This window comes from Zingiber officinale, chromosome 4B (assembly GCF_018446385.1).
Source record: "Zingiber officinale cultivar Zhangliang chromosome 4B, Zo_v1.1, whole genome shotgun sequence".
Taxonomy (NCBI): domain Eukaryota; kingdom Viridiplantae; phylum Streptophyta; class Magnoliopsida; order Zingiberales; family Zingiberaceae; genus Zingiber; species Zingiber officinale.
Genome location: NC_055993.1, coordinates 89,616,161 through 89,688,249, shown reverse-complemented (window position 1 = coordinate 89,688,249; position 72,089 = coordinate 89,616,161). Strand labels below are relative to the sequence as shown.

The 72,089-nt window shown below is 39.5% G+C and overlaps 1 protein-coding gene across 2 annotated transcripts; it reads left to right on the top strand.

Annotated features, from left to right (window-relative positions):
* The first annotated feature begins 34,106 nt into the window (after window positions 1–34,106).
* On the top strand, window positions 34,107–62,261 carry LOC121975450 (ent-kaur-16-ene synthase, chloroplastic-like). Of its 2 annotated transcripts, none has more exons than XM_042527111.1 (14): window positions 34,107–34,228; window positions 58,119–58,171; window positions 58,260–58,545; window positions 58,619–58,799; window positions 59,579–59,793; window positions 59,886–60,006; window positions 60,081–60,178; window positions 60,254–60,468; window positions 60,560–60,672; window positions 60,754–60,852; window positions 60,935–61,150; window positions 61,226–61,367; window positions 61,441–61,686; window positions 61,791–62,261. In XM_042527111.1, the coding sequence occupies exons 1-14, from the start codon at window positions 34,195–34,197 to the stop codon at window positions 62,136–62,138; spliced, it is 2,367 nt and encodes a 788-aa protein (XP_042383045.1). In that variant the 5' UTR covers window positions 34,107–34,194; the 3' UTR covers window positions 62,139–62,261. The 2 variants fall into 2 exon arrangements, with proteins under 2 accessions (XP_042383045.1, XP_042383044.1); XM_042527110.1 differs by lacking the exon at window positions 34,107–34,228 and adding an exon at window positions 57,846–57,953.
* The last annotated feature ends 9,828 nt before the right edge of the window (window positions 62,262–72,089 follow it).

The following is a 72,089-nucleotide window of genomic DNA, read 5'->3' as shown; positions in this document are numbered from 1 at the left end:
GAGTGCCAAGCAAAAGTCCAGTCGATCTAGAGGATCGTACTGGAAACAGGTAAATCTCCTGAGTGGAGTAGGTGAGGACGCGTTCCCCGTAGAGGGAACAGTAGGCGTCGGGTCGACCTAGGGTTTTCGGTAGGAAACCTGAAGTCAGACCCGAACAGTTCGAATGCTGTCAAATCTTTTATTATTATCATTCATTATGTTTCTGTGCTAACTTTGTTTTGCAGGGTATGTGTTTGGGACTAACACATTTTGCAGGAACAAAGGAGCAAGTTACAACTCGGATGAACAGTGTCCGAGGCGCCTCCATGGAGCTTGGAGGCGCCTCGGGTGCGAGCCAGGAAAAGGCCAGCGCAGCAGATTGGAGGCGCCTTGAATGGAGTTCAAGGTGCCTTGGACCGGAGGTTGAAGGCGCCTTGGATAGGCTGAAGGCGCCTTGAACCAGATAGAGTTCGACCAGGTCAGTGCTGATCCACGCGGGTGACTCGGCTCGTTCAAGGCGCCTTTATGAACAGTATAAGGCGCCTTGAACCCTCTTTATAAGGGGTCTCGACCAGCAGCTCTCCACAACTTCTTCCAAGCGATCTTTCTGCTACAAGCTGCTCACGAGACGATCCCGAAGTGCTGCTACGAGACACCGACGACCCGGAGCTCCGAAATCTTCAGATTACGATATTGTCGTCGATATAACTGTACTTTTCATTATACTTAACTGTAATACTTGTACTCTTGTCGAGCTTATAGTTGTTGCCCACGGAAAGCGATCAAGGATCGCGGGCCTTCGAGTAGGAGTCGTCACAGACTCCGAACGAAGTAAATTCCCTTGTCTTTCTGTGTGTTTGTTTCTTTCCGCTGCGTTAATTACTCTACGAACATTTTACGATTCCAATAATCAAACAAATAGCCGCGAGCGCTATTCACCCCCCCCCTCTAGCGCGTCTCGATCCAACAGTATTTATTTCTTTAACTTATCAATGGGTGAGATTTATTTGTTAAATCAATAGGCCCGATGAGTTGGGAAATAGTACTATTTATATGGTGTGTTGTTGATTATAGAAGTAATCTGTGTCCTAATTATTAGATGATGTCCCCTTGAGAAGCTCATAAGGATTATCATATAAACCCTGCAGGTGGACTTAGTCCAGCATGATAATAAAGTTGAGTGGTACTACTCTTGGAATCAGATGTTAATTAATTGAGTTGTCAGTAAATCATTTAATTAACGGGCATACGATATCTTAAACACAAGGAGATTAACACACTCATGATAAGAAGGAGCCCATATTATAATATGGGATTGGTACGGTAGTTCAATAATAACCTTTTAGTGGTATGAGTTATTATTAATGGACTTAAATTGGGTGTTCGAGCCGAACACGAGAAGCCCAAGCCCATTAGGAGGCCTAAACCAATTCCTCCTCTAGGTCCCTGTTGTAGCCTCTACATAAAACCTCGCATCCATCCATCCATAACTTGGTTTAGTTTAACTTGGTTTGGTTTAACTTTGCTTGGTTTAACTTGGCTTAGTTTAACTTGGCTTGGTTTAACTTGGTTTGGTCTAACTTGGTTATAGAAAGGGAGATTTTTTCTAAATAGAATTCTATTATTTTTCTTTCTTTGTAACCGACGGCAAGCCTATAAAAAGGAGTAGGTGGTGGCTCCTAAAACCTAATTTTCCACAATCCTCTTCCCTCCTTATGGTCAGTGCCCCTCTTCCCTCCTTAGGGCCGACGCCCCTTCTTCCCAAGCTAGGGTCGGCGCCCCTTCTTCCCAAGCTAGGGACGACGCCCCTCCCCTCCTCCTTGGTGGCTGACGCCCCCTCCTCCTTGGTGGGCGGCGGCTTGGAAAAGAGGAAGAAGAGGAAAGAAGAGGAAGAAGAAGAGAAGGTGCCCCATTCTAGAGCTCCTTTTGTGGCCGGTGGTTTGGAAACAAAGAAGAAAAGAAGGGTGGTGTTGTCTTGGTAGATCGTTGCCCACACGACATCCAAGAAGAGGAGAGGAATACAGCAGAAGATCAAGAGGTTTTAGCTACAAAGGAAAGGTACAACTAGTTCTTTAATTTTGCTTCGTAATTAGTTTAGTTTTCTTTGTATCGATTTTTAATACCAACACAAGAGGCCAACGATCTTGTACTTCGATCAAGGTGTGCTTTGATTTGTCAAGAACTTGCTTGATTGATCAAACACATGTCTGATCGAACATGTGGGTTGCTAGGAAAAGTTCTATACTTGTATAATTTATGTACAGGGAAATTGAAATAGAACGAAATTCCAGCACCTTCAAGTGGTATCAGAGCATGTTTTCTGGTTATGTGTGATTGGTCTTTGGTTAAATTATGCACTACTCATATAAAAGTTTAGGCCGGATAATAGTAGGATGTGTAAGAAAAATTAACTCCGTGGTTGCAGGCATCCTAGATCCAACTATTATGGCTTTGTGTTGTGTATGATTTGAACCCTCAGTCATGTCGAGGTTGTTTTGTGTGCATGATTGTAATAATTAAATATGGCTGATTGCTATATTATTTTTTACATTTTGATCGATCTAGATTACATGTAAATTCCTTTGTGGAATATAGGATTGATAAATATAATTTTTTATTTCTTTTGTTGCTGCTTGTATCCTTGCTATGCGTGGTGTTATTTTGAGGGCCAGAGGCGCGGCGAAGAAGGAAGCAAGATAGACGCAACGGCTTGATCCATTGGCGGCATATTGGAGGATAGCGATAGATGAGGCCATAATAGTTGGAAATTTTATTTTTCATATTTATTGCCTTTATATGCTGTTTTTATGTGCTATGATGTGTGTACTGTGATGTATGTGTTGTGATGTGTGTATATGTTAAAATTCCTCAATTTAAATAACTAAGTAGGAGAGGGATTATTTAAATTAATTCCACGTTCTCCATTACTGGTTTGTAAGTGATGCATTCAAACTTGCGTGTTGGCTTTAAGTGCCTTCCTCCATATCGGATGAGCTTGTTTGCAGATCACTAGATCAAACTTCCTCTATGGATGATTATAGAAAATTACTTAGGTATGTGTGATCTTCTCCATCTGAAGGGACACAATCCTAATTAATGGACTAAGTATCAAGTAATGGTATCATCCCCATCGGAGTCACTGCTATTATTTGTGTGACCGAAGATGAATCAACTATTAATTTTATTTGTCATAAAGTTAGGTTGACAAGATAATAAAACTAATGGGTAAAACCTCCTCTTACAAATGTTTGAATTAGTATACGTTCACACTATCGTGGCATACGAAATTCACGGTGTTTTGAGGTGTTGGTGAATTTAAATTATATTATTTGAGGAATCAATATTATTTTAAATTCTAAAGTTTTGACCAAATATTTTATTTTGTGTTTCTCAGGATTTCAAAATGGCTTTCAATCCTCTTGCTATTATTTTAAAAGAAAACAAACTTACTAATCCAAATTATATTGATTGGAAACGAAACTTGGACATTGTCTTAACTGCTGAAGAATACGAGTTCGTACTTCTTAAGGTCAGTTCTAGCATGCCTGATAAGGATTCTAGTGAAGAGGAGATAGAGAGACATAGGAAATGGGTCAAGGCAGATGAGATGGCGCGGTGTTACATTTTGGCTTCTATATCAAATGTGCTGCAACATCAGCATCAAACCATACCCACTACCTATGACATGATGCTCAATTTCAAGGAATTCTTCGGACACCAGAATCAGGTTGCCAGGCAGGTGTTAGGATGTATACTAAAAGCCTAGCTTTTTGTATAAATATTTATTTAGAAATAAGAATTACATTGGTTAAATGTCTACATTTATGTTAAATGTAGTTGTCCATTTAATTTATATAGTAGATAACATGGTGTGTGGTGTCACACAAAAGATTATGTTATCAGTTCCTTATAAATTATAAATAGTAGCTCACAACCAAGATGGAATGGGACAAACTATTGGAATGGTTGTAGTATAATTTGGTATTAGTTTATCTTGACTATAAAATTATACTAGTACACTATGAGTGTATTGAGCAGGACCATTTGAGGTAGTTTCTTTTTATACTGACTACATAAAAGAACAAAACCTCTATTATAATGGAAGTACATACTCTTAATCATGATATAATAACAAGCACATATACTTAATATTTATTTCTTTAATTTATCAAATGGTGAGATTTAGTTCGTTAAATCAATAGGCCCGATAAGTTGGGAAATGATATTATTTATATGGTGTGTTGTTGATTATAGAATGAAACTGTGCCCTAGTAATCTAGGTTGATGATACCCCCTTGAGGAGCTCATAAGGATTGTCATGTAAACCCTGCAAGTGGACCTAGTCCGGCATGACAATAACGTTGAGTGGTACTACTCTTGGAGCTAGATATTAATTAAGTAAGTTGTCAGTAACTCATTTAAATAGTGGGCATTCGATATCTTAAACACAGGGAGACTAACACACTCATAATAAGAAAGAGCTCATAATGTAATTTGGAATTGGTGCGGTAGTTCAATAATAACTCTTTAGTGGTATGAGTTATTATTGATGAACTTGAGTTGGGTGTTCGGGGCGAACATAGGAAACTCAAGCTCATCAGGAGACCAAAACTAATTTCTCCTCTCGGTCCCTGTTGTAGCCTCTATAAATTCTTGTATCCACAAAGTCCACTTCTTACCCAAGTAATGGGTCGGACGCATCCTTGCTTGGAGCAAGGGGGTCGGCCAAGCTTTAATTTGGAGCCATTAGGTGGCCGGCCAAAGCTTGGTGGCCAAGCTAAGGGCCGACCACATGAAGAATAAAAAGGATTTTAATTTTTCTTAAAGTCTTTCCTTATATAGTCATTCATAAAGGGATTTGAAAGAGAAATTTTAATTTTTAAAAATTTCCTTTTATAGTCATCCTCATGGTTTTAAAAGAGAATTTTAGAATTTTAGAATCTTTCCTTTTATAGCTATCTACAAAGGATTAAAGAAAGATTTTAATTTTGTTAAAATCTTTCCTTATTTGTAGTTATCTATAATGTTTAAAAGAGAGATTTAAATTTTGATAAAATTTTCCTTTTTTGTATCCATGATTTAAGAGGAAAAGTTTTAATTAATCTTTCATTTTTTTTTAGTTGTCTACATGTTTTAAAAGAGAGAGATTAATTTTAAAACTTTCCTTTATTGCCATGTACAATAGGAAATTTAAAAGAGAGTGATTTTAATTGTTATTAAAATTTCCTTTTTAAAGGGAGGCCACAAATAAGGAAGTTTTAATTATGTTTAAAACTTTCCTTTTTTGCCATGACCAATGATTATAAAAGAGAGGTAGAGGGTGCCTTCATACAAGGGAACTTAGGCTTTCTCCTCTTCTTTTCCTTGGATGGCCGGCCACTCTTCTTTTTCTTCTCCCTTTGGTTTCTCTCCTAGAGGCCGGCGACAATTGTCTTCCTTCTTCAAGCTAGGGCTGGTGATACAAGAGAAGAAGCATTCCACCCTAGGATCAACAACAAGAGAGGAGGCTTTCTTCCTTAGGGTCGATGGCAAGAGAGGAAGCTTATCTTGTTGTGGCCGGTTGCTTGGAGGTAAGGAAGAATAAGAGAAGGAGTTTCCTATTTTAGCATCCCTTGATGGCTTGAGTTTCTTGGAGGAGAAGAAGTGGTTCGAGTGGATTCCATCTTGGTAGATCGTTGCCTACACAACGTCCAAGAGGAGGAGAAGAATACAACAGAAGATCAAGAGGTCTTTAGCTAAAAAGAAAGATATAACTAGTTATTTGTTTCCACATCATAACTAGTTCATATTCTTTGTATAGATCTTGAAAAACCAAACACAAGAGGCTATCGATTTTATGCTATCATTTTTGTTATCGATTTTGTGTTTCGATTTCATATTTCGATATTGTGCTTCTATTGAGGTTTTGTAGTTAAACCTAGTTTACTATAAGAAGTTAAATATCTGATTTCTTTGAAAGGCTTTGTCTAGGAAGTGGTGGATGATCTCATACCCAAGAAGGCCTAGTGCCTCGCCATGTTTAACCTAGAAGTCGATCTTTGAAATAGATATTTAATTAACTTTTATAATATGGTTTAACTTAGGAAGATCACATCGGTTAAATTTGGAGTAAAAATGTTAAGTATCGTTTCCAATCCAAGTTTAACTTCTGAAGAGAAACTTAGATTAATAATATTAAGCATCATTTTCAATCCAAGTTTAACTTCAGTAGAGCATATGGGTAGCTAGGTTAAGTTCTGTGCTTGTACAAAATTTTTGTACAGGGGAATAAAATAGAATCTAGGTGTAGCAACCAACAGCAGGAGGCCATGAGAAACTTAATGACGACCACCATGACTGAGGGGACACCCGTAAGGGATCATATCCTCAAGATGATGACTCATTTGAATGAGATGGAAGTCCTTGGAGCTGAAATCGATGGGGAAACCCAGGTCAATATCATTCTCCAAATGTTGTCCAAAAGTTTTGAGCAGTTCCGCCTGAACTATAACATAAACAAAAAGGTTTATTCGTTGACGGAACTTTTGACAGAACTCCATGTGGTAGAAGGGCTATTTTGTCAAAGTTCTCAAGTTCATATTGATGAAAACATTTCTGTCTCTAAGCCGAAAGGCAGAAAGAAGAAGAAGAAACAAGTTGATTTGGCAAAGAAAGTGATTCAACCTCAAGGGACTGGGCCGCAGGCAAGTGTGAAGAAACTGAAGGGTAAGTGTTTCACATGCAAGCAGTCTGGACATTGGAAGGTGGACTGTCCTCGCAGAAAGGAGAACAATAAAGGTATATCTTATTCATTAGTTGTCGAAACATGTTTAGCGGTATTATCTACTGGTACTTGGTGTGTAGATATGGGAGCCACTGATCATGTCTGCAATTCATTGTAGGGGTTCCAGGAAACCAGACGACTACATGAAGGGGAGATCACTGTCTACATGGGCAATGCTACGAGAGTGTCGGCTGTTACAGTGGGAGATGTTTATTTATCTTTTAATAGGAATAAAACTTTGATTTTGAAAAATTGTCTTTACATACCATGTTTTAGAAAGAACTTGATTTCAGTTTTTAAATTATTTATGGATGGATATTCTATTTTTTTTTTATGGCAAAGTAGTTGTCAAGAAAAATAGGGTGGTTATCTGTTCTGGTGTGTTGGTTGGCAATTTGTATACTCTTAATCCAATAACTTCCACGATGCAACAAATGGAAATTAATAAAACATTTTCTAATTCTAATAAGAGGAAGCAACATTCATAAATGAACCAAACATATCTTTGGCATCTAAGGCTGGGTCATATTAACTTGAGTAGAATTCAAATGTTAATAGCCGATGGACCTTTGGGTTCATTAGTAGTAGAAAATTTTATAACCTGCGAGTCTTGCTTGGAAGGAAAAATGACCAAAAGGTCTTTTAAGGCAAAGGGGTATAGAGCTAAAGAAGTGTTGAAATTGGTTCATTCTAATTTATGTGGGCCTATGACTATCCAGGAAAGAGGTGGTTTTGAATATTTTGTCTCTGTTATAGACGACTATTCAAGATATGGGTACATTTACTTGATGTGCCGCAAGTCTGAGTGCTTTGATAAGTTTAAAGAGTACAAGGCTGATGTGGAGAAACGTCATGGTAAAAGTATCAAGACATTACGGTCTGATCGTGGTGGAGAGTACCTCTTAGGAGAGTTTAGGAGTTACTTATTAGAAGTCAGAATTCAATCCCAATTGTCTGCGCCTGGTACACCCCAACAGAATGGTGTTATGAATGAAGGAATAGGACTCTTATGGAAATGGTTAGATCAATGATGAGTTATTCAGAATTACCAAATTCATTTTGGGGATATGCTCTGGAAATGGCGACGTACATTTTGAACTTGGTACCTTCTAAGTCAGTACTCTCTACTCCCATAGAATTATGGAATGGGCATAAGCCTAGTTTGAAACATATTCGGATTTGGGGTAGTCCATCACATGTGCTGAAGGGAGACACTCATAAGTTGGAATCACATACAGAAATTCACTTGTTAATGGGATATCCTAGAGGAACGAAAGGTGGTTTATTTTATAGTGCTAAGGATCAGAAGGTCATTGTTAGCACTAATGCCCAATTTTTAGAAGAGGACTATGTAATGAACCATAAGCCTATGAGTAAAATTATTTTTGAGGAAATAAGAGAGGACACTTCTACTTTAGTACCAACAGTACAAGATGAGATACCACAAGTAACTGCAACACGTGTCACAAATGATGCACAATTACAGGTAGTGTCTCGTCGTAGTGGGAGAGTTGTTAAACAACCTGATAGATTCATGTTTTTGGGAGAGTCTTCAGACTTGATCCTTGGTGAACATGAAGTTGATCCCTGAACATATGATGAAGCACTCCAAGATAAAGATGCAGCATCTTGGCAAAGTGCAATGAACTCTGAAATAGAATCTATGCATTCTAATTAGGTCTGGAAGCTTGTAGAACCACCAAATGGTATAAAAGTCATTGGATGTAAATGAGTCTACAAAAGGAAAAGACGAACAAATGGGAAGGTGGAAACCTTTAAAGTGAGGCTTATTGCGAAGGAGTATACTCAGAAAGAGGGAATCGATTTTGAGGAAACTTTTTCTCCTGTAGCCATGCTTAAATCTATCCAGATTCTTTTATCTATTACTACTCATTTGGATTATGAGGTTTGGCAAATGGATGTCAAGACAGCTTTCCTTAACGGAATTTTTGAAGAAAACATCTATATGAAGCAACCAGAGGGATTCATTGCGAAGGGCAAAGAGCATCTTGTATGTAAGCTCAATCGGTTCATTTATGGACTGAAGCAAGCTTCGAGATCTTGGAACATCTGGTTTGATGAAGTGATCCAGTCTTATGGATTCATTCAGTGTCCGAATGAGTCTTGTATATACAAGAAAAGTGATAGAAACGTGGTGGTATTTCTTATACTATACGTAGATGACATTTTGCTCATTGGCAACAATGTCAAAGTCTTGTCAGACGTAAGGGTATGGATGCCAAAGCAGTTTGATATGAAGGACTTGGGAGAATGTGGACATATTATTGGGATTAAAGGAATAAGGAATCGCAAGAAAAGGATGTTGTGCTTATCCCAAGCTTCATATATCGACACTATCCTAGCTCGTTTTATCATGTAAAACTCCAAGAAAGTTTTTCTACCTTTTCGGCATAGAGTACCTTTATCTAAAGATATGTGTCCTAAGACACCAAAGGAGATAGAGGAGATGAAGACAGTTCCTTATGCTTCAGCTGTAATAAGCCTAATGTATGCGATGCTATGTACGAAACTGGATATCTGTTTTGTCATAGGCATGGTTAGCAGATATCAAAGTAACCCAGGATCGAGACATTGGACTGTCATAAAACATATATTAAAGTACCTGAAAAGGGCTAGAGATTATATGCTGGTTTACTAGGCAGATGATTTGCTCCCTGTGAGTTACACAGATTCGGACTTCCAATCAGATAGGGACAATAGTAAATCAACCTCTAGGTATGTGTTTACTTTGGGAGATGGAGTCATAGCATGGAGTGTCAAGCAGAAATGTGTTTCAGACTCTAACATGGAAGCTGAGTATGTGGCATCCTCTGAGGCTGCCAAAGAAGTTGTATGACTCAGAAACTTCTTGATGGACTTAGATGTGATTCCTGGTTTGCCCAAAGTTATCACAATTTATTGTGACAACAGTGGTGCAGTAGCAATCTCGAAAGAACCACGATCCCATAAGGCAAGTAAACACATTGAGCGCAAGTACCACCTGATACGAGACATCGTAAAACGAGGGGAGGTTGTTGTCGCCAAGATTACATCAGTAGATAACCTGGCATATCCTTTCACTAAGGCTCTTCCGGTGAGAGCTTTTGATAGGCATGTTGAGGGGATGAGAATTAGATGTATGGTAGCATAGTCTTTTAGTATAAGTGAGAGATTGTTGGAATGTATACTATAAGCTTAGTTTTTATATGAACAAATATTTTGAAATATTTTAAAATAAGAATCACTTTGATCAAATGTTTGCATTTTATATTTATATATATGTCAATGCAGTTGTCCATTTAATTTATATTATAGATAACATGGTGTGTGGTGCCACATAGAAGATCATGTTACCGATTACTTATAAATTATAAATAGAAGCTCACAACCAAGATGGATTGGACAAACCATTGGAATGATTGTAGTGTAATTTAGTATTAGTTTGTCTTGACTATAAAATTACACTAGTACACTATGTGTGTATTGAGCAGGATCGTTTGAGGTTGTTTGATTTGTACTGACTACATAAACGAACAGAACCTCTATTATTATGGATGTGCGTCCTCTTAATCCCTATATAATAACAAGCACACATACTTAGTATTTATTTCTTTAACTTATCAATGGGTGAGATTTATTCGTTAAATCAATAGGCCTGATGATTTGGGAAATAATACTATTTATATGGTGTGTTGTTGATTATAGAAGGAATCCGTGTCCTAATTATTTAGGTTGATGATGCCCCCTTGAGGAGCTTATAAGGATTATCTTATAAACCCTGCAGGTGGATTTAGTCCGGCATGATAATAAAGTTGAGTGGTACTACTCTTGGAATCAGATGTTAATTAATTGAGTTGTCAGTAACTCATTTAATTAACGGACATACGATATCTTAAACACAAGGAGATTAACATACTCATGATAAGAAGGACCCTATATTGTAATATGGGATTGGTGCGGTAGTTCAATAATAACCCTTTAGTGGTATGAGTTGTTATTGATGGACTTGAGTGGGGTGTTCGGGCCGAATACCAGAAGCTCAAGCCCATCAGGAGGCCTAAACCAATTCCTCCTCTAGGTCCCTGTTGTAGCCTCTATATAAAGCCTCGCATCCACCCATCCATAACTTGGTTTGGTTTAACTTGGCTTGGTTTAACTTGGCTTGGTTTAACTTGGATTGGTTTAACTTGGCTTGGTTTAACTTAGCTTGGTTTAACTTGGTTATAGAAAGGAAGATTTTTTCTAAATAGAATTATGTTATTTTCCTTTCTTTGTAACCGACGGCAAGCTTATAAAAAGGAGTAGGTGGTGGCTCCTAAAACCTAATTTTCCATAATCCTCTTCCCTCCTTGTGGTCTGCGCCCCTCTTCCCTCCTTAGGGTCAGTGCCCCTTCTTCCCAAGCTAGGGTCGGCGCCCCTTCTTCCCAAGCTAGGGTCGGCACCCCTTCTTCCCAAGCTAGGGTCGGTGCCCCCCTCCTCTTTGGTGGTCGGCGCCCCCTCCTCCTTAGTGGGTGGCGGCTTGGAGAAGAGGAAGAAGAGGAAAGAAGAGGAAGAAGAAGAGAAGATGCCCCATTCTAGAGCTCCTTTTGTGGTCGGCGGTTTGGAAACAAAGAAGAGAAGAAGGGTGGTGTTGTCTTGGTAGATCGTCGTCCACACGACGTCCAAGAAGAGGAGAGGAATATGGCAGAAGATCAAGAGGTCTTTAGCTACAAAGGAAAGGTACAACTAGTTCTTTAATTCCACTACGTAATTAGTTTAGTTTTCTTTGTATCGATTTTGAATACCAACACAAGAGGCCAGTGATCTTGTACTTCGATTAAGGTGTGCTTGAATCCATCTAGAACTTGCTTGATTGATCAAACACATGTCTGACCGAACATGCGGGTTGCTAGGAAAAGTTCTGTACTTCTAAAATTTTTGTACAAGGAAATTGAAACAGAACGAAATTCCAACGCCTTCACAAAGAACTCTGGGACTCCAGAATGAACCTCGATAATCGACGCCTACTACATCTCAAAGGACCTGGAGGTAAGTACCCTAGAGGAACTTTTTCCTACTTTAGAATTACATGAAACCAGATGTGCAGGTACAACAAAAGAGTCAAGCCAGACTCTAGTGTTAAATGCAATCAAGAAGGATGAACCCATGTTGGACTCAGAAGAAGATCAAGAAGCTTACATGGTAAGAAAATTCAGAAAATTCTTTAGAACTAACAAATTTAAAGAAATATAGAATAGAAAATCCAAGAAATAGAAGAAGGGTTCGATGCTACCAGTGTCAAAAGGAAGGACATATAAAAGAGGACTGCCCAAAACTCAAAAAGGAAAAAGACAAGATGCCCAAGCAAAACAAGCGCAAGAATCTAAAGGCTACTTGGGACGAAAGCTCATCATCTGAGTCAGAAATAGAAGAATATGTCGGACTAGCACTGATGGTGAGCCATGAAGAGCAAAGCACCTTAGAAGCCAACATCGATGAAGGGGGAGCGACTTCAGATAAATGCAGTGAAGCAGGGGGAGACTCAGGCTTCAAGTCTGATATGGTAAGTGAGGTATGCCTCTTACCTCCCGATCAACTCTATTTTGGTATTAAATCTATAGCAAAATCAATGTGCAAGTTAAAAAGTAAAAATGATAAATTAAAAAATGAAAACTTAGAAATAAATTTTTTTTTAGCAAAATCATGTCTAATAGAAGATTTTGAAAAAGTGAGACTTGAAAATGCTAAATTAAAGGAACAAATAGAAAACTTAAAAAATTCTGCATGTTCAAATGTTTCTGCTTTAAATGTTGGAAATTAAAAAAGATTAAACTGTAACGACCCAAATTTCCTCATTTTGAGCCTCAAAAATAATTCAAAAATATTTAGAAATGCTTTAGAAAAATTCTAGAGATTTTTAGGAATTTATAGAGTATTTTTATGTAATTTTTGGAGTTCGTTTGGTATTTTTACCAAAAGGAAGAAGTTAGAAAAAATAAGGAGATTCGAACTCGAGACCTCGAACCAAACCTTTACCAGACGCAGCCAACCAACTCTGCTAGCGGTCATTGTTAATCAAATAAGGAAATAAATTTGTATTAAGCAGTATTTAGAAACAGAAATAAAATGAGATTAAAGGTTGCAGAAAAAGGGCCAAGCAGAGGTTTGAACCCACAAGCTGCGTGTTAAGCAGAACATGGCCAACCAACTGGTCTGCCGTTGTTTTGTTATTAAGAAGGGAAGCGAATTTATTTAAGTTTTAATTGGAACATTTAAAATAAATTGGAGAAAAACGGGTGCGGCTGAGAATCGAATCCCAGACCCGCGGTTTCGAGCAAAACCCAACGGACCAACTGTTCCGCGATTTTTTCGTGAACAGATAAGAACCCGTAATATAGTTAAGTTATAAAAGGGAGATAAGTTATGAGAGGAAGGGGAGGTATTATTTTCCCGTGCCCTAAACTTCTCCTCCCCTCTTTCTCACGCGGCGTCGACCTCTTCTCGGCGAAAACGCAGCAGCAGCTAGGGTATGCTTCCGGCGGCCGGCGAGGGGATTCTCCGGAGGTTCTTCATCAGTACCAGGTTTCCTCGTCGAGGCGGAGCCATGAGCACAAGAAGAGACCGAGAGCTCGACTTCTCCGGAAACCCTAGGGCCTTTGCTTCGGTTGTAAGTCCAAGAACGCCATGGTAAGTTGCTACTCACCTGCAGTAGGATAGCTCCGAGGTTTAATTCTTGATTTTCTCCTTGTTCCCGAAGCTTTGCATGAGTTTCCTTGCTTCCTCTATTTTCGGATCTTGTTCTCTTGAATTCGATGGTTTGCTTGTTTGTTTGTTTAGCTTGTGGTTGCTTGCTTCAGATTTTGCTGTTCTAGGCAATGAGCATGAGAAACAATTCAGATTTTGGGTTTCCGGTAGCAATTCCTTTTGTTTGCTGCCGTGAACCTTAAAGAAAGAAGAGAAGAATTGATTTAGTTTAAGCATGAAGAACAGGAGAATTAGTTTCGAGTTTTAGTTTCCATCTTTGTTTCGGATTGTGTTGCACAGAAATTATGGTTAGGGATTTAGCCTCCCTTTCATGCTTTCGGAACATGTAGAATTTAGGTTTGTGCTCTTTTGTTTGCTGCTGTAATGAACCTGAATTTGCCTTCATAAGATTCAGATTGGAGTTCCTTTGTATGCAGTAGCCTTTTAGTAGGATGGTTATTAGACTTCTTTGATTTCGGAACATGCTATAGTTCTCCTTCTTTGATTCGGATTAAGCTGTACATTCCTTCTTTGTTTTCGGTTCATGCTGTACAAGAATTTTGGTTGCTAGGCATTTGGTTAGTTTTGAAGTCGCTGCCATAGAGTTTCTAATCAGAATTTGCCAGATCTAGAAATGAAAATAAGTTTCATATGGGTCTTGTTCAAACCTTTAGCAAGTTTAGCGAGTTCTAGTTCAATAGAAGCATCCTTTCCTTATGCTTGTTTTGCTGGAAATGTTTTAGAATGTGTAGATTCTTGTCTATGTAGTTTTTATTCTAGTGTATCATGTTTCAATTTGTGATAGCAGCAGTAACATGTTCTTATGCTTTGCCTTGATTGGAAACAGCTTAGAAATGTAGACCATTAAGTGCAGATTTTGTTAAGCTAGTATGCATATTTCTGTTAAGCTGTTATGCAGATTTTTATTGAGCTAGTATGCAGATTTCTGTTGAGTATTAGTGCAGATTTTTGATAACTATTGTATGTGCAGATTTCTTTTGTATTCTATGCATGATTATGTGTTACATAGTTAGTTTCATTCATAAATGCATACGAAAGATACCCTAACAGTATTTTGGGTTTAAGAAAAGTATAAGAAAAATAAAGATGAGTATAAGAAAGATAAAGAAAAGAAAGAAAAGGCCGAGGCCTTAAGTAGATCCCAAAGTCGAGACTTTAGGGATTTTTGGCACACAAGGTGTCTATTAAAATGCCAAGGCATTTAAAGAAGAAGTAAATAAGCTAATAAGTATTTTACTTTTAAGAAGAGGCTAGTACCCGACTTCCGAGGTTGTCGTTAAACAAATCCAGGTGTCCAATTCCGAGGTCTTGGCCCTGGTAGACCGAGGTCTGCTCTTTTAGGATTGGTGGCTCGCTACCCCAACCTATCAGGGAAAGCAAGTACATGCAGGCCCAAGAAGAAGTTGATTACTATTTTGAAGTATTATAAGTATAAGTTTTTGAACAAGTAAAGCAAGTTTTTACATAAGTATAAAGTATTAAAGAATAAGTCTTTAAACAAGTGAAATAAGATTCAGAAAGTGTTTAGAATTCAGTAAGTTTAGTTCTTTATTCTACCATGTTTATCTAGTAGATGAGTAGATTTCATGTTTACCTATTAGATGAGTAGCATGATTAGCCATTAGAATTACATGAGTAGATTCCTTAGCCTTTCTTTGCTATTAGTTTGACATGAGCAGTTATGTTTATGCTTTATTTCTTTTTAGAGCATATAGTTTCCAGTTCTTTTCGTATACATGCACATTCGTGATTTTGTGAGTTAGATAGCGCTTACTAAGCAAATTTTGCTTATAGACTACACTTCCTCTTACTGCAGATACAGGAAAGGAAAAGATATAGAAAGGAAGGCGACAAGGTGGCGCGGATGGTGTGTGATGCCAGGACTATGGAAGCCTTGGGACTTAGTTTAAGAATTTATTAAGATTGTCATTTATTAAGAATGTATTAGATGAGTCATTTAGTCTTCCGCTGTTAGTTAATTATATGTTCTTATTTTGTTTCCGCTATTCATTACTTGCATGATTTGATTTTATTAAACTGCGTGGTGATGTTATTCCTTTTGTGTGTTTGATATGTGTTCCAGCCGCCTGTGGCTGTGTATATTATGTTATGTATGTCAGTTTAAGGTCACCGGTACAGGGGAGATTCTGTCGAAATTTTTCGGTAGAGTTTCCATATGATTTTTAATCATACCGGTTAAGTAGAGTTAGTAGTTAAGTAACGGTCATCCTTAGAAAGTAGTAGTAGTAAGAAGGGTGATCGTTACATAAACTGGTACTATAGATTTCACAAAAGTCAAATCAGAAAAGTAGCAAAATATTATATCCCTAGAAAATACCTGATTAGCCATGTAGGAAGGAACCTATATTGGGTTCCAAAAACTTGTATAAATTAAAAGTGAAATTAGAAGGCTATCAGATAAAAGATTAAATATTTGAATTCATTAAAAGGCTTTGTTTAGAAGTGGTTGATGATCCAATAACCAAGAAGGCCTAGTGTCTTGCCACAGCCTCGAAACTAATTTCTGAATTGAATATTTAATTGACAAACTGATAAACATGAAATATTTAAATGCTTTCAATTTTTGTCAATGGTTTAACATTTATCAAAATATATTTACTTGACCTGTAAATTTCACTTAGAATTTTTTTTTTTCAAGTTTCATTTAAAACTTATTTAGTTTCCCTTAGATTTTATTGAGTGCCTTAGTTTTTTTTTTATGTAATCAAAGGAGGAGAAGGGAAGGGAAGATTAAGTCTAGGGGGAGGTATTTCAAATTTAAATTTTGAAAAAAAATTGTTTTATTACATAATTGCAACTTTACTTACTTGGTATCGCAATTTTGTTATCTTTTCTTTATGATTGTGTTTACCTTAACTTAACTTGGGTTGCTCACATCAAAAAAGGGGGAGATTATTGGAACCCCAAGGTTATTTTTGGTGTGATCAATCAAGTTAGGTTAGGTCTTATTTTAGTTTAATCCCTGTGTCTACGTGTACAGGAGCTTAGGAGCATAGGAAGTCAAGCGGAAGACGCGACTAGCAAGAAGGACGACACGGGAGAGAGCTGATGGGCTCAGTGCGTCCGAGGGACGAGGTGCCGCGGAAGAGTACACCGGTGGATGAGAAGAACGTACGCGACGTTCGAGGGACTAGAAGCCGGGGAGGAAGGCTGCTCGAGGAGAAGGCTGAAAATTGGGTTCAGGTGAGCCCTATTCCGATGGTCGAAATCACCCAAGCAAACAGAGCCAGAGTGGAAGACCCGGACCGAGGCGAGCAGAACCAGAGAAGAGGGCCTAGATCGAAAAAAGTCAATAATGTTGACTTTGGTGGTCTCCCTTCCGGGCACCCGGAACTCAACTTTTATCAACATCGACATGTACATTGACCAACGCGTCGGGGATAGAATTCTATCCCACTCCAAGCGCCCAGAACCCTTCCAGGCGTCCGAAACAGAGATATAAATATAGCCCTGATTTCAGTAGTTCATACAACTGTTGGAGTGTATACTGAAAGCCTAAGCTTTGTAAACATTCATTATGAATAAAGAATCACATTTGGTCAAATTGTCTACATTTGTTTGTAGTTGTTCATTTAATTTATATTGTAGATAACATAGTATGTGGTGTCACATGCAGAAGATGATGTTATCAGTACCTTATAAATTATAAACAGTAGCTCACGACCAAAATGGAAAGGAACAAACCATTAGAAGGTCGTAGTGTAATTAGATATTAGTTTATCTTGACTATATAATTACACTAGTACACTCAAAGTGTATTGAGTAGGACCATTTGAGGTCGTTTCTTTTATACTGACTTGATAAAGGAACAAAGACCTCGGTTATTATGGAAGTGTGTGCTCTTAATCCTAATATAATAACAAGCACATATATTTGATATTTATTTCTTTAATTTATCAATGGGTGAGATTTAGTTCGATGAATCAATAAGCCCGATAAGTTGGGAAATGGTATCACTTATAGTGTGTGTTGTTGATTATAGAAGGAAACTGTGTCCTAGAGATACTAGGTTGATAATGTCCTCAAGAGGAGCTCATAAGGATTGTCATGTTAAACCCTGCAGGTGGACCTAGTCCGACATGACAATAAGGTTGAGTGGTACTACTCTTGGACTTAGATATTAATTAAATGAGTTGTCAGTAACTCACTTAATTAGTGGACATTCGATATCTTAAACACAGGGAGACTAACACACTCATAATAAGAAGGAGCCCAAAAATGTAATTTGGGATTGGTGCGGTAGTTCAATAATAGTTCTCTAGTGGAATGAATTATTATTGATAAAATTAAGTTGTGTGTTCGGGGCGAACACGGGATGCTTAATTTTATCGGGAGACCAAAACCAATTCCTCCTCTCGGTCCCTATCGTAGCCTCTAATTTATAGAGTACTAGACCCACCTTCTATACCCACCAATAGGGGGCCGGCCAAGCTAGCTTGGGAACCAAGCTAGGTCCGGCTTAGGTATAAATTGGGGTGGTCGGCCCTAGCTTGAACCCAAGCTAGTGGGGGCCGGCCAAATTAAAATAAAAAGGAATTTTAATTTTTATTATGTGGAAGAAATAATTTATTAAAGAGAATTAAAATTAAAATATCTCTCTTGTAAAAGATCTACAAAAGATTAAAGAAAGAGATTAGATCTCTTTCCTTATTTGTAGATTGGTGAGATATTTTATTTTCTCTTTAAAATTATCCACATGTTGATAAAATTAAAATTATAGAAATTTCTTTTTATCAACCATGAAGAGATTTTTAAAGATAAATTTTAATTTTAAAATTTCCGGAAACAAATTAGGAAGCTTTAATTGTTGATTAAAACTTGTCTAATTTATCTCTTTTGATGTGGCCGGCCATTAGAGATTAATTTGGGATATTTTATTTTATTTTTCTCAATTAAATCATGTCAAGGGAATTAAGGAAATTTTATTGTAATTAAATTTCCTAATTTGCCTAGGCCAAGGAATATAAAAGAAGGGGTGAGGGTGCCTTCATGATATACAACCTCTATTATTTCTCTCCCTCTTTTATTCCTTGGAGTGGCCGGCCATCCTCTTCCTCTCTCCCTCTTTGTGGTGGCCGAATCTCTCAAAGGCTTGGAGCTCTTGTGGCGGCCGGATACTACTTGGAGAAGAAGAAGAAGAAGAAGAAGAAGAGAAAGCTAGCATCTCTTGGAGCTTGGTTGGTGTTTTATTCTTCATCCTTGGTTAAGCTTTTTGTGGCCGAACATAGCTAGGAGGAGAAGAAGGTGGTTGGTGGTTTCTCATCTCGGAAGATCGTTGCCCACACAACATCCGAGGTTAGTGTTGGTGCAACCTTAGGTCAAGGTTGACTTGGTTGACCTGACTCGAGTTGGTAAAGGGTGACCTGACTCGAGTTGTATTTTGATGTTTGACAATGTTTGACGAGAGTAGAAAAGTTGTATTCTGATGTGTTGACAAGAATACAAACTTGGGAGATTGTTGGTGCAACCATAGGTCAAGGTTGATCTGGTTGACCTGAAAAGTCCAAGCAGGGAGCTTGGCACTGGAAAAGTCCAAGTATGGAGATTTGGCACTGGAAAAGTCCAAGCAGGGAGCTTGGCACGCGAAAAGTCCAAGTATGGAGACTTGGCACGGGAAAAGTCTAAGTATGGAGACTTGGCAGTGGAAAAGTCCTGGTGAGTGAAGCCAGGCAGTGGGAAAGTCCTAACTGGGATGTTAGGCAGTGTGGAAAAGTCCTGGTGAGTGAAGCCAGGCAGTGGGAAAGTCCTAACTGGGATGTTAGGCAGTTGGAAAGTCCTGGTGAGTGAAGCCAGGCAGTGAGAAAGTCCTAACTGGGATGTTAGGCAGTTGTAAAGTCCTGGTGAGTGAAGTTAGGCAGTGAGAAAGTCCTAACTAGGATGTTAGGCAGTGTGGAAATCCTGGTGAGTGAAGTCAGGTGAAAGTCCTGGTGAGTGAAGCCAGGCAAGGGAAAATCCAGATGGATCAGGGATGATCGGACATCTGGTGTAGAGAAAAGTCCAAGTGGGTCAAAGGGATTGACCGGACACTTGGTGGAGAGTCTTAGCAGGTCAAGGGACTGACCGGATGCTAAGCATGATGTACCAACAGGTCAAGGTTGACCGGATGTTGGTTTAGGGGACTTGGGACTTGGTTTGGGCAAAAACCAAGCTCTAGATCGATCTGCAGATCGATCCAGCGATACGTTTGTGTATCTGATCGATCTGGTGACCGATCAGATAACAAACAGAAGGGTTCTATAAGACATCTGATCGGTCTGGAGACCGATCAGAAGGTCGATCAGAGGGAGGTAACAGGCTCGGGAAGGAACAGCTGATCGGTCCCGGGACCGATCAGGGTGGAGCCTGATCGGTCCAGGCCGACCGATGTGACTCAACGGCTAGGCAATTCAGGCTTCTGTGTTCTGTCCGTGGTCGACAGGATCGCAGGCTGATCGGTCCCCACGACCGATCAGACCAGCCCCAGACCGATCAGGGTGATGCCTGATCGGTCCACACACTAGCCGTTGCGACACAACGGCTAGATTCTGTGTCTTCTGTGTCTTCTTCGCAGGTGCAGGTATAAGACCTCCATAGGAGACGAAGAAGAGAACAACTCTCTTCCTCACGACACTGCGATTTGAGCTTCGCTGAGCTCCTCTTTGCTGAAGCTTCGCGTGAGCTTCGTGCTGGTTTTCTAGCTGCTGGCATCCGTGAAGCTGCTGCTTCATCAACGGACTCCAGACGAGAAGGCAAGCTTGTTTGTTTTACATTCATATTGTTCTTGCTCTTCTTTGTATCTCCTGTATTGCTTTTGCAAAAGATTGTGGCGAGGTTTCTCCACCCATAAGGAGTTCTTGTTAGCCGATTTTCCGGGGACTCATCCACCGACAGATTGATAGGCTTCGTCCACCTTACGGACACGCCGAGGAGTAGGAGTTCATCTCCGAACCTCGTTACATCGGTTTGTTTTTCTTCTCCTTATTTTCTTCCTTGTATTTCCGCTGCGACTAACCCTAACTGTAGGAAGAACGCGAGAAATTTGGGGCGGCTATTCACACCCCCCCTCTCTAGCCGAGTACAAACGATCCTAACAAGTGGTATCAGAGCCAGGTTTGCTCTTCATCGGATTAACACCCGGGGAGCACAAGCTAGAGGATGGACCTACTCGGAGAAGATGTCACCATTCCACCCTTCTACGAATGCGGTGACTTCGCGTATTGGAAGGTAAGGATGAAGTACTTTCTTATGACTAACATAATGAATTGGTTTTGTGTACAAGAAGGTTTTATTTCTCCGATGGATGAGGAAGGAAAATCTATCAAGAAGGAGAAGTGGACGAAAGAACAAATCCAACAATCCACAATCAACAACGAGGTAACGAAAATCCTTGAATTTTCATTACCTAGTGATATCTTGTGTAAGATAGGAGGATACAACAACGCCAAGGAGTTGTGGAACAACTTGGCCAAGTTTCATGAGGAGAGCTCCACTTCAAGTCATGAAGAGGAGTCAAGTGAGCCAAGTAGCTCACATCATGGAGGGAGCGAATTAGAAATTGAGAGTCACTCAACGTCTAAGGAAGAAGAGGAGGAGGTCTCTTCTTCAAGATCGGAGCAAGAAGAAGCATCTACCTCCGGAAGGGATGAGGAAGAAAGCTCATCTCCACCCTCAACCCTAGGTAACTCAAGCAATTTAAGTTCAATTAAAATACACATTATGTGCTTTGAGTGTAGGGAACATGGACATTACAAGAGTAAGTGTCCGAAGAGGGTAAGAAAGACTCCACTGGCACCAAAGGTCAAGGAAGCCGGAGTCCCAACACGCAAGGGCAAGGAGCACGTGGTGTGCTTCCAATGCAAGCGAAGGGGACATTATCGGAGCCAATGTCTGAGAGGGAGGCAATCTCACAAGGACAAGAGATCGAGCACATGTATAGGGGGAGCTAGGGCAAACCCTAAGGTAATCTCTAAGGCACATTCTTGCAATTCTAGTAGGATGCATGCTAGTAGCCTTATTGCTATTGTCAAGAATGATAAGCATGTTAATTATAGAATTCGATACACATGCTTAGGTGCCAAACATGTGAGCCTAGATAAGGATAACACTAGGAAAGCCAACCCTAGAATTAACTCATCTAAGGCTAAGGAAAATCTAGGTAGAAATCTCAAATCATCTAGACATATGCCTAGGAATACCTCAAAGAAAAATGACAAATTAACACTTGAGGTATTAGAGAGGGAAAATCAAGTCTTGAGGTCAAGACTTGATAATTTAGAAAAGGCTCTTAAAAACATGGAGAAGTCATCTCTAGGGTTTAAGAGTCAAAAACCCAAGTCCAAGGACAAGAAAGGTTTGGATCACAAACCTAAGTCCCAAGTGGTCAAGCCCACTTATCATAGTGTTTCATTCGATTATGGAACAAAACCTAGGGCTAGGAAGACCATTACCAAGGTCACAAGGGAAGTCACCCCTATAGTTGACCTTGATGAGACCCAAATGACCAAGGCTTTAAAGCCTAAGAGGGTCATTAGGAGGGTTGCTAGGGAAGTTATCCCTAGTGAATATTTAGTGAACCCAATGAGCTCTAATAGGTATTGGGTTCCTAGGAGCATCTTCTCTACCCCATAAATGGGTTAGAGAGTGTCAACTCCAATAAGAAGGGTAGTTAACCCAACTTTGAGGAATTGACACTCAAGGAGCATTTTCAAGGTTTTGTGAACCTTTGAAAATGAAATGGAATTATCATTTACTCCTTGGAAGAGTAAAATGTGCCATTATGGAAAAGAATGATTTTAATTGGCACAATTTGGGAAAATCTAGAGAACTCTCGAGGAAAAATGAAACATGCCAAGTTTTGAGGATAAATTTGATCTTTAAGTGGCATGAATTAATCTAGAGTTCAAGAAGTGTCAAAATTAGGATTTTGGCATTTTAGGGCAATCAAGGGTTAAATTCTAGGTTAGCAAAGTGGTTAAGGATACTTAGATAGGTAATCTAGGTATATTTATTTGTGCTAACTTGCCATGATTGGTTGCCATATGCCATGCCATGACATCATACTTATTTTATTATCATTTGAAATGTCATGATAATGCTTAGGCTAGTTTATATGTCATGCTTTATTTAAGTTTTCAAACTTTATGCCATGACATCATGACATTGGCACATGTTATTATGTATGACATCATTATATGCCATGTCATCATCTTGTGTATTAATGATCAATGAAATTGATTTAAGGATGAAAAACACATTTTGATATTGAGATCAAATTTGTGTTTAGAAAATGCATGAGAACTTAGCCTAAGTTGACCTTAATCCATATCTCACATCAAATTGACTTGAATGTGGTTTGATACACCTTAGATGTGTGTGAGATATTAGGATCATGAGTTAGGATCAAGGTGCATAGTCCTTGTACCTAGATGACCCTAATTCAAGAAATTGAGGATCATAGGGAAAGCTTGTGTACAAGTCATGTACATCTAGCCCTAAGATTATGGTCCCAAATTCAAATGGTTTTAAAAGTATTTTAAAATTGATTTGAAAAACCTAGATGAAGTTTTCCTAGTGATAGCATTCATCATTGAACATTGTGATACAAAGTTGAGTTAAACTTGAACTATTTCAAAGTTTTTGAACTTTGTATCAAGATTAAAAAATGGAAGTTATTTTCATAGAAAACTATTTTTCCATGATAGTATATGTTATGAGGAATGTATCCTCAAAATTTCACAATTTTTCGAATTTTCTGGAATTTTCTAGGAGTTTCTGAATTTCGGGAAGGAAATTTCAGAAATCTGCCTATCAGTCGGGATCGGTGCGGGGACCGATCCAGTCTGATCGGTGCGTGGACCGATCGGTGGCATGGATCGGTGCGGACCGATCGATGAATCGAGCGTGGATCGGTCGGGGACCGATCGATGCGTGCGATTCGATTTTCATTGTTGGTCGAAATTTCAGTGGAAGTTGGGTTTTGTGGATTTCTAAAGTTTTGAAACTCTCAAGACATTGTTGGTGCAATGGTCAAGGGGAGTTTACCTATTGTCAAGGGAGTTGACTTTTAGGGGGAGTTTTTACTCCAAAATACTTTTGAGGATTAGTGATATGGGATTATCACTAAGTTGATTGTTGAGTTTGGTATCAAGGGGAAAATTAAGAGTTTCAATGAAAGGTATGGGACTTTCATTAGGAAGAAACTCTTGACCTTGATACCCTCCTTTTCTTTTGATGTGTGTCAAAAAGGGGAGTTCATTGGAGAATTATTGGAGAACCCAAGTTAGGTTATCGGGTTAACCTAAGCTAGGGGAAGAATGTCAAGGAATGTTCAAGGAAGAACATTGGAATTCTTTTTGATGTGTGTCAAAAAGGGGGAGAATTATTGGAGAACCCAAGTTAGGTTATCGGGTTAACCTAAGGGGAGAATGTCCAGAGAATGTTCAAGGAAAGAACATTGGACATTGGAAGATGGTTGGAAAACCTAAGTTAGGTTATCGGGTTAACCTGACTTGATTTTGGATTTTGTCAAACATCAAAAAGGGGGAGATTGTTGGTGCAACCTTAGGTCAAGGTTGACTTGGTTGACCTGACTCGAGTTGGTAAAGGGTGACCTGACTCGAGTTGTATTTTGATGTTTGACAATGTTTGACGAGAGTAGAAAAGTTGTATTCTGATGTGTTGACAAGAATACAAACTTGGGAGATTGTTGGTGCAACCATAGGTCAAGGTTGATCTGGTTGACCTGAAAAGTCCAAGCAGGGAGCTTGGCACTGGAAAAGTCCAAGTATGGAGACTTGGCACTGGAAAAGTCCAAGCAGGGAGCTTGGCACGCGAAAAGTCCAAGTATGGAGACTTGGCACGGGAAAAGTCCAAGTATTGAGACTTGGCAGTGGAAAAGTCCTGGTGAGTGAAGCCAGGCAGTGGGAAAGTCCTAACTGGGATGTTAGGCAGTGTGGAAAAGTCCTGGTGAGTGAAGCCAGGCAGTGGGAAAGTCCTAACTGGGATGTTAGGCAGTTGGAAAGTCCTGGTGAGTGAAGCCAGGCAGTGAGAAAGTCCTAACTGGGATGTTAGGCAGTTGGAAAGTCCTGGTGAGTGAAGCCAGGCAGTGAGAAAGTCCTAACTGGGATGTTAGGCAGTGTGGAAATCCTGGTGAGTGAAGCCAGGTGAAAGTCCTGGTGAGTGAAGCCAGGCAAGGGAAAATCCAGATGGATCAGGGATGATCGGACATCTGGTGTAGAGAAAAGTCCAAGTGGGTCAAAGGGATTGACCGGACACTTGGTGGAGAGTCTTAGCAGGTCAAGGGACTGACCGGATGCTAAGCATGATGTACCAACAGGTCAAGGTTGACCGGATGTTGGTTTGGGAGACTTGGGACTTGGTTTGGGCAAAACCAAGCTCGGATCGATCCGCAGATCGATCCAGGTCAGTAGGTAGTTCGGTCGTCGGTGACCGATCGGATAACAAACGAAGGGTTCTATAAGACATCTGATCGGTCGGAGACCATGAAAGAGAAGGAAGCAAGGCCACCTCTGGGAGGTGGGGATCGGTCCGGGGACAGGCTGATCGGTCCCATGACCGATCGGTGGAGCCTGATCGGTCCACGGACCGATCAGGGTACGCACAGAGACTCTCTGTAAGCTTATTCTGATCGGTCCGGGGACCGATCAGCATAGAGCCTGATCGGTCCCCACGACCGATCGACCCTGAACCGATCGGTGATGCCCGATCGGTCCACACCAGCCGTTGCGACTGGCGGCTAGTCTTCGTGTCTTCTTCGCAGTGCGGTATAAGACCTCCATAGGAGACGAAGAAGAGAACAACTCTCTTCCTCACGACACTGCGATTTGAGCTTCGCTGAGCTCCTCTTTGCTGAAGCTTCGCGTGAGCTTCGTGCTGGTTTTCTAGCTGCTGGCATCCGTGAAGCTGCTGCTTCATCAACGGACTCCAGACGAGAAGGCAAGCTTGTTTGTTTTACATTCATATTGTTCTTGCTCTTCTTTATATCTCCTGTATTGCTTTTGCAAAAGATTGTGGCGAGGTTTCTCCACCCATAAGGAGTTCTTGTTAGCCGGTTTTCCGGGGACTCATCCACCGACGGATTGATAGGCTTCGTCCACCTTACGGACACGCCGAGGAGTAGGAATTCATCTCCGAACCTCGTTACATCGGTTTGTTTTTCTTCTCCTTATTTTCTTCCTTGTATTTCCGCTGCGACTAACCCTAACTGTAGGAAGAACGCGAGAAATTTGGGGCGGCTATTCACACCCCCCTCTCTAACCGAGTACAAACGATCCTAACAGTTAGAAGAGGAATACGGTAGAAGATCAAGAGGTTTTTCTACAAGGTATAACTAGTAATTTTTCTTTCCGCATCATACTAGTTATTTTTGGAAATAATACCAAATACAAGAGGCTTACGATTCTAGTATTTCGAATATATTTTTCGATATTGTGTTCTTTTGTTTTATTTTTCCTTGTGATTTGATTGTTCTTTTCGGTTAACCTAAAGTTATTTTAGGAAATTAAATATTAGCTTTCCATAAGAGGTTTTGTCTAGTCGGTGGTGGTTGCTCCCATATCCAAGAAGGCCATGTGCCTCGCCACGTTAGTACTGGGAACCAATTATGGAAATTAATATTTAATGGAATTAATAACTTAAGGTGACTTGGGTCGAACGTGTTAAGTTCTGCAGGAGATCCAAGTCAAAACCTAAAAGAACAAATAGATTAAGTTTTGGATCAAACGTGTTAAGTTCCGCAGGTGATCCAAAATTTAATTTAAAAGAACACATGGTAGCTAGGAAAAGGTTCAGACCTTTGTATAAAATTTTTGTACAGTGGAACCTCTAGGTTTTCCGAGTAGCAACCAACAACAACAACTTATAATTCCTTTCTTTCTGTTCTACTATTAATTGTGAGTTGTTAACGTTATAAGAGGCTACTCCGCCCGAAGGAGATTTTCATAAAGTGCACTTCATTTTACTTGGATTAGCAATTTTCTGATTGCAAACTAAGTAATTCTCCTTGTGTCTTTGTCTGTTTAATTAGTCTTTTAACTTTTATTACAAGTGTTCTTAATTAAGTTATAAGTCGAGAAAGGGTTGAATTTATTTGTGTAGGACAATTCACCCCTCCCCTCTTGCTAGCCTCCAAGGGACCAACACTGGATATGTCCCGTTGAAGATCAAAGACATCCTATCGCATGTCTCATCCAAGATCGAAAATCTCTCGCTGCATGCCCCTTCGGACATCAGGGACCTCCTGCCGAAGACCAGTCATAGTTGTCTCAAGTCCAGTAACTCGATCGGCTAGAGTGTGAGGGGTGGGACGTGGTGCTTGAACTGGAGGCGGTGCTGGAATAGGGGGATCACCAAAAATCACATCCATGAACTCAGCCACCCCTGCCTCCTCCCCCTCGGCATTTGACTGTGGCTCGATGTCCGGGTCAAGCTAGTCCTGGGCCCTCCTCCACCAGGACAAGACACCCTCATCATCTATATGGATATCACTTAATGAAAAGTTTCTAGATCCTACCATGTCAAACTCAGTCAGGACTCTGACATCACCTCTGGTGACATTAATATCTAAGGATGCAAGGTATGAAGTCAAGATGTGGTAGCAGGGCATGTGAACCCGTCTGCCGGTGATGAGTCCGCTGAGTAAATAATGGCATGAAAAATATATAGACTGATATCTATATCTAATCTATGACATAGGGCATATAGTAGGAATGAGTGAAAAGGACACATCATCATGATATTGCGAGTGGTCAACGATAAAATGCAAGAGACTAAAACTCTATAAAGGACATAGTCCTGAACTCTAAAGGAGACTAACCTGGATAGAGTAACTGTAGGTACTACTCTTCCCCAAAAAAATATGAGTAAATCGTATCAAGTGTGATGTGTGAGTAAGGATCACCAAATGGTGGATCCCTAGGGGAATAGCACTGAAAAGTGCATGCAGATGGACGAAAACCTAGAAAGGTACGGATGACAGTAGGGGATAGCGTGATATCAATACCAGCTACCCTAGTGGTGTATAAAAGGTCATCTACTCTAACTAGGTTATTGTACAGTTTAGCACATAAACTTATGTTAATTGAATTGGTACAATAAACCAGACGATGCAAGCTATAGTAGCCGATGACTTCTACAGTAGGAATGCATGAACGCATAAAAAATTGTCTATCTAAACACCTAGTCCATATAGGACTATAGATAGTACTAGCAAACCTAATCTTAAGTTCTTCGGTAGGAAATCTAGTGTCAGTACTAGCAGTAGAGGGCCCAACATCAAGTATAGAACGTTTCCTATTTTATCAAAGAAAACTGAACTAAGCATAAAATACTAAAACAAAATAATTTTAAAACTTAGGAAGGGAAATAGAATTTACCGAGGCATCGGTATTGAAAATAATAGAACTAACGACATTGGTTGTTTTGCAACAGCGTAATAACCGGAGGAAGAAAAGAAAATTTAAAATTTGATTTATTTTGCGTTAAAGCCTGGTGAAGGCCTTTGCAAAAGAGGAAAGTACATCTATTGGGGGCGCCCCTGCTACCCCTTATGTAGGGCGATCCGGGCACCCGAACGGGGTCTGGGCGCTTGGAGCAGGGGCGAGGCGGGGCTCCCGGAGTGTGTTCCGGGCGCTCGGAGTTGAATACCAGGGGCGCCCACCCTTGGTTTTTGACTTTAGGTTTTTGATTTTTATATAAAATTTTAATATTAATTTAATTTAAGTTGATTTAAGTTAATAGAAGTTAAATTTTAAGTTAATTTGAATTTAATTTAAATTTAAATTTAAATTTAATCTTAATTTTAATTTTAATTTTAATTTTTAAATTAACTTGAATTTGAATTTTTATTTAATTTTAAGTTTAATTTTAATTTAACTTTTAAGTTAATTTTTAATTAAGTTAATTTTTAATTTTAATTTAAGTTTAAGTTTAATTTTTAGTTTAATTTTTAATTTAATTTTTAAGTTAATTTAATTTTTAATTTTAATTTAATTTAATGTTAATTTAATTTAATTTTAATTTTAAAATCCTTAGTCATCTCACCCGATCTATGTTTTCAATCAGGGAATCCTATAATTTTTATAAGATGAGTTAAGTTCAATTTCAGGGTTTAGTTTAACTTTGTGTTAAATTCAGGTTTAGCTTTGGGCTCAACAAACAAGCATTCTTTGGATAAATTTCTAGGCTATGGTGAGTCACCTGGACATCATTAGAGTAATCATGCCTTCGAGGTTTTTCAAATAGTCTCATCCATTGAACTTAGTACAAAATCTTAGTCTAACTAGTTAGGATCTGTAAGGGGTAGCTTCAGTTAGTTCCACTCAACCAAATGCACCAGGTCAAAGTCATATTCTCCTAGACATGCATAGACAGAGCTTCCCTAAACTACTATCATCTAAAACTTCACCAGTACCGTAGGTCAAGTTGAACTTTGTCCCTTTTTAAGCTAATCCTAATTACCCTGAAGGGTAGGTTATTTTTGGATGTGTCAACTATTCTGGAGCCTCCCCCTGAATTAATTATCTTATTTAGGTTTTAGTTTTGGGTTTATGTCGATTACTTTTATAATTATAATATACTTGATTATAATCTTGGTTTAAGTTGGTTTTATGGTTATTTCTATAGTTTGGTTTTAGTTTAGTTGATTTAGGTTTATATTTTAGCTTTTGATTTAGGTTATTTGATTTTACATAATATATTTTATTTTTAGGTATATAGTATTGATTGATTCCTACTTGCGTGGTTAAGCACGCTTTTGGAACTCAAGCTTTAATTTGATTTTTGTTTTGGGTTATGAGTGATACAAATGATTTATTTATTGAACTGGACTTGTATCCGAGATCAGATTTATTGTATACACCTTTTTGACTTTTTAGAATTAAGTCCAAGTTTTTAGATCTGGTTGTAAAATTTTCTAATAACCCTTTAAGTTTGTTGATTTCAACTTTTAGTGTTGCATTTTCCTCCTCAAGTTGTATAACTTGATTTGGATTAGATTTTGTAATTTGTTCCTTGAAGTGTTGGTTTCCCTCAAGGAGCATTTTATTTTAATTTTCAGTTGCAGTTAATTTTCTATCTAGGCAAGCAATAACTTTAAAAACTTTTTGTTTAAACTAAAGTATACCTCCTCGGAACATTCAGAAACGAGTGCGGACTTGTGGCTTGATTCGGTTTGGACCAGTCTTCCGATTTGTCTTCTAATTCACGGGCCATCGGCGCGAGGTGGCTTTGGTGCCTCTGCTCTTCGTCTTCTGATTCCTCTGAAGATGATTTGTCCTACGTTGCTTTGAGTGCCTTCTTCTTGGTTGTCTTTGACTTGTCGTTCTTCAATTTTTTTGGGCACTCATTCTTGTAGTGACCCTTCTCGTTGCATCCGAAGCAGGTCACATTTCTTGATTCGGTGGTGGAGTTGATCTTCTGTAGGTCTTTTCTACTGAAGTTCTTCTTTTTCCTGGTGAACATTTTCCTTATCAAGTTCACCAGGTGTTCTTCATTTTCTAAATCTTGATCAGACTCACCTTCAGATTCAGGCTTAGTTTTTGACTTTTTTTTGGAGGAACCTGCAAAAAGAGCAACACCTTTCTCGGTTCTGGCGTTAGTTTGTTCGTGTAACTCAATTTCACAAAATAATTCGTCTAATTTTAATTTTGAAATATTCTCTGAAATCTTGTAGGCATCCACGATGGATGCCCACAATGCATTTCGAGAAAACGTGTTCAAGGCGTACCTTATTAAATCGTGGTTCTCCATTTGGTGGCCGATGGTATGAAGCCCGTTGAGGATATCCTTTATCCTGCGTGGAGTTGACTCACAGATTCTCCATCCTGTATTTTTATATTAAATAATTTATTTAAATAAAGATCATGTTTAGTTACCTTAGCGTCGTTGGTCCATTCGTGTAGTTCGATGAGCTTGTCCCATAATTCTTTCACATTTTCATGCGGGTCTACTCTGTTCAACTCCTCCTTTGTTAGCCCACATTGTAATGTGTTGAGGGCTTTGAAGTCCGTCTGGGCTTTCTTCTTCATCTTCAGATTCCACTGTTTAGGGTCTAACGAATTTCCAGAGTTGTCGACAGGAGTCTTGTATCCTCTGGTGACGCTGAACCACTGGTCGAAGTCAATCTTTAGATAGACCTTCATTCGCTTCTTCCAGTATGGGAAGTCATCACCGTTGAACAGGGGAGGACGGACAGTGTTGAATCGCTCGATTTGGGCCATAATTCTTGCACACACAAAAAAAACAAAGAAGAGGATGCCAAGACTTGGTCTTGGATTTAGCAGTGTGGGAGAAAAAGTAAAAAATTTAAGACTGAATTGGTTTTACACCAGTTCAGTTTGAATTGCTATGAAAAAAATTTCCAAAGAGGTAATTGTACCAATTTGGAATATATCAAAAAAATTGAAAACTGAAAGAAAATAAAATAAAGGTTTCACCCCCTTTGTCTAATTGGTGGTTGCACCAAATCAGAGTGGTACCTGCTCTGATACCACTTGTTGGATCGTAGAGTTCGCTAGAGGGGGTGAATAACGATCGTCGAGAATTTGAAAATCAATTCGAGTACATAGCGGAAATAAGGAAAGTAAGGGCAACGCTAACACAACCAATTTTACTTGGTTCGGAGCCTTTTTCGACTCCTACTCCAAGATCTGCACTCGTCGAGTGCTTTCATTGGGCAATCACTAATAATTCGCAAAAATGATTACAAAATAAGTACAGGAATTATTAAACTAATACTGACAACAAGAATAAGGAAATGGGTCGTAGGTTATCGGAGAAGCCTCGCAGCATCGCAGGAGCAGAGCACAATAGAGAAATCGTAGAAGAAGTTGTTCGAAGCTCTGGTGGAAGGTTCCTTTTATAGGAGTGCTCCGGGTGCCCGGATCCCTTCCGGGCCCCTGGACCGTGACGTCGGCCAACCAATCAACGCACTCCAAGCTGTCAAGATAAGATTTGCCTTCCGGGCGCCCGAATCCCTTCCGGGCACCCGAACCACCATTTTCCAAAAACTCGTTTTCATGTAAGAAAATGTTAGTCCGAGGTAAAATAAAAATTATACTACCCTGCAAAACAAAGTGTTAACACAATTATGTTCAAACAGAGTAGTAATTAGATTCTGTGTCTCCCCAAGACCAGAATCTAGTCAAGATCTCAACTTAGATTTCCGAAATGGTTCTAAGTTGGATCAGCGCCGAAGTTCCCTGACTGGGAATGCGTCCTGACCAAGTCACTCCCCTCCAGTGACTTACCTTAACTTACCTACTAGACATCTGGTCAACCCGTCGACTTGTCTGAACTTCGTGCCAGCTATCCGGTCAGTCCGTCGACCAAGCTGGGCTTCGTGCCAGATATCTTATCAGCCCGTTGACCTATCTGGACTTCGCACCAACTATCTGGTCAGCCCGTTGACCTAGTTGGATTTCTCCTGCACACTCAGTCAAAGTGTTAGATCACAATAAATTTAACTTAATCTACTTTGTCATTCATCAAAACCTAAGTTAGACCGTTAGTGCTAACCGCACCAACAAATACAACTATAAAAGGTTGCTTGCTCTTGCAGGTACACGCACACACATCTAGAATTCTAAAAATCCTAAACCACTATTCTTCTTCTTTATTCTCTTGGTCGAAGACTTATTTAAGCGTCGAAATAACTATGCTGGAAAATCCTTGACCGTCATTCTAATTCTATCCTTCTTGTTCTTTTTCATTCAGGCTTTGGTTAGTTTCTCCATCAGCCCTTACTTTTTTCCGGTGATCGATGATTTAGTCAACTTCAATGTCAATTCATTGATGGTTCGTTCATGGCCTCATGCAAGATCATTCATGATCATTTATTTAGATTTTGATCGGATAGATGTCTGAAACCTCTTATTATTCCTAGCAATACACTGTTACATTTGATTGGTTCTATGTGTGAAAAAGAACAGGTGAAAGTGAAAAACAAAAGGCTCTCTTGATTTCGTCTCTATTTTTCTCTACTATCGGAATCAATCACCCAGTTCACGGGAATTCTGTCCTGTTGTAAATTGGCGAGTCGAATGAATTAAAAAAAAAAAAGAAATAATTTAAATCGAAACTCCAAGTTGATCAAATTGAAACCTAATTGAAAGGAAGTTACCTAGTGATCTCATAATTGTCAAAAGTAAATAAAAAATTAAAATTAATCATTACATGAAAAGATAATTCAATTTTATAAATTATCGTACAATTATATTATACTCATGAATGAGTAGACCACCAACAAACAGTATGGTGGAAATGATTGGTGAAGATGGGATGGGATGACCGAGCGAGGGATTTCAAAATAGAAAACAAAAAAGAATTCGAAGAGTCACGTCCAGTCGGTCTATTTTCCTTTTAAGAAATACTCAATTTTAATGCCGTCTGATCCATTCACGATTATAATTAGAAATCGATCTAGAATTAAAATCGATCTAATAGTGGTAAAAAAAAAATATATATGATTTGTTCGTCTCAACGTCCCCGTTAACTTGTCTCTAAGTCAACACGGAGGAAGTAAATCATGGATGACTACTAGTCATTAGTGCAAATGGCCAAGACATGAAGAGATTATGTTCGATCACGTCGAGTTTTGACTCCAAAAATTCATGTGATAATATTTTATATTTTAATTATCGCACCGTCTTGAAGGGACAACAGTTGTATAATTTTAAGAGGGAATTGATGAGGATGGTATGTTCCTAATAAAAAAAAGGCGTGATAATCAAGCGTGAGCAAGAGCTTGTCCACGCACGGGATTAATATAACACTTCTCGTGCGCCACATTTTGTAAAAAAAAAGTAAAAACAGCTAGAGCAACAAGCAACAAGCAACAAACGTCATTGGACGGTTACGAGATACTCCAATATTGAAGCAAAAAAAATTAATATCATTGACTTTAAACTGTTTAATATTATAGGTAGATAAATTATGAAGATTATCACTCTTTGAATGAGAAGATTAGATTCGAATCAGACATTTTACACCTACTAATCTACTGTAAAATACTTCAAATATCTATTGGATCACATGCCAATAAAATTAAACCGAGCAAGTCTTAATTCTCAAGCAAATTTGATCATCGTGAAATGGATAAATAAAAAAATGGTAAAAAACTAAAAACAAATTCTTTTCTATCTATATTTTAGATAGAAAAATATAGATGGACGGAGAAGGATTATTTTTTTTTTAATAATATGAATAAACAAAATGCTCTTTGATATTCTGCCAAAATAAAGTAATATCCTTGCACAAACGTTGACTTCTCCAAGAAGTTCTTTTGTCTCTTCCTCCTCACGTTTTTTCTTCCTTTTTATTCCATTCCCCTTCTTTGTTAGGGTGTGTTTGCAGATTGTAGCTCAGTGGCTTTGGGTTTTACTCTATCACACAGTACATTGCTATCCCAGGATTCTCCTCCAACGAGTCTTTTGCTGATCAATCATTCTCCTAAACGTAGTAAAGTTCTACGAAAAGCATAGGTTCTGTGGAAACTTGTGTGTGTGTGTGTGTGTGTGTGTGTGTGTGTGTGTGTGTGTGATTCTCTGATTTCATTGATCGAACTAACACTTTTATCCACCTTTGCTTTCAGGTTGTAACTCAGTGGCTGCGGGTTTTACTTCATCACGCAGTCAATTACTATCAACTTGAGGTGTGCGGATACAGATTCTCCACTGAGTTCGTTGCAGATCATGCATTCTGTCATAGCTGTTGCTCCCAAATGCAGTAAGTTCTATATAGAAGGCTGTCTAAATCATGAATTATAAAATCGTATGAACTCACACACACACATACATAATACTGAATTTATAGCAGAAAGTAAATTGCATAAATTAAGACGATGAACTTAAATGTAATGGAATTGTCATCGTCCTTGTCGTCCTCTAAATCCTGTGAAGAAATAGTGGATGCAGATCTTCCGTAGGGATTTAGGCGATTACACCATACTCTTCTCACCAATGGATAGTAAGGAAACTTTGATTTTTTACCCAAAATCCTATAGGGACCACACTCCATTTATAATAAACCCAATTTCGTTATCAGTCCATCAGTAGTAAGGGAACATGCTAACGGGTTTTATACATGTAAATTTATATTCAATAATACAAATTCATAATTAATCTTAATTATCACAATTGCTCATCAATGATCTGTTAATGTCATCAATGGTCCATCGTGCTGTGATGAAGTTCGGCAACCAAATTTCATGATTGGATATTTTGTAATATGCTATCAACACTACTTTCATAGTAGAAGTGACCATTAATGTCTAGTTGATACTTTTCCGTAATATATCTCCTCCAGTAAATATGAAAATATAGCGCAAAGTGGGTCTTCTATATATTTAGACATCCAATAAAGTTAAAGTCTAAATATCCAATCACCTCCAAGTACGTGAGCATATATATTCCTCAGTTCTCTGTAAATATTGTATTGTTCTCTTCACTCTTTTTTAGTGGACTGATCCTGAGTTATTTAAATATCTGTCTAACACTCCTATTATATATTCGGACAAATACACACCTGCGTATACATGAGACTCTCCACAACTAACACATAAGGGAATTGTTGCATCTTCTTTATTTCAAGTTCTAACCATGGACACTATCGCAAACTGAATTTGTAATATCTAGACACGGGCATGCCACGAGATACACAGTTTTACATGTCATATAAGTATATTTTTAATATAGACCTTTTATGAAAGTTCAAGAATATCTTTTTGAGCGATCATGACATATCTGTATGCCTAATATAAAGAATATTTTACCAAGATCTTTCATTTTTAAATTACCTAATAAAAATGACTTGGTTTCATCCAATAGACTTTTATTATTGCTAGCCAATAAAATATCATCCACATATATAGCAAATATATATAATAAACTTATTTAATGAACTTGACATATATATATTGATCAACAGGATTCTATTTAAAACGAAATGAAATAACTAGTTGATCAAATTTCTGATACCATTAATGGGATGTCATAAATTAACTTTTTAAATTTACATATTAGATGTTTTGGGTCCTTAGATTTAGAGTTCTTTGATTGTACCTTATATATATTCTTTTCAATATCACAATTAAGAAATTCAACCATTGAGGAATGTTGTCTTTAGGTCTATTTGATGTAGCTTTAAATTAAAATAAGTTACAAGTGTCATGATTACCCTAAGAGAATTTTTCATTGAAACAAGTGAGAAAGTTTTATTATAATTAATGTTCTCTTTCTGAGTAAATCCTTTTGCAACAAGTGAGTCTTATACTTCTCGATGCTACCTTTTGAATCCCGTTTGATTTTAAATATCCATTTACAACCAATGGATGTCATACCTTCAAGTAATTCGATAAGTTTTCAAACATCACTATCTGTTATAAACTTCAACTTTTCTTTCATGACTTCAATCCATCTCTGGGGATTAGAGTATTGTTTGATTTCTTAGAAAGATATAGGATCATTTTTCAATCCTATGTCAAACTCATGTCCTTGGAGATAAACATAATCACGAAAATCATGGATTTCCTCTCCCTAGTGAATCATCTTAATGACACTTGTGGTTGAGGTACTTACTCATCCATATGAGGAAATACCTCAATTTCAGTGGAATGCCCCTCCAATTGTATTGAAAATGACATGAGAATAACTTGATTTAATACTTCTCCTAGATATGCAATATCCATAATGTAGAGTATAAGTATCATACCATTACTCATTGCACTAGCAGTAACCATAAGAGTATCTCTAATGTTGTACTCAAAAGATATGTCCCTAACCTTAATACTTCCACTATCCTGAATAAATTTGATATTTTTGTATCAAAACAAGATTTATTTGAGGGTTCATAAAATTTATAGCACCTAGAATTTTCAGAGTAACTTATAAAATTAAAGTTGATAGTCCTTGAATTCAATTTCCTTGCATTATAAATGTCTATTACTAGACTTTTTACCGGTCCACATCTTGTATAAGATTTTAGACACAACCTTAATAGGTACTTTATTAAGTAGATATAATACAATTATGAGTGTCTCACCCCACAAAGACACTAGTGGAGAAAAAAGGTCATTATACTTTTTACCATATCTTTTAGGGCCTGGTTTGCCATTTAGATATACATTTTGATTAGGAGTGTTAGACATGGTTTACTAAGGAACAATCCCATAATCAGCAAGATAATTTACAAAAGATTCATGATGTTGTTCACCTAATCTGTCATATCGACTATAGTATTTACTACCATGATTGGATCTAACAACTTTAATTTTCTTATCTAGTTGATTTTCAAATTTTAGCTTTGAAAATTTTAAACATGTCTAAATATTGCGACTTCATGAATAAGGTATAAATAACCATATAACAAATAGTTATCTATGAAACTAATACATATGTGTGTTCATTCTAAAATGCCTTGGGGAACGATCGACATATATCTATATGTATTAGTTCTAAGATTTCACTACATCAACCCACACCATTATTTCTTTTGTTAGTCATTTTTTCCTTGGCACACTCTATACAAACATCAAAGTTTGACATATCAAAGGAATCAAGAATCAACCTATCTATACGTTGTTTCTAAACACCTATGTCATAACAATTCTCATAAGTCAAATTGTTTTTCGTACCTATGTTATTTATAATTTCATTGTCAATAGGCGTTAAGGTGTTTAATCTGTATAGATTATCAATCAAATAACCATTGCCAATCAATACTGAATTTAAGAAAATATTAAAAATTCGATGAAAAATGAACAAAAGTAACTGATTTATCAAAATAAGAAATGGAAATTAAGTTCCATCTAAAAGACAGTACAATAAAAGTATTATCGAAATCCAAAAAAATGTCAGTTCCTAAATAAAGTCTAAAAACACCTATTGACACTACACCTTTTTGTCATTTTTAATATAGATGTATCTTTTATCATCAAGCGACAGTCGGCTCTTGAGATCATCCTGTATAGTGACAAGTATGTGAGTACCAATAGGCACAATAGTTAAGTTGACTTTTGAACTAATAAAGTTAGGAAGTTTACTTTCTTAGCCCGTTGGCATATTTTGAACAGTCTTCCTTTATATAATCTTTCTTGCCAAAAAAATAAATGAATTTCTTATTTTATTTCTTTTGCTCCTTATGAACATAAACCATAGAATTTGTAATTTTCTTATCTTTATCCTTAATATTGGCCATTTTTTTTTTTTTTTACTCGAACCTTGAGAAGTGAATGCTAGGTGAGCAATTTCAAATGTCTCATCCCTCGATCTCTCCTCCTCTAGCATACATTAAGTAATAAGCTTATTTATGTCCCCTATTCTATTTGAATATTATACAAATCTTAAAAAGGTGAACTATGCAAGTAGAAATATTAAGATAAAATGCATTAACACTCTTAGACATCTCGAGTTTTAGTGCCTTTAGTCTTATGGTGAGATTGGACATCTCCTTGATGTACTTTCTAATGCTTTTATTTCCATTATACCATATTGAGACAAGCTTTGATAATATTGTAGTTATCTCAACCTTTTCATTTGAGGTGAAAGGGTTTGATAGTTGCTTTAGGAAAGTCTGATCATCCTCTCCTTCAATTATGGAGCCCTTAATTAGTTCTATAATTAAAGGCTTCATGATGCTCAGACTCATGCGATTTGATCTCTCTCACTTTTCAAATTCAAACCTATGCTCACTAGTGCTAGTCAGGAGTACAAGATAATCGTGCCTCAATGCATAGTTTAAGTCCATACAACTCAAAACTATGATAATGTATTCCTTCCGCTAGGCAAAGTTTGATCAGGTAAGTGTAGGGATGTTGTTAATATTAGCCATTATTGATTACATTGAATTAGAAGATAGAAAACATCATAAGTTCATGATAAAGGCAAGAACATAGATAAATATTTATGATAATTATGAAACATAAAATACACATAGATAAAGCGTACTAAAATTCTTCTTTGTTGAAGGTGAAGAAGCCTCTTACACACTTTGAAAGCTTAGAAAAGACTAGGAACATGATTACAAGAGTTGTTGTTAGAGTTCTATTGAATTCTTAGCCCTAAGGGTCCTTTTATAGCCCCTGGAAAAATATAGTCTGATAGAGCGAATGGGGGGTGGGGGGGTGAATATCGCGCCTTTTTTTAAAACTTCTCTTTTCCTTTGAAATCAGAGTCGTGCACAGCGGAAAGTAAATAGACAAGTTTGTTTACTTCGTTCGGAGTCTAGGTCAACTCCTACTCGAAGGCTCGCGGTCCTTGACAGCACCGATGGGCAATCCACTAAGATTCTTCTTCCCGAAAACCTCAGAAAGAAGTAATGCGTACAAAATACAATGATATAAGATAGTAACAACCTACTATCTTATATAAGATTAAGTGCAATACAAAAACAATATAGTATACCGACTGCATGTAAGAGTTGAAGCTTGGTTGGCACTTGTTTGCGTGTAGAGGAATTGTAGAGCAGTTGCACGAGCAGCACTAGCATAGAATTGAACCACAACAGATTACCCTTTCCAGCCTCAGACCTCAAACTTCAATTCATAAGATCATCGATGTTCGATCGACCGATCCCTGTGTTCGGTCGACCGAACTAGCTCTCTTCCTTCCTGGCTAAGATCTGATTGCTGATTTGATCTTCAACATTAATTGTCCATTAAGGGTTCGGTCGACCGAATAGGCTCCTTCCCTGTTCATCGAGATTTGCCAAGATTCGCATTTACTGTGCATTTAATATTGATAGTTCGGTGGACCGATCATCCGGTTTGGTCGATCGATCAGTGTAGTTTCATTCTGCTCCTGATTGTTGCTGTCTGTGCTGAGTCATCAAGGTTCGGTCGACCGATCTTACTGTTCGGTCGACCGATCATGGCTTGATTAGACTCGGTTTGTTCTGGTCTGATCTGAACACTGCCTTGATTTCTTCTTGTTCGGTCGACCGATCCTCCGGTTCGGTCGACTAATCCAGCCGGACCTACAACACAGTGTTAGACAGAAAAGAATCCTGCAAAATAGATGTTAGCATAGTAATAATATTATTAATGCATGAGTAATATAAAAGATAGTAGAACTGTCTTGATCTCAACTTTAAAACCTTCCTAGTTTCTTCAGTTGGATCAGCGACCTAAGGTTGTTCCCTTCGGGAACCCGACCTCACTGTCACTCCTCCAGTTGTTTACCTCAACCTACCTGCCAAACATAGTCCTCCAGATATGTTTGGACTTTGCTTACTCAGTGTCTGATCGCCTGATCCACTAAAACCTTTCCTGCAATACTATATTAGCCAACAACAATAATAATGTAGAATACAATGGTAAACCTAAACCTAGATTTACCGAGATCCGCTGGTCCGGTCGACCGCGCGCGGTCGACCGAAAACCATCCGATCAACCTTGCTTGGAGTCCACTCCTCCAAGACTTCTCGTTACCTAGGGTTACCACCCCCTAGGGTTTTCTCCACCTAGCTTCACTCACCAAGACTCAGTATTCGGCTACCTAGGGATCATGTCCTCCAAATATATCCACCTGGCTTCCACGATATACCGAGATTTCCCTTGCCTCAGTATTAGGCTACTCAGGGATCAGGTCCTCCAGACCTATCCACCTGGCTTCTACGATATACTGAGATTTCTCATGCCTAGCCTCCAACTAGGACTTCCCTTGCCTAGCCTACAACTTCCCTAGATCAAGCTCCATACTTAAACATACTTAAATATATTTGTCTGACATTAAAACCTTGGAGGTCGATTGCACCAACATAGTCGTTGCTCGAAGGCACCTCTAAAGAGTTCTATGGCGCCTCCAAGAGGATAAAGTTTTATCTTCTTCACAATAGTAGCCTAATGGCTATTGTTTGCTCAGTCTAGGCTACCTCCAGCGTTGTTGGAGGAACCTTCCACAAGAAGGTGCAAGGGTGCCTCCAAACCTCTTGGAGGTGCCTTCTCCTTGAAGCGCAAGGGCACCTCCAAGCCTCTTGGAGGCACCTTCCATGAAGCAGATTAGGCTCCAAGCTGATTCTCTTCACATGGGTGATGCTCCGGTTAGCTAGAATTTAGATCACATGAACCTAACTCCGATCTTCTTCTCGAGAAGTCTTCCACTTCCGTTTCTCATCCCTCGGAAACGTTGCTCGTTTCCTTCTCTTCCGCTAGCGTATTCTTCCGTAGTACCTTGTCTCTCGGATGCACTGAGTCTGTCGACTCCCTTCCTGTGTCATCCTTCTCTCTAGCTGGGTCTTCCACTCGACTTCTTATATTCCTAAGCTCCTGTACACTTAGACACAAGAATTAAACACAAAAGGACCTAACTTAACTTGGTTGACCATATCAAAACTAATTCGGGGTACTTACACTAAAATTCTAATCTTGTGATCAAAAGAAATGTCGAACTCTAGCTGAAGAGACAATCGTGCATCTTTCATATATATAGATTGCTAGGTATCATACCAGAGGTCTGATAGCTTGCCGTCGACCATGGGTTCGAAAAGAAAAACAAAGAGAGAGTGAAAGGATCAAAATAGAGAAGAAATAACGACGAACTTACCGTGCTATCAGAAGATGAAGGCAAAGACACTGAAGTACGTAGAAGCTAATGAAAGCAACATCGCTTGTTGATGACCAAATATAAGTTTGTGGTCGCATAGTAGGGTTATTGCATTGGTCCACCGAGTCGTTGGATGGTGAGAAAAGAACGATGAGATCTCATAGAAGTCGTAAAATAGCACAGCCGAACTATTGTGATTACAACACAATCTCCCCCATTAAAGCGCAGTAGTAGCGAACTATGAGCTGACGTCTCGATCTCCTCGATGGTTCAACTACAATCGTCCAATAAGTAGCAACTCAACACCACCGCCGAATCTAGGGTCGCATCAGCAACTACATCACAACATGCCTTCATAATTAATGCAATAAAGTGCTCTCACGATTTGAGACAGATGTTGCATATCAGTCATTAATGCGACGATCAATGCATCAATTATAAGGGTGATATGCGATCATGTATACCATGTTCATTAAATGTGATGCCTTATCTCTTTGACCATAAGGAACTGGCAGGCTATCCTAACAAAACATTGACACCTCAACTTAGCATTCTGAGCAAAAGTTTGGTAGGTAGATGATAACTCAACACAGTTGAGTCAGTTAGATTATATCTCCTTCAACCAGACTTGTCAAAAAGGCTTGTTATATGACAGAAGCCTGCATCCCCCATGTGTCACATGTGGTAAAAAATCATGCTGAGCTATCAGTTAAAGTCAAGGTTGGTCAAATATGACCCAAAAGGAATCAGTCTCCATATAGAAGGGGCTTGTGTTTGATCAAACCTATTCAATATACTCATCTCAAGGAATAGAGTTTGACCGGGGACAAGTTAGCTATTACAACTCGGCCTTAGTCATCAATATCATCCTTGATGCGATGATGATGAAGGGCCCCACCCCGCTGCCATGGTGGAGGTCAAAGGGAATCAAAGTCAAGGTGGTCAACGCTTAGAAGTCATTTGCCGATCGGACGAGCATGTCCTGATCGGGAAGAGAAAAGGCCCGATCCAAGATCACCTTTGACTCGGCCATGAGTCGAGCACCCAATGCTCAAATAAGAGGATGACAAAGGGAACATTATGTAGAAATCGGGCCGAGCGGCTCTTCCACTCGGCCTAGCAACAGACTTGATATCAGCTGAGCACACGAACAGTGGACTTCCAGCCGAGTGGTTATCTCGCTTGGCTCAGCAACAGAGCACGTGGACAATGGACTTTCAACCGATCGACCATCTCACTCGGCCCAGCATCATAACATTCAGACAGTGAATTTTCGGCCAAGCGGCCATCCCACTCGGCCTGACAACAGACAACATGTGTACAGTGTAATTCTGGCCGAGCGGCTATCCCGCTTGGCCCACTAACAGACACAACACACTATCTTTCAACATCCTTTTAAGAGTTAGTGCCGTAGACTGGCGGCATGGTCATACAAAAGATCGTACGGCGGAAGCTTCCACTGTCACTTCAGAGATATGCTCGGCTTGTTAAGGTACTATGTCAGGGACACTTTACTGACACGTCTTTTCAGGAAAAGTTTTGAGACACGTGCTCACCTTGGGAAGCATGCACGCGCGCTACAGGAACTCTATATAAAGGGGGGGTCTAAGCATCGACGGAGGTATGCGATATCTTACTATTCGCTATAGTTCTTGTTGCTCTGCTTACTACTTCTTCTTCTTCTCCTTCACTGGAGACTGACTTGAGCGTCGAAGGGCCATCGCCGGGGACCCCTTCCCTAGCTCGGCACTAACGCTGCTTGTGTTGCAAGACATGAGCGAAGTCCATTGGAGATCAACAGAAGTGTCACATCCCTAGCATCCATCTCATCTACTTTCGGACAAGATCATATTTGGCGTCATCTATGGAAACGTAGCTTGCATCCGAGCCGAGAAGATGGAGGACGCTAGATGACTAACCACCGTGACGCTCACTCAGGAGGAGCTAGAGATGCTTGTCCAAGCACGAACAGTAAAAATGATCGAGCAACAACAACAGGCGCTAGCCGATCAGCTAGCGTCGTAGCCTGCAACATCGGCGGCCGATAGGCGAGCGGGGCAAGAAGATCGAGCAGAGTAACTCTCCGTATGGGGGCAGAAACAAAGGCCGGCTGGCACCCAGGGAGAAGCGTCGCCAACGCCGATCCCCTTCCATTGAGCTTTGTTTCAAACCCCCTGGGAGATAGCCTAAGCTCATCAGGAGCAAGGATCGTCTTCAGACGATGCTCCCATTCGGGACGCTTAAAAAGGAAAAGCGCCCCGAAGCAACATGTCTCCCGAACGGATCAACATGCAGTTCTTAGAGGAGATCTTACAAGACCCTCTACCCCAACACTACACCCCGTTGGCGATGGGACGTACAATAGGTCGACCAATCCAGATGATCATCTGGATCGGTTTGACAATGAAGCTACGCTGCACCAGTACACGAATGGAGTGAAGTGCAGAGTCTTCCTCACGACTCTCTCCGGATCGGCACAACATTGGTTCAGAAGGCTGCCGGATGGCACGATATGAAGCTTCAAGGATTTCCGAGCCACGTTCTAGCACCACTTCTCCAACAGCCGACGCTACCAGAAGACATGTGTCAGCCTCTTCACCCTGAAGCAAGGGCCCAAGGAAGCGCTCCAAGCATACATTCAACGCTTCAATCAAGTGGCCATGGACATCCCCTCGGTCTTGTCCGAGATCATAATGAACTCCTTCACCCAGGGGCTTTCCGAGGGAGATTTCTTTCGGTCACTCATCAGGAAGCCGCCTAGGGACTTCGACCACATGCTCAAGAAGGCCAACAAATACATCAACATGGAAGAAGCCCAGGCGGCCAGAAGAAAGGAGGCGCCGACTAAATATTCAGCGCCGATCGAGCGCCGACCATCAAGCAGCCATTAACCACCCAAAGGTCCGAGGGTTGGAGGAGCACGACCGCACCAGGAGACCAGGGCGCATGCCATGCAACATGTGGCATCTGGTCAGCCTAAGGCGTTGAAGAGAAAGGTATGGACGCCCATGTTTTGTTTATTTCACCAGTCAGCGACACACAACACGCGGGACTGTCAAGGACTAACACCGATCGTCAGTCAACCGGTCCCAAGAGGGTAGCATGCTCGATCACCTTCGCCCGATCAGCGACAAAGGCACTGATCGACCGAGCGACCAGAGGAAGAAAGAAAGGAGCCCAAGCATCATCACCATCAGCGAAGGGAGGACACCGATCTCTCCAGGATCCCAACCGAGCGAAATAGGCCATCCGCTTGGGAAGAAGAAAACAGGAACAACGCTTCTCGAGGAGAGATAGGCATGATCGGCAGAGGGCCGACCGGCGGCGACTCCAACCGAGCCAGAAGGTTATACACTCAACGGTTGGAGATCCATGTCATGGGATGCAGCAAGGAGAAGGCCGAAGACCCCAGATTAGCTTCAGCCCTAGCGACCTGAAGGGCATAGAGATCCCTCATGATGATGCTCTGATCATCCAAGCGGTAATCACCAACTACACCATTCACTGAACTTTCGTCGACACGGGAAGTTCGATGAACATCATATTCAAGAAGGCATTCGATCAGCTGCAGATTGATCAAAGTGAGCAGCAGCCCATGGCAACCCTATTTTACGGATTCACAAGCAACGAAGTTTTGTCGATTGGTCGAGCAAGGTTGGCCATCTCGCTGGGGGAAGAGCCGTTGAGGAGGACCCAGATCACCAACTTCATAGTGGTGGATGCACCATCGGCCTATAACGTCATCTTGGGTCGACCGGCCCTCAACGAGTTTCGGGCGGTGGTGTCAACTTACTGCCAGAAGATAAAGCTTCCAATGGATGATCAGGTGGGCGAGGTCAAAGGCGACCAACTAGCCGCGCGGCTCTACTATGTGGAGATGGTCAAGACCGAGGCAAAAGCCGCTTGGAAGGCTCCACGACTGGAGATAAATGCGATCACTGAGAAGCCCCCTACCTTGGTATACGAAGAAAAGGAGGAGGTCCAGATCCACTCCAACCGAGTGGAGGCAACAACCTTCATCGCCACTGACTTGGAGGAGGAGAAGAAGGCAGAGCTGGTCGCCTGCCTTAAACAAAACATGACATATTCGCTTGGTAGAACCATGAGCTTCCCATCATCTACCCCAGCGTGATTCAACACGAGTTTCATGTCCGACCGGATGCTCGACCAGTGAAGCAAAGGAAATGAGTATTCAGCACGAAACAGAATGTGATCATCTAGATGGAGATAGAGTAGCGGCCATATCAAGGAAGTCCAATTCCTGAGTTGGTTAGCTAATGTTGTGCTAGTCTCCAAGCTGGGCAACAAATGACAAATTTGCGTCGACTTCTATGATCTAAATAAGGCGTGCCCGAAGGACTTCTATCCGCTACCCAGGATAGACCAAATGGTGGACTCGACTGCGGGCTGCGAGCTGATTTGCATGCTCGATGCTTATCAGGGATACCACTAAGTGCCGCTTTCCTGCGAGAACCAGGAAAAGGTTAACTTCATTACAGCCGATGGAACATACTACTACAACATCATGTCGTTCGGACTGAAGAATGCTGGAGCCACCTACCAAAGGCTGATGAATAAAGTGTTCCGAGGGCAGATCGATCGTAATATGGAGGTATACATCGACGACATACTGATTAAATCCCTCAGAGTTGCTAACCTATACGCAGATATCAACGAGACTTGTCGGACGTTGAGGACAAATGGAATAAAGCTAAACCCGAGCAAGTGTTTGTTCAGTACGAAGAGTGGCCGCTTCTTGGGCTACATAGTCACCGAGCGAGGCATCGAAGCCAATTCGAGCAAGGTCTAAGATTTGCAAGGCATGCCTCCGCCTCAGAACTTGAAAGAAGCTCAGAGGTTGATCGGTCGGATCACGGCGCTATCCAGATTTATCTCTTAGTCGTCCGATCAGAGCCTGTCGTTCTTCAAGATACTACGTGGAGCTACAAAATTCCAATGGGACACTGAGTACGACCGAGCACTAGAGGAGCTAAAGGAGTATCTGAACTCACTACTTGTGTTAGCCAAGCCAGTTGTGGGTGAGCCGCTCTGGATCTACTTATCATCCAATGAGCATGCAATCGGGTCAGCTCTAGTTAGGCAGAATGGCCAAGTGCAGCCTGTGTATTTTTTGATCTATATATTAAAAGATACTGAGTCCCGCTACACTGGTCTCGAAAAGTTGGCTTATGTATTAGTACTTGTCGCACAAAGAATTCGCCCGTACTTCCTGGCACATTCAATAATTGTGATGACTAATAGTGCTTTGGGAAGAGTCATCCTCAATCCGGAGGCGTCTGGATGACAGAACTTAGAGAGTTTGACATGCAGTACCAACTCTGAGCAGCGATCAAAGCTCAAGTTGTTGGTTATTCCTAGGAATATCGTACCGGTTCCCCTGTACAAAAATTTTGTACAAGTCCTGAACCTTTCCTAACAATCTATTGTGTTCTTTAGAAATTAAATTCGAAATCGCAAACGGAACTTAACATTATTAATTCCAAATTTAACTTATCTGTTCTTAGAGGTTTAGATTTGGATCACAAACGATACTTAACATTATAGATCCAAATCCACCTATGTTACAAATTCAATTAAATATTTATTTCGAAAATCGGCTCCCAGGTCAAACATGGTGAGGCACTTGACTTTCTTGGGTATGGGAACATCCACCACTGTCTCGACAAAACCTCTTAACGAAATTTAATATTTAATTTCCTTATAGTAACCCTAGGTTTAACCAAAAAGAACAATCGAATAACAAGATCAAAAAATAAAGAAACACAAATTCGAAACAAATCCGAAAATCTAGAATCTCTAGCCTCTTGTGTTTGGTATTTCAAAACTATACAAAGAAAACTAGTATGATGTGAAATAGAATTACTAGTTATACCTTTCTTTGTAAGTAACAACCTCTTGATCTTCTATCGTATTCCTCTTCTTATCTCGGACGTTATGTGGGCAACAATCTACCGAGATGAGAACCACTAAGAGACCTTCCTTCTAGCAAGTTTCGGCCACCAACCTTCAAGCTCCAAGGGATGCAAGAGCAAAGTCTCCTTTCTCTCCTTCTTCTCCTAGCTAGAACCTGCCACCAAGTACTCCTCTAGTGTTGATGCCGCCGGCTACCAAGGAGGAAGAGAAAAGGAGAAGAGCAAGGAACAAGGGCTGGCCACCACCAAGGAAGAGAGGAGAGGAAAATAGAAGAGAGTTGTATCTCATGAAGGCACTCCCTCCCTCTCTTTTATATTTCTTGGTCTTGGCATATAAGGAAATTTAATTACAATTAAAATTCTCTTTATTTTCCTTGTCATTGGTTAATAAGGAAAATTTAATTAAAATTCCTTTTAACCCTTATTATGACCGGCCCCTACTCATGCTCCAAATAAGGCAAGTTTTAAACATAAAATTAAAACTTCCTTATTTGTTTCCGGAAATTTTTTAAAATAAAAATTTCTCTTTAAAAAATTCCCTTCATGGTTGGTTATAAAAGGAAACTTTTATAAATTAAAATCTCTCTATTAAAACATATGGATGATTTCCAAAAAGAAAAGTTTTCTTCAAAATTAAAATCTTCCTTTTAACTACAAATAACGAAAGATATCTAATCTTTCTCTTAATCTTTTGTAGAAAACTATAAAAGGAAGTATTTAATTTTTAAACTCTTCTTTTAAATATAGCTTCCACATAAGGAAAGATTTTAAATAAATAAAATCCTTTTATTTTAATATGGTCGGCCAATCAAGCTTGGGTTGCAAGCCATAGCCGGCCACTAAACTTGGCTTAATCCCTTGGCTTTGGCTGGCCCAAGCTTGAACTCCAAGCTTGCTTGGTCGGCCACCTAAGGGTGGGTAGGATGGTGGGTATAATTCTCTATATACAAGAGGCTACGATAGTGACCGAGAGGATAAATTGATTTTGGTCTCCCGATGAAATTAAGCTTCCCATCTTCACCCCGAACACCCAACTTAATTTCATCAATAATAATTCATACCATTAAAGAATTATTATTGAACCGCACCAATCCCAAATTATACTTTTGGGCTCCTTCTTATCATGAGTGTGTTAATCTCCTTGTGTTTAAGATGTCGAATGTCCACTAATTAAACGAGTTACTGACAACTCACTTTAATTGGTATCTTAGTCCAAGAGTAGTACCACTCAACCTTATCGTTATGTCGGATTAAGTCCACCTGCAGGGTTTACATGACAATCCTTATGAGCTCCTCTTGGGGACATTATCAACCTAGATCACTAGGACACAGTTTCCTTCTATAATCAACAACACACACTATATATAATATTATTTCCCAATTTATCGGACCTTTTGATTTATCGAACTAAATCTCACCCATTGATAAGTCAAAGAAATATATACTAAATATATGTGCTTGTTATTATATTAGGATTAAAAGCACACACTTGCATAATAAGCAAGGTCTTGTTCTTTTATTCAGTCAGTGTAAAAGGAACTTACCTTAAATGGTCTTACTCAATACACTCAGAGTGTACTAGTATAATTTATCAGTCAAGATAAACTAATACCTAATACACTACGACTATTCTAATGGTTTGTTCCTTTCCATCTCAATCGTGAGCTGCTGTTTATAATTTATAAGGAATTGATAACATGATCTTCTGAGTGTGACACCACACTTTATGTTATCTACAATATAAATTAATTGAACTACACTTAGCATATAAATGTAGACATTTGACCAAAATGATTCTTTATTACAAAATAAATGGTTACAAAAAGCTAGGCTTTTAGTATACACTCTAACACAAGCCTTGGTAGATTTTGTCATAGAAGTCCAGAGTGATGAGCCGGCAGCAACATGGAAGATATATGTGGACGGCTCGTCCACTCGGCAGGGCAGTGGAATCGACATATTGCTTATCTCACCGCAGGAGGATCGGATGTAGCTATCCGTTTGGCTGGACTACCGAGCCACTAATAACGAAGCAGAGTATGAGGCACTGATAGCTGGCCTTCAGGCAGCTCGGCACGTAGGAGCAGTGAAAGCCCTCATTCACTCGAACTCCCAGCTCGCCGCCCAATAGTTATCCGGGACATTCAAGATAAGAAACGTACGGCTAAGGCTCTATATAAAGGCTTTCGAGAAGCTAAAGAGCAACTTCTAGGAGGTCGTTATACAGAAGATCCCTCGATCGGAGAACCAGGCGATAGACTAGTTAGCGAAACTAGTTAGTTCATTGACATCAATCGTCATAGGTCAGTTGATCAAGCAAGTGTCGCTCGTGGCACACATCGACTGAATGGAGGGAATAACCTTCCCGGATGACTAGAGGATGGCCCTGATAGAATTCTTACAGTCGGGAGCTACACATGCCGATCCAGAAGAGCTCACTTGCTGAAGAAGAGGGTCAGACAGTTCACCTTGATCGACAATCAACTTTACAAGAGAGTCTTCTCCAGACCCCTCCTCAAGTGCGTCGAATTGGAAAACGTCGAGTACATCCCAAAGGAGGTGCACCAAGGCTCTTGTGAAGGTCATCTGGGTGGCCAAGCATTAGCCCAAAAGATACTCCTAGTCGGATATTTCTAGTCGACCCTCCAAGAATATGTCACTCGAATAGTGGCCACTTGCTTGTCCTGCCAGAAGTATCTCAACATGTCACACCGACCGACCGAGGAAATGAAATCGTCCACGGTATCATACCCGTTCGACCAATGGGGCATGGACATCATTGGACCTTTCCCTATGGCGACCGGTCAGTGGAAGTTTCTGCTCGTTGCGGTGGCCTACTTCTTGAAATGGGTAGAAGCCGAGCTACTTGCGAGAATCACCGAGCAAATGGTTATCAAATTTATTTGGGAAAATATTATTTGCTAATTCGGAATCTCACACCGACTCGTGCCCGACAACGGGAGACAGATCGCCGGTCAAGAGCTCAGAGAATGGTGTGAAGGCTATGATATCCAACAAGCCTTCACCTCGGTAGCTTACCCTCAGGGTAACAGACAGGCCGAAGTTGCCAATAGGGAGATCCTCAGAATCTTATGTGTTCAGCTTGACCACATGGAAGGCAGCTGGGTCAACGAGCTCCCCGGTGTACTGTGGGCTCTCTGCACGACTCCAAAGGAGGCGATCGACGTAACCCCATTTCATTTGATGTACGACAGTGAAACAGTTGTCCCTGTAGAAGTCGGAGTGGAGTTCGATCGGGTGCAACTCTACAACAAAGGGAATGTCGAACGAAGGCATATGGAGCTCGACCTGGTGGACGAGACGGGCGCTAAAGCAGTCGTTCGGCTAACGACATACCAGCAACGGATGAAACAGAATTACAACCGACGAGTGATCCTGAGGTCCTTCCAGGTCGGTCATCTCGTCTGGAAGAAAGTGAAGCTGGTTGACGACGTTGCCAAGCTCGAGGCACCATGGGCATGACCATTCAAGGTTGTGCCGAAGCTCCATTTGAGCGCATACTATCTGGAGGACAAAGAAGGAAGACAACTTGAGAGGTCATGGAGTGTGAACCATCTTCAACCCTACAAGGTTGGATGAGAGGTGCAAGAGCGAATATTGTACTTTTTGTATTCTTTGCCTTTCGAACGCAGGGCAACATATGAACAAAAGGCGAAGATTTCTTTAAATGCACCTCCATGAACAGTCGAGCGACGACCTTAAACCCGGGTGTACGAGTCAACATCAACGGTCGAGAGACGACCTTAAACGCGAGTCAACATAACGGTCGAGTGGAGACGTTAAATCCGAAATCACATCAAATCATTGAGCGGCGATGTTAAACACGGGTATCCATCAAATCGTCGAGCGACGATGTTAAACCCTGACTACCAGAGGGGTCGATCGACTGATAGAATAATTATGAATGAGTCCAAGATCTTTTGCAAATGATCAAAAGGAGTAAAAAAAAACCATACAAGGAGGTAAAGCTTGTATGAACGGACGAACATGCATTTAAATTTCAAAAATTTTGCATTTTACAGGAACACTCAGCCTCACTCAGGAACGCTCGACCTCACTCAAGATAGTCTTAAGGCATCATCTGTCAGAGAGGCGATGAGCTTGTCCTGGCTGATGACGTTGCCAGCCAGAGAAGCTAGTAAATGGCCTCCTTCTTGGAGCTGGCTGATCATCATGTCGATCACCAGATCGAACAGTCGGAGTGCCCAGTCGGTGACTTTGTCACAAAATGCGTCCGAGTGGATGTAGGCTTGCTTCCTAGTCTCAAACCTACTCAACTCGATGTCTTGGTAAATCTTCAAAGCCGCTCGGGAGCCCTCTAGCTCATCCTGGGCGGCGGCTAGTGTAGTAGTATCTTTGGAGGCACTTTAGTTGTGAAGGGTTGTTTCTTCGACCAAGTGGTTGTTCCGTTCGATAATCAAAAAGTCCGTAGTTTCCTTCAGCTTTTGGGCGAGGGCCTGGGCCTCTTGATTCTTCCCGTCGAGGTCGGCAATGGCCCGATTCTTTCGCGCGTTCGCCGACTCAATCTTATTATCAAAAGTAGTGACCTGTTTGTTGAGCCGCTCCAGCATTGTGGCCTACCTGGTGCTCTTGGTTTGTTCGGCCTCAAGTAGCTTGTCGCTCTTCTCCAGAACGGTCTGCAGCCTGGCCACCTCGGCGTCTGTCTTTTCTTGAGCGGCGAAGGATTGACCGCTCGACACCTTCAGCTGCTACACCTCCTCTTCCAAAAATGTGAGCCTATGGCACATAGCCAGACTCTCCACCCAGTACTGCGGACAACAAACAAACATATGTGTCGATCGGGGGTGAAGTATGTAAATGTAGATGAAGCTTACCCCAGTGGACATCTGGGTGTGGTTGTTTGCGAGTGCGCCCGGAGGCATCATCGCCACACGGGCTTGGGCTTCCTCCCAGATCTTGGCGAGTGGCCCCTGGATGATAATCTGGTGCTCAGGGCCTTGAGATCTGATGCTCGGCTCATTGTATTCTTCGGTGGGTAGGTGGAGGATCACCGTGATATGACGCTAGCAGCTCGGGGCCGATTGCGCCGAAGACGTTCGAACTGACAGGCAAGACGCGGACGTTGGACAGATGCCGGACTTCTTAATCTTCGAGGGCTTCGAAGGTGGCAGCATGAAGGCCACTAGAGGCGCGACAAGGGTTCCTTATGGCAGCTTGGGTAGAGAAGGCATCCGATCAGACGATGTAGCCATCGCAATCTCTGGGAGGGGAGTAGCGGTCGAAGTCTCAACCCACTCGGCAGACCGGGCCCCCAAGGTGGCAGAGCGCGGTGAGGGCTCTGCTTGGCGCCTCTTGCTCCTGTTCAGTGGCACATCGGAGGAGGCAAAGCCCGATGGCTCCTCAACCAGGATGATCGAGCGTCACTCGGATGGAGGATGGGATCTCGCGGCCGCTTCTTCGCTCAATGCATGGCTAGCCTCGCCTCTGCTCACCAAGATGGGAGTCGCCTCGCTCTCATCCTGGGGCTCTTCGTGTGAGCCGATCAGCTGCAGGCCATGGCTCTTCAACGTCCTTGAGCTTCGCCTTGCCGGCCATACGTGCTCGCATCATGACTTCGACTGCAAAAGAGAAGGAGAAATCAGTTAGCATCAAAGGAAGAATTAAAGAAGCTTCATACCTAGGCTGGTCGGTAGCCGGGTGCAGATCTGTCTCTAGCCGAAGATATATAGGACACCCTCCAATAGCAGCTTATGGATGTCGTATTTCTGACCGGCTAGCATGGAGGTTGCGTTCAAGTAGTCTGATCGGCTCTTGTAGCTTTTCAGAGGAGGTTGAGGTGCCACTTCGAGCTGCCAACTAGTCGGGAAGTCTGGCCGCTCGGGAAGGTGCATGAAGAAAAAGTATTCTTTCCAGTGCTTGTTGGAAGTCGGCATCTTGTCGAAAAAAACTATATTGACTCGAGACTGGAAGAGGAAAGTCCCCAGATCGGATAGTTTAGGGTAATAAAAATAATGAAAGATCCGGGGGATCAGAGGGATGTCATGCAGACGAAACAAAACAACAACACCGCATAATAGTCGGAAGGAGTTTGGCACAAGTTGGTGGAGGGAAATGTAAAAATATTTACAAACTATGGGAATGAAGGGATGAAGGGGGAACCGTAGACCGGTGATAAATTGGTCTCGGAAGAAACAAATGCAGCCAGCCGATGGAGAATTGGGTCGATTGGACGAAGAAGGCAGAATGATCTAATGATCGAAAGGAATTTCAAAAGCATCGCACAGGCTCTCAGCATCGCCCCCATCAAACCTAGACTCCATGGATGTATACCAGAGTCCAGGGACAGAGGCAGACGACTGCGAAGAACTTGCCATCGCGAAAGCAAAAATGAAAATAAGGCGGAGGGGAAGAAATACGATCGAAGGAAGGAAAAGGTCGCTGGAATGTTGCCGGAACAAAAAGAAATGCCAAAAAAAATCGAAGGCAGATGCGATGGGGAGAAGGCTTACGGGAGAAAGGTCACCAGGAAAGCAAAGCTCACCGGAGAAGAAGCACGAAGGATCGTCGGAGAGCGTGGATCGCACATAAGCACAGAGAGGTGGCCGCCGGGAGCGCTCGAAGAAGTGTAGAGGAGGAAAAGACACAGAGGGCTTATAAACTGCAGGCTCGGCCAACTGGAGACGTCCAATCTAGGTCACGGAAACCCAGGCCAAGATCTCACCATTGAATTCAAACCGTCAAATGTCACATCACACCTATCACGTCATCCGTGCGGCGGCAGCGAGCGTGACAATGTCGCACCACCATGGGTCGACAATTAATGAAGGTGTGGGAACATGCTCAACCCTAATGAGCGGGGATTTGCACGATTTCCAATAAATTTAGATGATGTCAGACTAGCTCGCACTCGCCCGAGATTGCCCAAGGAGAAATTTTACAAGAGAAAACCTTCGTCATGTCAATCGGATCGAAGGAGCATACTTATGCTCGAGCGACAAGCTTCAACAGGCTGATCGGGGAGGATCGGTCTTATCCCAATCGGAGATTACATAGTGATGAAGGTCGATCGGAATCTGTTCACACAATGGTCCAGTCAGTCGGACTTATAGCCTCCTTCGACTAGACTTGAGGGGGAGGCTTGTGATGCGGTGATGATGAAGGGCCTCACCCCGCTGTCACGATGGAGGTCAAAGGGGATCAAAGTCAAGACGGTCAATGCTTAGAAGTCATTTGCCGATCGGACGAGCATGTCCCGATCGGGAAGATAAAAAGCCCGATCCGAGATCACCTTTGACTTGGCCATGAGCCGAGCACCCAACGCTCAAATAAGAGGGCGACAAAGGGAATATTATGCAGAAATCGAGCCAAGCGGCTCTTCCGCTCGGCCTAGCAGCATACTTGACATCAGCCGAGCACACGAACAATGGACTTTCGGCCGAGCGACTATCCCGCTTGGCTCAGCAATAGAGCACGCGGACAATGGACTTTCAACCGAGTGGCCATCCCGCTCGCCCCAGCAGCATAACATTCAGACAGTGAATTTCCAGCCGAGCGGCCATCCTACTTGGTCTGACAACAGACACCATGTGTACAGTGTAATTCTGGCCGAGCGACTGTCCCGCTTGACCCACTAACGGACACAACACACTATCTTTTGACATCCTTTTGGGAGCTAGTGCCGCTGACAGGCGACATGATTAGACAGAAGATCGTACGGCGGAAGCTTCCACTGTCAGTTTAGAGATATGCTCGGCTTGTTAAGGTACTATGTCCGGAACACTTTACTGACACATCTTTACAGGGAAAGCTTTGAGACACATGCTCGCCTTGGGAAGCATGCACGCGCGCTACAGGAGCTCTATATAAAGGGGGTCTAAGCATCGGTGGAGGTATGTGATATCTTACAGTTGCGCTACAGTTCTTGTGCTCCGCTTACTGCTTCTTCTTCGCCAGAGACTAACTTGAGCGTCGGAGGGCCATTGCCGAGAACCCCTTCCCTGGCTCGGCACTGACACTGCTTGCGTTGTAGGATCGGAGTGAAGTCCACCGGAGGTCAACAAAAGCGCCACATCCCTAGCATCCATCTCATCAACTTTTGGACATGATCAATCCCCAACTCAACATTAGATGCCAACCTCTTCTCCGACTCGGCCCCATGTGCCTACCTCCTCTCCGACTCTGTCTTAGTCGTCGATTTCATCTCTAACTCAGTCTCAGTCACCGATCTCATCTCTGACTCAGCCATAGTAGTCGAGCTCATCTCCAACTCAGCCTAAGGCACCTACCTCCTCCCCAACTCGACCTCAGTTATCGATCTCGTCTCCCACTCAGTCTCAATAGCCAACATTGTCTATCCTTAGGGGCACTCAACATCGCCCTCATCTCTTAGTCTGTCCCCAGCTCAGGCCCGCACCCTATACGGGCCGCTGAAAATACAAGGGTGTAAGGAAGTGACTTGACTACTTCATTTATGGAACGTTTCTCCAAGAAGATGTGGAGAATGGTAGTGTGCATCCTAGAGTACATGGGTAAGAGAAGCGTACAACTCGGAGCACGTGATAAATTGATGTACAGATCTCAAAGATCATGCATATTTACAGCTCTTTAAAAGGTTGTCCAATCCCGTGGGCATAGGTACATGTACCTAGAAATCCTGCATTTCCTTATGCAATTCTTCTTTCTCAAGAAAACCCTAACTTGAACGTCTGAGTGATCTATCGGGATCCATCCCTGGTATCATTCTAATCATCTTGTGGATTACTTTTTAGGTTTTTATCCTCCTAGACAATAATCTCTAGAGATCGTGCACGTCAACCCGTTCGTTGATTAGTGACATGACCATCTACGATATTTGGCTGGAACAGTTGTTTTGCTTACTTTTGAGCAAAATATTGAATTACTACTTAAGAATCAAATGTTCATGAGCAAATTTAGTATTCGACTTGGTAAGATATTGTTTATGCTTGTTCTTGAGCAAATTTGATATTCGACTTGATAAGAATTAATTTATATTCATTCAATGCATATAAAATTAATTAAATTAAAAGATTTGAACATATATATTTTCAACTCATTAATATTCATAAATAAGAATTATGAATTATTTGTAAATAATGTTCACAAATAAAATGGATGAAATATGTTCATCAATAAAATTCTCATTAATATGATAAATAAATAAATAAATATTGATAAAATAATAAATAAGTTTATATTTTCAAGTTTAATATTAAATAAACTTAAATTGTAACATTTTTAAACAAATCAAATAAACTTAAACTGTGCGTTCACCAAACTCAAGTCAAATTAAACCAAACTCAAATTCGTAAAAAAGAAAATAAGTTAAATTTAAAAAATTATTTTAATAATTTGGTTTAGTAAGTTTGAATAACATAAAATTTAAATGCGTCCAAATATCACTTAACCAAACATCTGCATAAGATGTTCATAGGTTGGAATTCGTTATTTCACTTTAGTCTCTGTTTTCCTCTGTTTTCTTATCTTAATATTTGACAGGAGCAGACAGTGACGGTAATCAGCTATTTTTACTTCATAAGAAACCTAGTGGTATTGGAAGACTGAGAAATGGCGTGTTTCCTCTGACAACTATTGCAACACGTACGTGTAATAATCGATATGAACTTGCATATTAAAAAATTGAAGACGCAAGTGGGAGATGGGGAATTAACCAGGCCAATTATAAAATTATAAATGAAATATTGAACTCAAATTCAAAATCATATTATTTGTCTGTTAGTCAGTCAGCCAGTTATATTGAAATAAACTCAATTATAAAATTTACTGGAAGACTGCGTTGGGAGTGATCGAGTGGCTTAGTGTGGAATTATCAAATTATCGAATAGGTCGAGTGTAAAAAAATAAAAAGATAAATTTGGTCGTTTCATTTGACCTTACTATGAGACTTCTCCAGAATTAGTGACCTATTTCGTTTTTAAAATGTACACAATCCTCTCGTAGTCTTTTCTTGGCATTGTCAATCTACATTTTCTTCACATTGTCAATCTACATGTATGATAAATATCTTTTCTTCACATTGTCAATCTACATGTATGACAAATACCATTTCTTCACATTGTCAACTTACATTTTCTTCACATTGTCAATCTTCATGTATGACAAGTTTGATCATGTCATGTTGATAGCGAGTGGGATTATTACACCCTCCTTTCTGAGAAGATGTAATAAACTCGTAGATCCATTCACAATGCACTGTGCTACTAACAACCGGATGATCAATAATAAGCTTTTACATAAATTTTTATTATTCTTTTCAAAATAAAAAACCTACTATAAATAAATAAATAAATAAAATTATATGATATAATTAAATAAAAATATAAAAATATAAACAAGTATATTTATATTTGAATTATTTTTATTAAAATAAAATATTTTTTAAAACTTAGATATTTTTATTGTGTTAAAAGAGACTTTCACGTTGAAAAAATTATGAACAAGACATTTCGCCCTAATATTTTTCTCTAAATTATCTTTCTTATTCGTCCGATCCAAATGTTTTTAGTCCAAAATGTTCTAACACGAAACTATTTTGACAAAGACTATTATAAAAGTATTAGATCATTTAAATTAAAAATATATTTTGAAAAGAAAACAGAATGTTAGAATAAGACATTTTTTTAATATTTATTTTTTAAAAATAAAATTTGATAAACCAACATTAATCTAAGCTCCAGCATTCATCTCAATCCATCACATCCTCAGACTATTCATTGACTGACTTCCTACTGAACACGTGTCTTGACCATTTTTTTTTTTTGTCATAATTGACTTTTGCTCCTAAATTAATGGAGTAAGTTCTATAAAGAGCATATATAGATTCTTTGGAAATGCAAACTATTTCTCCTCCTTTCTATACACAGTTCGTTACTATCTACTTAAGGTGTGCAGATACAGATTCTCCAATGAGTCCATCATTGCAGATCATGCATTCTGTCATAGCTGTTGCTCCTAAATATAGTAAGTTCAATGTTCAGTATACAAGGCTTACTTACAAGCTGTTTTTCTTTTCTTCATTGTTGCTCCTTATGCACTGCAAACATCTATCGTAAATAGAAAATCAGTGAAAATCTTTTCTAATAAAATTCTCTCATATAATCCTTGTATTCCTGCTAATTGGTGCAGCACTTACTGATCTAGGATGCAAGATGCATAGAAGTGGCAACAAAACATATATGGTGAAGTGACAATTCTGTTCATATTTATCGTCTAAATATGATGGTAATCTTTGTTGTATGTTTCAAATAAGTTCCAAATTTATTGTAGTGCCAGGGCGGATCAATTGAAAGAATCAGTAGGCAATTCCAGAATGTCCAACTTTCAGCTTCATCTTATGACACTGCATGGGTAGCTATGGTTCCTTCTCCAACTTCTCCTAACCATCCAAGCTTTCCACAATTCCTTGATTGGATAATAAAGCATCAACATTCTGATGGATCTTGGAGACTTAATCATTTCCAACCCTTTCTTATTAAAGACTACTTGTCTACGACATTAGCTTGTATAATTGCCCTGGAACGCTGGAAAGTTGGTCAGGAACAAGTCAGGAAGGGTATGTGATAATAAACAGTGTTATAGCATTTGAGTGATCTGTGTTAAAATGATTAGTCATGTTGTTATTGCAGGTCTCAACTTTATTAGGAGTAATTTTTCATCCATTTTGGACGAGCGCTTGCAGTCACCAATTGGCTTTGATATTGTATTTCCAAGCATGCTTAAATATGCCATCGACATTGGTTTAGATGTTCCTATAGAACATCATGAGATAGACAACATGCTTCGCCGGCAAAACGCAGAACTACACAGGTTGGAAATGTTTTGACCAAGTAGTTATTTATAGAAGAAGTTATTCCTATTTTCTGTTCATGGGTTGCATCAGTTGCATCACATATGATGGCAGCTAAAAAACAATTTGATTACCAGGCGTTATGTGAGCATTCTAAGAATGTTATATACATGTTTTTTTCCCTTGATGCAGATGATGTAGACTATGCGTTTGTCATCTAAATATACCTTCTTTCCGTCAGTTCAAATGTAGAACTTTGCTTTGTGCATCTTCGAATTTGATGATTTATTTTGCATCAAGGACATGTTCACTGTGAAGTTAATCCATCTAACATTATACTTAGTATAATGGTTCAGTTCAAAGGATCCAGTGATCATAATACATTAATACAGCATCATAACCATTGTTTTAGAATCCTAGCTTTGTTGCCTAAGAACCAAACGCTCTTCTTCATTTCTTAATGTTCTTTGAGATTTGATAACTTCCTATTGAAAAACCACTGTTTAATTCTGCTTCTCGATATACATCTAAAAACTTTGTCTATTTACTTATGACGAAACAAATGTCAAGCAAGATTGTGATACTTCATAGTTTGGGTTTTCTTTTTATTTTTCATGCTATTATGTTTGTCTTTCTTCACTACTATATATAGAAAATGGTTGCTTATTTGTTGAACTTATATTTATAATTTTTTTAAATACAATTGAATGTACAATTATGCTGTATTTTCCATTTGTAACTCTTTTTCTCCTAAATGTTCTTTGAGATTACTGAAACAGACTTGTTTGTAACATGTAAGAGAACAAGGAAGTTGCAACGCAAGAGAAACCTACTTAGCATATGTTGCCGAAGGATTAGGGAATTTACATGACTGGAAGGAAACTATGAAGCATCAGCTAAAAAATGGATCATTGTTCAACTCAGCTGCAACAACTGCTGCTGCAATGATGCACCATTATGATTCTAAGGCACATGAATACTTGCATTCTCTTCGATTGAAGTTTCACAGTTTAGGTGATTGAATATTCTCATATCTTATTAAAGATGAAAGTGAGTTTACTAATTTTTACATATTTACTTTAAATCTACTTGTTGGTTCTTCACAGTTCCTACGTTATATGCTATGGATGTGCATACACATCTTCATTTGATTGACACTATTGAAAAGTTGGGAATAGCTGAGCACTTCAGACATGAGATAAAGAACATCTTGGATAAAACATATAGGTGCACTGCTAAATATTTAATTCTTTTCAAATAATTGTGATATTTTAAACAAAGTTTCCTTCTAACATATGCAGAAGCTGGTTGCTCGAGGAGGAAGAAATCCATTCAGATGTAGCCACATGTGCCATGGCTTTTCGTCTTCTTCGATTGAATGGATACGATGTATCTTCAGGTGATTGTTATGTCAATATTGAATCAAATGTATGATACCTATTGCTGACTGTGATGTTGGTTTGATTTGGTGTAGATTGCTTAAGTTGGCTCGTAGATGAGGACTATTTTAGCAATGCATTGCAAGGATATAAGGATGTGAATACTGTATTGGAATTGTATAAGGCATCACAAATCAAAATATTTCCCAACGAGCAAGGTTTAGACAAATTAGCATCCTGGTCAAGAATGTTTCTGAAAGAAGTATTAAGCACCAACCGAAATCTCGGACACCAGATTGATTTAAAAGAGGTAAATAGTTGATCGCCTTTTGATGATAAAAAGTTGTTACTTGCCAAGGAAAACCATGTCTGAACAAACACAAATTTGGAGTTTTGCTCAGGTTGATTACGCTCTAAAGTTTCCGATTTGGTCCAATGTGGAACGTTTAGAGCATAAAAGTACCATTGAGAACTTCACTCATGGCAACTCACATGCTCTCAAAACTTCATGCGAGTAAGATTTGAATATAGTGTGTGGCAAAAATGATATCTTCAGCTTTCTGCTAATGATTTTTTTTCCCTAACCTGTAAATAGGCGTTATAGCATAAAGGATAGTGATCTAGTGAGATTGGCATTGGATTCCTTCCGAACTTCTCAGCGAACATATCAAGAAGAACTCCAAATTCTCGACAAGTATTTCCACCGTTCTTTTGTGCATATGACTCCTCTTTTTCTTTTTTTTTCATTCAGTGTTCATATTTCTTGGATTTGACAGTTGGGTGCAAGATAGCAAACTAGATCAACTGGAATTTGCCAGGCAAAAGCAGACTTTTTGCTATTTTTCCGCTGCTGCAATACTTTTCTCTCCTGGAATGAGCGATGCTCGCATATCATATGCCAAAAGCAGTGTCCTTGCCACTGTGGTCGATGACTTCTTTGACAACGGGGAATCTGTAGAGGAGCTTCAAGATCTTATTTCATTGGTGGAGAAGTCTGTGCCGTTTCCTGTTATTTGATCTTCTTTAAAAGGTTCACAAGCTAAATTTCTTTTCGCTATCGATAATAGGTGGGATGCAAATTGGGAAAAGGAGACGCATTCTGAACAAGTTAACATCATTTTTTCTGCTCTGTTCCACACAATCAATGAGCTTGGGACCAAGGCATCAATATTGCAGAAGCGAGCTATCACCCACCATTTAGTTGAGGCAGTAAGATCTGAAGACTTCAAGTTTTTCTTTTCTTTACTTTAATGAAGATTGTGACAGATGGTCGTATGGTTAGTGGCTTAGATTGATGAATTGCATGATGAAAGAGGCAGAGTGCCGGATAACCAAGGAAGTTCCTTCGCTGGATGAGTACATGAAGAATGGGTTCGTCTCCTTTGCCCTCGAACCAGTTATTCTCCCAGCACTCTATTTCCTTGTTCCGGAACTTCCTGAAGGTGCCTTCAGAAATACAGAATACGAGAATTTGTTCCGATTAGTGAGCATATGTGGGCGTCTGCTCAACGACGTGCAAGGCTTCCAAGTAAGAGAAACAAACTGTCCTTAAAAACCAGTAGACCATATCGTCTGTTAATTTCATAAGAACCTAAGAAACAAATTGTTCTTTCCTCTTTTTATTTTCCGCAGAGAGAATGTGAAGAAGGGAAGGTGAATGCCGTATCACTACGCGTTCTCCACAGTGCCGGTTCGACGTCCGAAGAAGAAGCAAAGCAGCAGATACAAGGGGAAATAGAGTCCGCCAGGACCGAGCTCTTGAGAATGGTGGTGCAACAAGAGGGGAGCGTCGTTCCCAGGCCTTGCAAGGATCTCTTCTGGAAGACGTGCAAAATACTGCACCTCTTCTACATGAACAACGACGGGTTTACCTCGCCGAAAGAGATGGTGAGGACGGTCGACGCAGTCATTCATGAACCCATAAAAACCAAGCTGAAATCACCGTGGCTAAGAAGCCTATTTATTCATATTAATATATAAAAATATTATAATAAATATAATGATGATAAAAAATATGTCAGGTCATCTTAGTCATTATAGGAAAAATGTGGTTGTAATTACAATTAAGACGATAAACAAGTGAACCTGAGTTATATTTTATGATATTTAAATTTGTTTCATAACTTAATTAAATCAAGTCTAAAATAAATATTTGAGTCGGTAAACAAGTTTTATGTTATTCAAATCTGATTTATTTTTTTATAAGTTTGTGTCTGATTTAAATTTTTTAAATATGATTTATTTAAATGTTATCAAACTCTTTGATTCTCCTGACAATTTTTGCTAACCACTGTCGCTTTTTGTAAAAATGGTCGCATTTGACCGGCAAAAATCGAATGAACTTGCAATCAATCGCGAGACACATGACCTTCTTGGATATGGGAGCAACCACCTCCGCATAGACAATGTCTTTTAAGGAAAGTTAATATTTAATTTCCTTAAATAACTCTAGGTTAACCAAAAAGAACAATCGAATCACAAATTCGAAAAACAAAGAAAACACAAACTCGAAAAATAAATTTGAAAAACTAGATCTAATGCCTCTTGTGTTTGGAATTCTTACAAAAAGAAATAACTAGCATGATGCGGAAAATAATTGCTAATGACCTCGAGATCTTTAGCCGTATTCCTCGCCTTGCCTTGGACGTCGTGTGGGCGACGATCCTCTAAGATGAACACCACCCAAAAGCTTTCTTCCTCTTCCTCTAAAATCCGTCCACCACCACCACCAAGGAGAAGAGAGCAAGGGAAAGGAGAGAGAGAAGGGGCCGGCCACACCAAGATCTTCAAGCAAGAGAATAAGAATTGTGTCTCATGAGACCTCCTTACCCTTTCTTTTATATTACTTGCCCAAGGCAAATAAGGGAAGAAATTTTACAAAAATTAAAATCTTCCTCTTATTTTTCCTTTTCCCTTTTTGTTTTCCTTTTCTTTCCTCTTGATTGAATCAATCACCAAATCATTGGATAATGATCTTAATTTAATTCTTATTTGGCCGGCCACATTGCTTGGGCACCAAGCAAGGGTGGCCGGCCCCCTTAAACAGGAAGGAAATATATTTTTTATAAAATTTTACAAGAAGAAAAACTCTTATAAAATTTTACAAGCTCTCTTTCCTAAAGTAAGAGTAAAAAAAGAAAGTTTTAAAAATTAAAACCATGTTTTAAAATTTAAAACTTCTCTTATAAAATTTTCTTTTTTAACATGGTGATAGAAAATTTAAATTTTAAAACTTCTCTTCCTTTTTTTCCTTAAACCATGAGGATGGTTAAAAAAGGAATGTTTAAAAACTTTTAAACTTTCTTTTAAAACATGTGGCCTAATTCAAATAAGGAAAATTTTTAAATTTAAAAAATCTCTTTTAAAACTTGTAGATTTCTAATAAGAGAAGATTTTTTAAAAATTCAAAACACCCCTCCTTGTTTGAATTATTATGGTCGGCCCCCTCTTGTTTGGGTACCAAGCAAGGGGTCGACCCCTTAAGAGGATATGGTGGCCGACCATTGCTTGGTCACCAAGAAATGGACCGACCCCCTTCTTGGACACCAAGATGGGCCTTTCTTTGGATGGACTTGAGGCTTTAATGAGGCTACGACAGAGACCTAGAGGAGAAAATGGTTTTGGCCTTCTAATGAGCTTGAGTATCCGGTGTTCGCCCCGAACACATAACTCAAGTTCATCGATAATAACTCATTCCACTAGAGAGTTATTATCGCACTACCGCACCAATCCCAAATTACATTATGGGCTCCTTCTTATCATGAGTGTGTTAGTCTCCCTGTGTTTTAGATAACGAATGTTCACTAATTAAGTAAGTTACTGACAACTCACTTAATTAATATCTAGCTCCAAAAGTAGTACCACTCAACTTCATTGTAATGTCGGACTAAGTCCACCTGCAGGGTTTAACATGACAATCCTTATGAGCTCCTCTTGGGGGCATTCTCAACCTAGATAACTAGGACACAGATTCCTTCTATAATCAACAACACACACTATAAGTAATATCATTTCCCAACTTATTCAGCATATTGATTTATCGAGCTAAACCTCACCCTTTGATAAGTCAAAGAAATAAATATTAAATATATGTGCTTTTTATTATATTAGGATTAAGAGCACACACTTCCATAATAACTAAGGTCTAGTTCTTTTATTAAGTCAGTATAAAAAGAACTTACCTAAAATGATCCTACTCAATACATTTAGAGTGTACCAGTGTAATTTATTAATCAAGATAAACTAATACTTAATTACACTACGACTATTCCGATGATTCGTTCCTTTCCATCTTAGTCGTGAGCAACAGTTTATAATTTATAAAGAACCGACAACATGATCTTCTGTGTGTGACACCACACACCATGTTGTCTACTATATAAATTAATTGAACAATTACATGTAGATATTGACCAATATGATTCTTTTATTTCAAAAATAAATGTTTACAAAAGCTAGACTTTTAGTATATACTATAACAATCTCCCACTTATACTTAAAGACTAAGCTGTCATATCTATTGTCATACATCAGATTCTCATCCCCTCTACATGTCGTTCAAAAGCTTTCGCCGGAAGGACCTTAGTGAAAGGATCTGCCAGGTTATCTGCTAATGCAATCTTGGCGACGACAACTTCTCCTCGCTTGACGATGTCTCGTATCAGGTGGTACTTGCGCTTTATATGTTTACTTACCTTATGGGCTCGTGGTTCCTTCGAGTTTACAACTGCACCGCTATTATCACAATAAATTGTAATGATCTTGGGCAAACCAGGAATCACATCTAAGTCCATTAGAAAGTTCTTAAGTCATACAACTTCTTTGGCTGCCTCAGAGGCTGTCATATACTCAGCTTCCATGATTGAGTCTGAGACGCATTTCTGTTTAACACTCCTCCATGCAATGGCTCCACCTCCTAGAGTAAACACATAGGCTGACGTAGACTAACTATTGTCCCTATCTGATTGGAAGTCTGAATCCGTGTAACCTACAGGGAGCAAATCGTCTGCTTGGTAGACTAGCATATAATCTCAAGTCCTTTTCAGGTACTTCAATATATGTTTTACAGCAGTCCAATGTCCTTATCCAGGGTTACTCTGATATCTGCTAACAATGCCCACGGCAAAATAGATATCAGGTCTCGTACACAGCATTGCATACATAAGGCTTCCTACAGCCGAAACATAAGGAATTACCTTCATATCCTCCATCTCCTTTGATGTCTTCGGAGACATCTCTTTAGATAAGGCTACTCCATGCCTAAAAGGTAAGAAACCTTTCTTAGAGTTCTGCATGCTAAAACGAGCAAAGATCGTATCTATATATGAAGCTTGAGATAGACACAACATTCTTTTCTTGCGATCCCTTATAACTTTGATCTCAAGAATATGTGCACATTCTCCTAAGTCCTTCATATCAAATTATTTGGACAACCATACCCTTACGTTCGATAATACCTTGACATTGTTGCCAATTAACAAAATATCATCTACGTATAGTACAAGAAATACCACAACTTTTCGTTACACTTCTTGTATACACAAGACTCATCCGGACACTGAATAAATCCATATGAATGGATTACTTCGTTAAACCGGATGTTCCAAGATCTTGAAGCTTGCTTCAGTCCATAAATGGACCGATTGAGCTTGCATACTAGATGCTCTTTGCCCTTTTCAATAAACCCTTCTGGTTGCTTCATATGGATGTTTTCTTCAAGACTTCCATTAAGGAAAGCTGTCTTGACATCCATTTGCCAAATCTCATAATCCATATGAGCGGCAATGGATAAGAGTATCCGGATAGACTTAAGCATGGCTACTGGTGAAAAAGTCTCCTCATAATTGATTCTCTCTTTCTGAGTGTACCCTTTCGCAACACGTCTTGCTTTAAAGGTTTATACCTTCCCGTCTGTCCCTCTTTTCCTTTTGTAGATCCACTTGCATCCAACGGATTTTACACCATCAGGTGGTTCTACAAGCTCCCAGACCTTATTAGAATACATAGATTCTATTTCTGAATTCATTGCCTTTTGTCAAGATACTACATCTATATCTTAGAGTGCTTCATCATATGTCTGGGGATCAGGTTTATGTTTGCCCGGGCTCAAGTCTGAAGACTCTCCCAAAAACATGAATCTCTCAGGTTGCCTTACAACCCTCCCACTACGACGAGGTACTATTGGTGGTTGTGTATCATATGTGACACGTGTTGCAGTCTCTTGTGGTACTTCATCTTGTACTGATGGTACTAAAGTAGACGTGTCCTCTCTAAGTTCTTCTAGAACAATTTTGCTACTGGGCTTGTGGTCCATTATATAGTCTTCTTCTAAAAACTGGGCATTGGTGCTAACAATGACCTTCTGGTCTTTAGGACTATAAAATAAACCACCTTTCATTCCTCTAGGATAACCCACAAACACAAGCGCTTCTGTACGAGATTCTAATTTGTCAGCATCTGGATTTAGCACATGTGTTGGACTACCCCAAATCTGAATATGTCTTAGACTGGGCTTTCGCCCATTTCATAATTCTGTGGGAGTAGAGGATACTGATTTAGAAGGTACTAAGTTTAGAATGTGTGTTGTCGTTTCTATAGCGTATCCCCAAAACGAATTTGGTAATTCTGAATAACTCATCATCGATCTAACCATCTCCATAATAGTCATATTCCTTCGTTCTGTCATACCATTCTATTGGGGTGTACCAGGTGCGGACAAATGGAATTGAATCCCGGCCTCTGATAAGTAATTCCTAAACTCTCCTAAGAGGTATTCGCCACCACGATCAGACCGTAGTGTCTTGATATTTTTACCAAGACGTTTCTCCACATCAGCCTTGTACTCTTTGAATTTATCAAAGCACTCAAACTTGCAGCGCATCAGGTAAATGTATCCGTATCTTTAATAATCGTCTATAAAAGAGACAAAATATTCAAAACCACCTCTTGCCTGGATAGACATAGGACCACACAAATCAGAATGAACTAGTTCTAACGCTTCTTTGGCTCTATACCCCTTGGCCTTAAAAGGTCTCTTGGTCATCTTACCTTCCAAGCAAGATTCACAGGTTGAAAAATTTTCCAACTCCAATGGACCCAAGAGTCCATCAACTATGAGTCTTTGAATCCTACTTAAGTTAATATGACCAAGCCTTAGATGTCAAAGATACGTTTGGTTCATCTCCAAAGGTTCTTTTCTCTTATTAGAGTTAGAAGATGTGTTATTAATTTTCATATTTTACTTTGTGGGAGAAATTGGATTTAAAGTATATAAATTGCCAACCAATGCACCAGAACAGATAATCATCTTATTTCTCTTTATAACCACATTGTTACTAAAAGAAATAGAATATCCATCCACATACAGTTTAGAAACTGAAATTAAATTCTTTCTAAAACTGGGTACATAAAGATAATTTCTTAAAATCAAACTTCTATTCCTATCAAAAGATAAGTTGACGTCTCCCACTGCAACAGCCGCCACCTTAGTAGCATTGCCCATGTAGACGGTTATCTCTCCTTCAAATAGTCATCGGGTTTCCTGGAACCCCTGTAAAGAATTACAGACATGATCAGTGGCTCCCGTATCTACACACCAGGTGCTAGTAGATAACCCCGCTAAACATGTTTCAACTACTAGAGCATGAGATATACCTTTATTGTTTTGATTCCTACGAGGGCAGTCCGCCTTCCAATTCCCAGACTGCTTACAGATGAAGCACTTGCCCTTCGGCTTCTTCATGCCATCCTTTTGTCCTGTACTATGAGGTTTATTCACTCTCTTTGCTGAAAAGACATGTTTCTTCTTCTTCTTGCCTTTCGACTTAGAAGTAGAATCATTTTCAGCATAGTGAATCTGAGAACTGTGACGAAATATACCTTCTGCTACCTGCATTCCTGTCAGAAGTTCCGCCAACGTATATTCTCTTTTGTTCATGTTGTAGTTCAGGCGGAACTGCTCAAAACTTCTGGGTAGTGTTTGGAGAATTATATCGACTTGGGTTTTCCCATCGATTTCTCCTCCAAGGACTTGTATTTTGTTCAGATAAGCCATCATTTTAAGGATATGATCCCTTACGGGTGTCCCCTCAAACATGGTGGTTGTCATTAATTTTCTCATTGCCTCTTGCCTAGCAGTCCGATTCTGGTGTCCAAAGAGTTCTTTAAGATTGTTCATTATATCATAAGTCGTTGGTAAATCTTGATGCTGATGTTGCAATACATTTGACATTGAAGCCAAAATGTAACACCGCGCCATCTCATTTGTTTTTACCTATTTCTTATGATACTCAATCTCCTCTGGGGTAGAGTCACCGTTAGGTGCATCAAGGCAAGCCTTAGTCAGTACAAACTTATAGCTCTCAGCAGTAAGAACAATGTCCAAGTTTCTTTTCCAATCTATATAATTGGGACCAGTAAGTTTATTTTCTTTCAGTATAATCCTAAGAATCACAAAAATAAACTTTGGTCAAGACTCTAAATTTAGAATAATATTGATTCTTCAAATAATACTATTTTAAATTAACCAACACCTCAAATCACCGTGAATTTTGCATGTCACGATAGTGTGGACGTATACAAAATCAAACATTTGTAAGAGGAGGTTTTACCCATTAATTTTATTCTTATCAACCTAACTTTATAACAAATAAAATTATTAGTTGGTTTTCCTTCGATCACACAAATAATAGCAGTGACTCCGATGGGGAGGATACTATTAGACATACCTAAGTGTATATCATTACTTAACACTTAGTCCATTAATAAGATTGTGCCCCTTCCGATGGGGAAGATCACACACTCTTAATTAATTTCCTATAGTTATCCAAAATGGAAGTTTGATCTAGTGATCCACAAACAAACTCATCCGATATGGAGGAAGGCACTCAGAGCCAACACGCAAGTTTGTTTGCATCACTTACAAACCAGTAATGGAGACCGTGGAATTTATTAAAATCTCTCTCCCACTTAGCTATTTAAAAATGAGGATTTTAACCTATGCTAGCATACATCACATGCACATAAACATCACAGTAAATAAAAGCAATAAATTTGAAAATTAATTTTCTAACTATTATGACATTTTCTATCACTATCTTCAGTATGCTCCAACCCTAGCTGCTGCCATCTTTAGCCACCGCCATCGGGTCGAGTTGTCGCATCTATCTTGCTTCTTATTCCGTTGCGCCTCTAGTCCACCAATAACACCACGCCTTGCAAAGATACGATCCGCGACAAATATAGAATTTTACATATATCGATCCTATATTTCATAAAGGAATGTACATGTATTCTAGATCGAACAAAAAATAAAATTCTAAAAATAATACAGCTCATGCTGTATTTGATACATACAATCATGCACACAAAATAATGCCCTTGACATGTCCATGGGTCCAATCACACACAATATCTAAATGTCATAATAGTTGGAGCCTGCAACCACAAAGTTAGAACATCCTACTATTATCCTGCCTAAACTATGTATGACATGTGCATAATTAATTTGAAAACCAAAACACACATAGGCAAACCCTACCTCTGATACCAATTGTAGGTTAGTCCTAGGAAAACGCACTGGTTCTACTGTACAAAAATTTTGTTCAAGTATCAAACCTTTCCTTAAATAACCTATTGTGTTCTTTAGAAGTTAAATTAGGAATCGCAGATGGAACTTAACATCATTGATTCCAAATTTAACTTATCTGTTCTTAATGGTTTAGATTTGAATCGCAAGTGGAACTTAACACTATTGATTCAAATCCACCTATGTTATTAATTCCATTAAATATTAATTTCCAAAATTAGCTTCCAGGATTGCATGGTGAGGCACATGGCCTTCTTGGATATGGGAGCAACCACCACCGCCTAGACAAAGCCTTTTAAGGAAAGCTAATATTTAATTTCCTTAAATAACTCTAGGTTAACCAAAAAGAATAATCGAATCACAAATTCGAAAAACAAAGAAAACACAAACTCGAAAAATAAATTCAAAAAACTAGATCTAATGCCTCTTGTGTTTGGAATTCTTACAAAAAGAAATAACTAGCATGATGCGGAAAACAATTACTAATTATACCTTCTCTTTGTATGCTAATGACCTCAAGATCTTCTGTCGTATTCCTCGCCTCACCTTGGACATCGTGTGGGCGACGATCCTCCAAGATGAACACCACCCAAAAGCTTTCTTCCTCTTCCTCTAAAATCCGACCACCACCACCACCAAGGAGAAGAGAGCAAGGGAAAGGAGACAGAGAAGGGGCCGGCCACACCAAGATCTTCAAGCAAGAGAATAAGAATTGTGTCTCATGAGACCTCCTCACCCCTTCTTTTATATTACTAATAAGGGAAGAATTTTTACAAAAATTAAAATCTTCCTCTTGTTTTTCCTTTTCCCTTTTTATTTTCCTTTCTTTCCTCTTGATTGAATCAATCACCAAATCATTGGATAATGATTTTAATTTAATTCTTATTTGGCCGGCCACCTTGCTTGGGCACCAAACAAGGGTGGCCGACCCTCTTAAAGAGGAAGGAAATATATTTTTTATAAAATTTTACAAGAAGAAAAACTCTTATAAAATTTTACAAGCTCTCTTTCCTAAAGTAGGAGTTTAAAAAGGAAAGTTTTAAAAATTAAAACCATGTTTTAAAATTTAAAACTTCTTTTATAAAATTTCCTTTTTTAACATGGTGATAGAAAATTTACATTTTAAAACTTCTCTTCCTTTTTTTTTCTTAAACCATGAGGATGGTTAAAAAAGGAAAGTTTTAAAACTTTTAAACTTTCTTTTAAAACACGTGGCCTAATTCAAATAAGTAAAATTTTTAAATTTAAAAACTCTCTTTTAAAACTTGTAGTTTTCTACAAAGAGAAGATTTTTTAAAAATTCAAAACACCCTTCCTTGTTTGAATTATTGTGGCCGACCCCCTCTTGCTTGGGCACCAAGCAAGGGTCCGACCCCTTAAGAGGATATGGTGGTCGACCATTGCTTGGTCACCAAGAAATGGACCGACCCCCTTCTTGGATACCAAGATGGGTTTTTCTTTGGATAGACTTGAGGCTTTAATGAGGCTACGACAGGGACCTAGAGGAGAAATTGGTTTTGGCCTTCCGATGAGCTTGAGTATCCCGTGTTTGCCCTGAACACACAACTCAAGTTCATCGATAATAACTCATTCCACTAGAGAGTTATTATCGCACTACCGCACCAATCCCAAATTACATTATAGGCTCCTTCTTATCATGAGTGTGTTAGTCTCCCTATGTTTAAGATAACGAATGTCCACTTATTAAGTAAGTTACTGACAACTCACTTAATTAATATCTAGCTCCAAGTGTAGTATCACTCAACTTCATTGTAATGTCAGACTAAGTCCACCTGCAGGGTTTAACATGGAAATCCTTATGAGCTCCTCTTGGGAGCATTCTCAACCTAGATAACTAGGACACAAATTCCTTCTATAATCAACAACACACACTATAAGTAATATCATTTCCCAACTTATCAGGCATATTGATTTATCGAGCTAAACCTCACCCTTTGATAAGTTAAAGAAATAAATATTAAATATATGTGCTTGTTATTATATTAGGATTAAGAGCACACACTTCCATAATAACTAAGGTTTAGTTCTTTTATTAAGTCAGTACAAAAAGAACTTACCTAAAATGGTCCTACTCAATACACTTAGAGTGTACCAGTATAATTTATTAATCAAGATAAACTAATACTTAATTACACTATGACTATTCCGATGGTTCGTTCCTTTCCATCTTAGTCGTGAGCAACTGTTTATAATTTATAAAGAACCGACAACATGATCTTCTGTGTGTGACACCACACAAAATGTTGTCTACTATATAAATTAATTGAACAATTACATGTAGATATTGACCAATGTGATTTTTTTATTTCAAAAATAAATGTTTA

Bases quoted from the DNA above. Each gene is read 5' to 3' on its own strand.
- LOC121975450 (XM_042527110.1), top strand. From the start codon at position 57,899: ATGAGTCCATCATTGCAGATCATGCATTCTGTCATAGCTGTTGCTCCT. The intron at 59,794-59,885 runs GTGATTGAATAT...GGTTCTTCACAG, and splicing joins ATTGAAGTTTCACAGTTTAG to TTCCTACGTTATATGCTATG. The intron at 60,673-60,753 runs GTAAGATTTGAA...ACCTGTAAATAG, and splicing joins GCTCTCAAAACTTCATGCGA to GCGTTATAGCATAAAGGATA.